The sequence below is a fragment of the Ipomoea triloba genome, chromosome 15, assembly GCF_003576645.1.
Source record: "Ipomoea triloba cultivar NCNSP0323 chromosome 15, ASM357664v1".
In the NCBI taxonomy this organism is placed as follows: Eukaryota; Viridiplantae; Streptophyta; class Magnoliopsida; order Solanales; family Convolvulaceae; genus Ipomoea; species Ipomoea triloba.
Genome location: NC_044930.1, coordinates 25,022,704 through 25,077,004, shown reverse-complemented (window position 1 = coordinate 25,077,004; position 54,301 = coordinate 25,022,704). Strand labels below are relative to the sequence as shown.

The 54,301-nt window shown below is 32.6% G+C and overlaps 5 protein-coding genes and 1 non-coding gene across 6 annotated transcripts; 2 read left to right on the top strand and 4 right to left on the bottom strand.

The window, feature by feature from the left end:
* Nucleotides 1-10,483: 10,483 nt before the first annotated feature.
* LOC116007508 (la protein 1) lies at nucleotides 10,484-14,207 on the top strand. The gene is made up of 10 exons (XM_031248213.1): nucleotides 10,484-10,641; nucleotides 10,768-10,846; nucleotides 11,050-11,199; nucleotides 11,306-11,448; nucleotides 11,559-11,707; nucleotides 12,308-12,403; nucleotides 12,482-12,875; nucleotides 13,138-13,285; nucleotides 13,518-13,602; nucleotides 13,898-14,207. Exons 1-10 carry the CDS (start codon nucleotides 10,594-10,596, stop codon nucleotides 13,983-13,985), a joined length of 1,380 nt encoding a protein of 459 aa, XP_031104073.1. The 5' UTR covers nucleotides 10,484-10,593; the 3' UTR covers nucleotides 13,986-14,207.
* A 776-nt stretch (nucleotides 14,208-14,983) lies between these two features.
* TRNAK-CUU lies at nucleotides 14,984-15,056 on the bottom strand. The gene has a single exon. It is a non-coding gene; the product is annotated as a tRNA-Lys (tRNA).
* Nucleotides 15,057-16,135: 1,079 nt separating this feature from the next.
* Nucleotides 16,136-20,890, top strand: LOC116006504 (aspartate aminotransferase, cytoplasmic). Its single transcript, XM_031246911.1, has 12 exons — nucleotides 16,136-16,437; nucleotides 16,691-16,762; nucleotides 17,087-17,148; nucleotides 17,225-17,308; nucleotides 18,166-18,265; nucleotides 18,354-18,474; nucleotides 18,632-18,795; nucleotides 18,876-19,013; nucleotides 19,170-19,291; nucleotides 19,447-19,541; nucleotides 20,121-20,241; nucleotides 20,568-20,890. Exons 1-12 carry the CDS (start codon nucleotides 16,234-16,236, stop codon nucleotides 20,650-20,652), a joined length of 1,368 nt encoding a protein of 455 aa, XP_031102771.1. The 5' UTR covers nucleotides 16,136-16,233; the 3' UTR covers nucleotides 20,653-20,890.
* A 140-nt stretch (nucleotides 20,891-21,030) lies between these two features.
* On the bottom strand, nucleotides 21,031-24,108 carry LOC116006505 (8-hydroxygeraniol oxidoreductase-like). Its single transcript, XM_031246912.1, has 7 exons — nucleotides 24,014-24,108; nucleotides 23,645-23,787; nucleotides 23,400-23,437; nucleotides 22,665-23,067; nucleotides 21,733-21,969; nucleotides 21,386-21,553; nucleotides 21,031-21,282 (listed from the first exon to the last, which is right to left on the bottom strand). The coding sequence occupies exons 1-7, from the start codon at nucleotides 24,048-24,050 to the stop codon at nucleotides 21,172-21,174; spliced, it is 1,137 nt and encodes a 378-aa protein (XP_031102772.1). The 5' UTR covers nucleotides 24,051-24,108; the 3' UTR covers nucleotides 21,031-21,171.
* A 2,185-nt stretch (nucleotides 24,109-26,293) lies between these two features.
* On the bottom strand, nucleotides 26,294-31,831 carry LOC116007644 (8-hydroxygeraniol oxidoreductase-like). The gene is made up of 7 exons (XM_031248381.1): nucleotides 31,740-31,831; nucleotides 31,410-31,552; nucleotides 30,478-30,515; nucleotides 28,226-28,628; nucleotides 27,138-27,374; nucleotides 26,753-26,914; nucleotides 26,294-26,659 (listed from the first exon to the last, which is right to left on the bottom strand). Exons 1-7 carry the CDS (start codon nucleotides 31,774-31,776, stop codon nucleotides 26,549-26,551), a joined length of 1,131 nt encoding a protein of 376 aa, XP_031104241.1. The 5' UTR covers nucleotides 31,777-31,831; the 3' UTR covers nucleotides 26,294-26,548.
* A 2,593-nt stretch (nucleotides 31,832-34,424) lies between these two features.
* LOC116007645 (8-hydroxygeraniol oxidoreductase-like) lies at nucleotides 34,425-38,936 on the bottom strand. Its single transcript, XM_031248382.1, has 7 exons — nucleotides 38,873-38,936; nucleotides 38,493-38,635; nucleotides 37,636-37,673; nucleotides 36,473-36,875; nucleotides 35,143-35,379; nucleotides 34,755-34,916; nucleotides 34,425-34,670 (listed from the first exon to the last, which is right to left on the bottom strand). Exons 1-7 carry the CDS (start codon nucleotides 38,907-38,909, stop codon nucleotides 34,560-34,562), a joined length of 1,131 nt encoding a protein of 376 aa, XP_031104242.1. The 5' UTR covers nucleotides 38,910-38,936; the 3' UTR covers nucleotides 34,425-34,559.
* Between the last annotated feature and the right edge of the window lie 15,365 nt (nucleotides 38,937-54,301).

The window sequence follows — 54,301 nt, the reverse complement described above, 5'->3', positions numbered from 1 at the left end:
CCAAGTTGATCCTCTTTGTGCTTCAATAGGTTGAGAAAGTAATGAACTGCATTATAATAGAGTCATATATTCAAAAAAAATCAAACAGAAATATTTTTAGATATAGACGAAAAATATCAGAGCATATCAAGGTGACCATTGCCCCCCTACCTCTTCAACTTAGTTATAGAACGGCCCTACGATGTTCAAAACAAGGTTGAAGCAGGCTCTTAGAAACCTATCCATATCTCTAGAGGTGGTAACGGGATCTCCCACCTTTTCTTAGCCGATGATCTGATGTTGTTCGGGGAAGCTTCAGAGTATCAAACCCATACTATGATGGAATGTCTTAACAATTTCAGCGAGTCGTCAGGCCTGAAGGTTAATATCTCAAAATCTCTTATTTTTTATTCACCCAATGTTAATGCAGGGCTTAAGCATAGCATTGGGGATTGCATGGGGGTGCCAGTCGCCTCCAATCAAGGTAACTTCCTTGGCATCCCCATCCTTAATGAAAGGGTGTCCAAGAATACCTTGACAACGGTGGTCGATAAGATGTGTAGAAAACTTGTCAATTGGAAAGTCAGTTCCCTCAGTATGGCGGGGAGGAGAACGCTTGTTCAATCATCTCTTGCTACGGTCCCTATCTATGCCATGCAAGCCATGACCATCCCGGTAAGTAGTGTGTCAGGAGATTGATAGGATTTGCAGAAACTTCTTGTGGGGCCATACTGAAAATACTAAGAAAGTCCATACGGTAAATTGGAATGGCATTTGCAAACCTCGAGACTTGGGGGGTCTCGGGCTTAGAATGGCTCGGGATTTCAACCTGGCCTTCCTAACGAAAATGGCCTGGCAAATCTTCTTTTGACAACAACAAGCTTTGGGTTAAAGCCTTATGGGAAAAATACATAAAAAATGTTGATTTTCTCCAACTCCAGACTCCCCCAATAGCTCTTGGGGATGGAGAAGCATCATGAAGGGCAAGCAGATGATCCTTTCGGAAGGGATCAAATGGAGAGTCGACAATGGTGATAATATTAACTTCTAGGATGATTGGCGGGGAGGTGACGAGCCTCTGGCAGATAACATCACTAATGTTCATATAATATCCGCTCAACAATTAATAGCTCCAAAGTGAGGAACTTCATTACGAATCGAGTATGTTGGGATATCCCGGCCCTTGAACAGATTCTCCTGGTAAACACAGTTGAATCTATTCGGGTCATCCCGATATCAATCAACCCTGACCAAAGAGATATGTTATCATGGCCTCACTCGGTCTCAGGTATGGTTACAGTATCCTCTGCTTTTTCGTTTATTGTAGGTAGTAGCGGCGAGGACCTGATGTTCACTTGGATTTGGCGTTCAAAATGCACTGAAAAGATTAAACTGTTCCTTTTGGAAGATTACAAAGAATGGCCTACTAGTGAACGTTGAACGCTGAATGCCTGCGTCGTGGATTTACGGAGAATGTAACATGTCCAGTTTGTAATGAAGAGGACGAGTCCGGATCACCTTTTCCGCCGGTGCGATCAGGCGGTAGCCTGCTGGGATTTAGATGCTACCCCGCCTGATTTCTTCTCCAAGAATCATCTGCCGATGACGACTTGGTTGAAAGATAACTGCGCGGATCATCGACTTGGAATGGCCGAATGCAGTTGGAGCTTGTGTTCAATGGAAGGGCTGAAACGAGCTTGTATTTGAAACAAAAGAGCCGAAACGAGGAAGGGCCGAAACGAGCTTGTGTTAAACAACAAGATCACATACTTTGGAATCTATGGAAGGGTCGAAACGAGCTTGTGTTCAACAAGATGTTGCGGAGTTTGATTCTGAGGCTTTGGTTCAAACATTGAACAATACTTCAGGCTCACCTCTGGAAGCCAACACGTTGGTGGAGGGTTGCAAACTGCTAATGAGTCTCTTCGAAGCTATTAAAGTCATTCATGTTTTTCGTGAAGGGAACCAGTGTGCTGATTACCTTGCTAACATGGGTCAAAGTTTGCAATGGGGTACCACGGTCTTAGAAGACCTGCTGGATGGTTTAACCAAGTTGCTGAAGTGTGACGCCTTGAGTATTGCTATCAGTAGGTGTGGATAGTTCTTAGGACCCCCGGGTCCCTCCCCCTCACCAAAAAAAATCATTGATTTATTTTGTGCCTTAAATTACAATAGGACTGACTAAATATATTACAATTATCCCTCAATTATTGATTTCAAAATTTAGTTTGGAATTGTTATTATACATTGACGTAAAATGAAAGGATAATTTTACCCTTCATTTTTCACAGAGCAAAGTAACAGACGAACTACAGGTGATCAATTTGAAAGTTTAAGACTAAACGTGACCTAGATTTCAATTAATAGACATAAAAAATTATAGATTATTTGGAACTAAATATGAATTATCATAGCTTGTAGGGGTTTCCCAGTAGGGGTTTCCATTTTTCTATGAAGAAGAAAAAACTCTTCATTTGTCCTGTTTCATCACGATTTTTTAAGTAACAAAAAAAATAATAATAATAAAAAACACACACACACTGCAGTGGACTCGTGCATATCAATCATGCAATGGATTCTCTCTCAATGAGTATGTGTTTACATTTACTAACAATTTTTTTTTTCTGTTTTCTATTTTATGAGAAAAAAAAAACTCAATTTGGTTTCTATGTTGCTAAAACAATAATAAAGCCTAAGTACAAAATGATTACATATGTTAACATATTTCAAGAATTTATATACATTTTATTAGATTTATATGATATTTTGATTGTGTTTTTATTTTTTGGAATTTGTGTTTTTATTAATACACCAAAACACAAGTCAAGTTGAACCACATATTGAATCACAAAAGCGCCAACTCCATGATGTCCTAAAAAGTAGGGCTTAATTCCTTCAGAACTAATCGGTAGCACGTAAAAGTCTAGTGTCTGTTGATAAGTTACAATCCTGTGGTGGCACTTATTGGAGTGGGCTATACCACTGCACCTTCTATCACAACAGTCAAAAAGTCATCCAATTATGTGGGAAAAGAATTGTAATTTCATGGGAAAAGAATAACGTGGAATAAAGTGAGAGTTTAAATTTCAGTGTTTGGTTGACAGGAATAAAATTACTAGGAATTTTAATTACAATGTTTGGTATACATGGGAATTGAGAGGGAGTAAGTAGTATAAAGTCCAAAATACCTATTGCTGTTGTTGTTGTTGTTGCTGTTGTTGTTGTTGTTGTAGTACAAGTATCTCTTGAAGTCTTGAACACATTGCATATTCAAACACCCAAAAAATATAACATATTAAATTCAAAATTTTGTTCTTCAAAATGTAGGCAAATATGCTATATACACATCAAATTTAAATACTTAGAGTTTTGAGAAAACATACTTGATTAAGGTTGGTCTAAAATGATTATTGCTCAGGAACGGCATTCTCTGTTGACAATAGTCGGAAAATAATACACGCTATCATCTAGAAGGGAAGATGGGGCATTAATTTTAGGTTAAAAAAGATATGGGTAATTTTGTCTTAGGACTCTCTTTTTTTCTTCCTAAAATCCATGAAATTAAAATCTCGGGGGCCATGGGATTCTAATTCCATGAAAATAAAGGAATTGCAATTCCCTCCAACCAAACTAAGGAATTTAGTTAACTTTGGAATTATATGGGAATTAAGTGAGAATGAAATTCAAATTCCCTCCAACCAAACGGCCTGTTAGAGTTGAAAAGCCATCCAATTTATGCAATTGTTAGCTTCCCTATACGTTCTCCATATACAACTACTTCAAATGCAATGAACAACAAAGGCAATAGGTACCATTGTGAATTGTGATTAACATATACTGGGTTGGTGAACCTGTAGGTAGAAACATAAACAAAAGTTGGGCACACAGAAAACAAATTAAAACTGGAGTCAGGGCCAAATCAATGGCTAAAAATTGAAAAATTATATCATATAAATTCTTATTATATACTCAATTAATATTTAATACTAATTTTACCCAAAATTTTAATATCAATAATTTTGCCACCTCACTCAAAGGAAACAAAGTATCATGGATGAAGTCAATGTCCAAAAATATGATGCAAATGTCAAACATGCAACACGGATACCAAGTCCCAATAATATATAGAAGTCATCTAAAAAAAAAATAAGCGAAAATGTACAAATAGGTCATTGAATTGAACTATTTTGAGATAGTAATTAAACCACCAAACTCGAATAAGCTCTAATTTTATCCATGAACCCGAAAAAAAGAAGAAGAGCAATTGGCATTTTTTTAGCAAGTTAATAACAGGTTTGCGCTGATTGGAATGCTATGGCTATGTTTGGAAAATCTAGCTGAAATGGTAGCTGAAAGCTGAAAGCTGAAAAGCTATAAGCTCGAAGCTGAAATCTGAAGAGCTTTTAAGCTAGCTATTATGCTTAAAGTGTTTGGTAAAATTAATTTTTTGACAAGTTGATAAATGTAAAAAGACTAAAAAGGACATCTACATCAAAGTTAAATAATTTTAAATTTAAATAGATTTGTTTACATATTAAAATATAAAATAATGAAATCAATATAATTTAATAAAATATAAAGTAAGAACATATATTTAAAAATATATAAAGTAAAACAAAATGTTTATAATTCATAAAATTAGTTCATACAAAAATTATTGTTCAAACACAAATATCAAATTAAAATTACAACGAAACATATTGAAGAAAAAAATGCCAAAAGAGTTTTAATTGGAGGGATAAATGATGTCATTTATTTAAAATAATAAGGATAAAGATGGAAAGAAGTTTAAGAAGCTACTCGCTTATTTTTGAAAAGCTACTTGAAGTAGCGTTTCAAAATAAGCTCTTATTTTAAGTTACTAGCTTATTTTGAGATTATTACCAAACAAAGCTTATAGCTTATTAGTAGCTTAAAATAAGCTATAAGCTTCTAAATAAGCTCTGCCAAACACAGCCTATGTGTATTTATATATTTTTTTCTTATTATCCTACTTGGACTACATGTAAGCATTTGAAATCAAAATTTAAAGCCTTAATTTCCTTTCTCCTCTATTTTCTTCTCCCGTTCTTCATTCGCGTATGCAACTATTGCTTCTCTATTTTGTGCTTTCTCTCTTTCACGATTGTTTGCAGTATTTTCGAATCAAGAAAAATACTATCTGCATGACTGCATGTAATTTCTTAAACTGAAGTTTCCCTTGATCAAAGTTTATACGAAGTTATTGGTTAGGTTTACATTGCCTTGTATGTTTGATACTAGTATTGAATCAGAAAAATACTTTTCTTGAAAATCTAATAATTAAAATAATATATAAAATAATAAATCTATAAGAAAATATACAAAAACAATACCATAACAACACTACAAATCTATAGTGATTTTACATATTAGATTATATATTTATTTATTTATATATGTATTTAAAATTTCAGTTAACCAAAATTTCAAATCGAATTAACCGTTTAATCGACATTTTAAAAAATCTAATTTACCGAAGTTTGCACACCCCTATTCTTACTCAAATTTTCATCCACTTCACCCACCGATCAAAATTGAAAATAGAAATTGAAAAATTAGAGGAACTTTTTAAAAATAAAAAAATAAATATAGGTCTATAGGAATATGAATTAAATAGGCTATTAAACTATTTGTCAATTTGAAGAGTCAAATTAAACCAAAGTGACATATTGTCCATGTTTTTGCTAATATGGCAGTTAAATCAACTAAAAGAATACAATTTAAATTTATTTTAATAATTTAAAACTTACCCCTCAATGCTTCTCCAGCCAGGAGACACAGAAATGGTCTTCTATGGGAGAATGGACTAGTAAGAGCGGTGCATTATGCGGAGAGAAAGAATATGAGAAAAAAATATTTCTTGAGCTCAACAATACCATCAAGATTGCTTCCTTTGATGCAATTGACGAATCTTCTATGTACAATATATGTAGGTGGTTTTATTTATTTTTTGATTTTTTATGATAAGAGAAATTTACAATTATTCTGAGAATGTGGATGGTGTAAACTCCGTTCATATGTAATATCTCACAAATTACACAAGAAAAATAAACTACAATAATAAAACTGAAAGACCTTGTGTCACAAATTCGACGGAGAAGGTGTTGAAAGAAACTTGTGATTTTAATAAAATATACCAAAAGTGAGGCTCTAAATTGAGTTTAACATAAAAGGGAGAAACCAATTTTCCAAAACACAAATACACCAACTACTCAATCTTCTTGGGCTGTTAGCTGTACCTCTCTTTTCACTCACATTCATAGATGCCATCAACAAACTTTCAGATATCCTTCTTCTTAACATATATTTATGGTTTATAAGGTCACATCATCCACAAATAATCTCAATCTCATCACTTCACCCTTACAATTAGTCAGCATCCTAATAATTAATATCATCTCATTAATTATAACTCAGTATTATAATGTCCTAGGTGGGTTTAATGCATCTTCAATTGAGGAATTTTTTTAAAAAGATAAATCTTTATATGTCACCTGACAATTTAAAAAGAAAATTGCCGCAAGTGTGCAAATACAAAACTATACATGCACATTTGAGGGGCACACTTGCCAACAAAAAAGTTGAAAGTTATATATGCACTGAACATTACACCTTTTGCGCGTTGTGTACACATACGTGCGCGCACACATACAAAAAAAAAGGAGAGAAAAAAGAGATAAAAATGGGGAGAAAAAAAAAGAAAAAAGAAAAAAAAACAACAATCTGACAATTTAAAAAAAGAGAACATAAAAGCAACCAAAAAATGCCGCCAGTTGGCGGTCACTCTGATGCACACAAACGCGCTTGTTGCGCTTTTTTCTTGTTCTTCTTCTCTTGTAAAATCCTTGATTTTGTAGGAGAAAAATTTCTCCAAAAATTAGCCTCAACATCAGTTTTGTTCTTCTACACCCAAATTTTTCTCTGCCAAAAGCTTCCAAAAAACCACAGGTGTGGTTGCTCTTAGTATACAAGTAAAGAAGTTCAAGTATGGGGATTCTCAAATTCTACTCAATCAAATATACTCCATAATGTGACAAGTATAGATATAACATTTTGGGCTTGTTTGGTTATCAGCGATTAGCGTTTAGCGGTAGTAGATTGTGTTAGCGGTTATCAAATAGCGAATTGTATTAGCGGGTTTGACCAGCGAATTGTGGGTCTAGAAAAAGTTTTTTACATTCAAAATTTGAGAGAATGAGTAAAGGTTAGAGAAGTACAAGTAATATTAAAATTGTTCTCAAAAAAACAAGTAATATTAAAATTGGGTAATACCTAGTTAGCTAAATGAGTAAAGGTAAGGTAGTGGGCAAAAAAGGTTGCATTTTTTCAACACAGAAATAAATAGTGTTAAATATATAAGCAACTAAATTATACATTGTGGGAAGCAGAATAAGAAGAAGAAGAAGTCGATCATCTTCTTCAACAGCCCCCCATCCAATATTCAAATAGCAAGTCAACCTATACATACAAATACAACCGATAGGTTCATGGACGAGATCCCTACTTTCGTTGCCCAGCCTCTGCCCTCAGGAATGGATCAGGTTTTCATTCCTTTTTCTTTGTTTAATTTTATGTGGATTTGCTTTAGTTTCCCAATACCAGCCAGTTTTGTGATTAGCAGGAGTTTGAATACTTTAGAAATGTGATTATCCTTTATTTCTTTATTGACCAACAATTCTCCTCCCCTCCGAGCACCTACCATCTTAACTGGACTTTGATACGATCAAGTGTACGTTTGAAAAACAGGAAAATAATTTTCGAAAAATGTTTTCTGGAGAATGAGTCATTTTTCAAAAAATATTTTCCTTTTCGGTGTTTGGTTGCGTTATGGAAAACGGTCTTGTTTGGTTCATTTTCTGGAAAATTGGTAGAATTGTATAATTATATATTTTATTATTTTATTTAAAATATAAAATAATATAAAAATATATAAAATAATAATATTTATTATAAAAGGAAAAAAAAAAAACACAAAGGTCCGGTTCTAGTTTTGGCCGAGAACATGCGAAACGGTCATTTTGGCCATTCTGGAAAATGACTTACGGAAAAAAATTTCGTAAGTTGTTTTCCGAAATTTTGGCTTGATTTTCCATGGTCAACGGAAAACATTTTCCGTTGATCGCATTTTCTGGACGTTGCCAAACACCGAAAACTCGGAAAGCATTTTCTGGAAGTCATTTTCCGAGTTACCAAACACACCCCGTATTTACCCCTATGTCAAAAGTAAGTTATAGTTAGGTTGTTTGGCAAGCCTAGCTGAAAAGGTAGTTGAAAGGTAAAAATTAGCTAAAAATTAAAAAGTTATAAGCTATAAACTGAAATATGAAAAATTATTAAGATAACTGTTATGCTTAAAAGTGTTTGTAAAATTAACTTTTTGATAAGCTAAAAAATTGTAAAAAGACTAAATATATGAGAATTAGAATCAAAATAAATAAATAAATAAAATACAAACAAATAATTATATAAAAATATATAATATATAATACATATATATACACATATACATCTATGATTAGTAAAACGTGCTAAATCTTGAAATTTATGCATTCTAATATAAGATGCCCTAAATATAGTAATATATTATTGTTCTTAGTTCTTTTCTTAGAAATAACAATTTGTATTAAAGCTATTGCATACAATATATGCAAAATTACTTTCTTTTACAAGTTAGATAAAGTTTGTGTTATTTTAGAAACATTACTCTCAGCTGTTATTATTATCTTGTTTATTGCACTTTTTAGCTATACTAGTAGGAGGAATAGTGAGTTATGTAAGGTTTTTTTTTTTTTTTTTTGAACTACAACTAACAATTTAATTAATTTTTTGCAGATAAAGCTGCTATTTTTTCTTTATGCAGCTATTTGCTATTATTTGTGCAATGGGTTCTATAACCCCTAGAAAGCAATAGCAGTAGTGAAGATGACAGTAGCAGTGAAGACAGACAGTAGCAGTGAAGACAGACAGTAGCAGCAATGATGGATTAATATTTTCCTTGGTAACATTCTACATCTTGTGAGTATACATCCTTAGCCTCTCGTATATAGGGTCTCTCTAACACTGGCCGGCTTCATCATTTCCCCTATGGCCCTATAGTAATTTCATGGTCTTTATTAATCTTGTGGATAAGAAAACACTATTAATATATTGAAATTATAAGTAGAAATTCATTCAAAGTTTACTATAAAACTTCATCCATCATGTTATAAACATAAATAACAAATAATACATTCTTATATTTTTGGTGACTCAACTATAGTATTCTAATCATTTTTAGTGTGTATTGATCTTCAACTATGTAAAATATTTCATGTTTAGTATAAAACAATCGAAATATATTCACATTCTGAAATTTTTATCAAACTTTAGTTCTTCATCACCCCTTTGCATTCGAAACATTTTAGATTCAAAGTAATTTTTTTAATGTTTATAAGTTAAAACTGAAGAAAATATAAAAGAAAAACATATAAAAAATACTCTTAATAATTGAGTGCAAAAAAAAAAATAAAAAAAATGAAACACTCCAAAACTACTGAGGTTGTTTGGTTCAAACATTGGAATCGAAATGGTGGTTTGAATCAAATACTTCGTAATAATAATAAGTTTAATTAAAAGAAATTTTTTTGTTTGATAGTAAATAAGAATTAGGATAAAAATAAATAAATAAATAAAATACAAATAAATAAATATATAATACACACACACACACACACACACACACACACACACATATATATATATAAGTCTCATATTTAATGTATGGACAATCACCTGTTTTTTCTTCCTTATTTTTTAATATTTAGGTGATCCTAGTTTCACCAGACTAATTCTAACCTCACAGAACTTAGTCTTCATGCACACCTTCCATAATCTTGACCATTTTTTCCGTTTATGTTTTTAGTGGGATTCAAACTCACACATTACCACCTTAAGAAGTAACTTTACGTCAGGTGAATTACTACGCTAAGTCATGTGGAGCTTTTTCCTCCTTTTTTTTTTTTTTTTTTTCTAAAGTAAATGAGACAAAAGACAATTAATTTTATATTCTCTATGTCCCATTTTATCTGTTCAACTTATTATTTATTGGTTAAACTAACTACTTCTTTAATAAAAAAAAACTAACTACTTCTTCTTTGATTGATTCCATTAGTATTTACATATGATTTTTAAATTTGATTTTTTTTTTGTATTTAATAGTACTTTAATTTTAATGTAGTTTATAAATATATAAATATCACTAATTCTAACCTGAATATTATGAATAATTAAATTTTAACTCATTAACTGAATTTGACATATATTAAAGAGTAATTATTAAAGAATTTGAATCAAATAATAAGATATCAAAAGTAGATGTATATCACATATGATAGAGGGATACGTAGTACAAAAGTATTTGAATACGAATATGAATACTCCACCCGGTTTGGCGCCCATAGACCCAATCACCCAAACAGTATATAAATAGGTGTCGTGGGCGGGCCTCCGATATTTTAGTTGGATCCCAAACCGTTTCTTAAAACCCACCACTCTCTTCCCTCGTAACCCTAAACCTCCGACCTGCTCTCCCTTTCTCCTTCGCTTCACTCAACAATGGCGAATCCTTTGGACGAGGAAACCACAAAGAAAGTTATTCGTCAGGTCACCTTTACTGCTCTCCTCTCTTCGTTCTTTCTCTCTTTGTTATTATTTTTGTCGGTCTTCGTTTTTCCTTATTATTTTAATTGTAATTTTCTCATGGGGGAAATTGAAACCTTTAATTTTCAGGTTGAGTTTTACTTCAGTGATAGCAATCTTCCTAGGGATTCCTTTCTTAAGAAAACCGTTGATGAAAGTGAAGATGGCTGTATCCTTCCTTACTGTTCCTGTAAATGTACAACATTCATATTTAGCTGTGCGTGTACGTATACATGTGTTTATTTTTTAAGGCAGTTGATTTTCCGAAGCTTGCATTTTTTTTGTTTGTTTTTGTTTTGATTGTGAATACAAATGGTTTTGTGGAGTTTAAGTTAAAATTATAATCTTTGTTGAGCTTAACTGGAAATTTAGTGGTGAGTTTGGCTTTGATATGTTCGTTTACGAGGATGAGAACACATCTGGGTTTGGGAGCAGCAAAGCCAGAGGATATAACAGATGATACAGTGAAAAATGTGGCGGATGCATTAAAGGGCTCGACTTTTCTCAAGATTTCAGAGGATGGTAAGCATTTTCATTGTTTAAGGAAAGAAAGTTGGCAGATGATACAGTGAAAACCATGGCGGATGCCATATTGGGTTTGTGTGGCTGATTTGTATTTGTGTTTCAGGAAAGAGAGTTGGCAGAACTACAGAATTGCCAAAGCCCGAGGTGGTTATAGAACAACTAGATGGGAGGACAGTAGCTGCATCTCCATTGGAGTATGATGTCAAGCTTGAAGATGTTGAATCATTCTTTGGCCAACATGCTAAGGTATTGTATTCAACAACCTCAATTCTCATATTTACATGATTTCATTAGATGCTTGAATGCAGTAAGTGTTGGTTTTATGTTGTATAATCCAAACTTGTTTTGATCCTCAGGTTAACAGTGTACGGCTACCTCGCCATGTTGCTGACAAAAGGCTATTATGTGGCACTGCCCTGGTTGAATTTTCTAGTGATGAAGATGCTCAAAGTATTCTGAAGCAAAGCTTGGTTTTTGCAGGAGTGGAGTTGGAATTAAAACCAAAGTAAGTTTTGACTGTTGTTGTTGGTTAAAGTGTGTTCTAACACTACAATTACATAGCATTTAGATTCAATTAATACTTAGAAGTATAATTTTTAGAAGTAATCTTTATGTTTTATTGAACTTTCTATTTCTAAAGAATGGCTGTGTTCTGACTACGAATATACTCTGCTTAGCTCATTTTTCTTGAAAATCTAATAAACAAACTTTATTTTCCACCCACTAGAGAGAGCTAATGTCTTTGAGTTGAGGAGTAAGAAATTCTTGAAATAAAGGTGGTCTTGAAATAAAATGATGTGGTTGCATTTATATGATCTATTGTTGTTTAATATCAGATTACAATTCTTTTGTTGTTTCTAGCAATAGGTTAAGGGTGCATTAGTGAGAGTAAAGATTGTATATGGATTTACATATATTTTTAGGTTTCATTTCATTTCATGCAGAACTGCTATTTCAGTTACACTATGGCCTTCCATAAAAGTAAATGTACACTTATTCTAGATATCCAAGAAACCTTTGCTTCAGTTAATTGCTTCCTTGATTTTTTGATCTGCTTTTTCTTAATGATTATGCATGCATCTCATTTGCTTTTTTCTTTTACCAGGAAGGACTTTGATGAAGAAAGAGCTCAGCAGGAGAAAGACACTGAGAGTAATCATCATGGTTCATTCCGTAAAAACCATTCCAACTCTGAAGCTAAGTAAGTGGTGTTACCGCAAAATATTTGGTGGATTTGTCATTACCGTCAATGCAATTAATTCAATATTGATTTTTGCAGCTACCCCAAGGGCTTGATTGTTGCTGTTAAACTGAAGAAGATCTCAGAGGAAGGTTCTGCAAAACAAAATGGTGACCAAGCACCAGCTGCGGACAATGTTGAGGTCCCTGCTGCTGCAGAGGCACAAGCTACAACAGAAGATGACAAGGAGCTGACTGAAGCAAAAGAGTCAAAAGATGAAGAAAATCCTGAGAATGGTGATAAGGGAGGTGACAGTGTAGAAAATGAAGTCCAGGAATCTGAAGCTGCAGGGAAATCTGAGGAGAGTCCAATGGAAAAGGATGATGAAGCAGAAAAACAAGAAAAACCAAACATTTCTGAATGCATGGACAATAAGGATGTTGTTCTACGAGAGGATCTAAAGACTTTGTTTAAGAAATTTGGTCATGTTAAGGTAATTTGCTTTACCATGTTTTGGATATTATGTTGATTATTTATCTTTTCTGGTTGATGCAAAATCCAGTTTAATCATAATTTATTTCCTTACTCTTGAGGTAGTCTCTTCATTTTATCTCTGTAGGTGCTTGCTCTTTTCTTTTATCTTTCCATTATGTGCTTGAAAATATAATATGAATTTGTTTACTTTGTAGTTACTAATGTTGTTGTTACTGATTAACATAAAGTTGACTCATTTTTTGGTTCACTTCTCTGTATAGTTTGTCGATTTCGCGATTGGATCAGATTCAGGGTATGTAAGGTTTGAGGATGCTGAGGCAGCTCAAAAGGCACGAGCTGCTGCTGTGCTTGCTGCAGAAGGTGGTCTGGTGGTGAAGAATTTTATTGCTACTTTAGATCCTGTAACAGGTATGGTTTATTTTTGTGTTGTCTTTGTCAAATTTATTTCATTTGTATAGTTATATTTGCCATTGAGAATGGTCAAGAGATGGTTGTGTATTTTAATTGTCTAGATGATCTATATCATCATTTAGACTTTGTATGCAAGTATATTTAACGGGGCTCTTGTGATTTACACACCTTTTTTGGGGGTATGGTAGTTATTTCTTAAAGAGCTTCAATTTTGTTCTGTTTTTATCAGGTGATGCTGAGAAGGAATACTGGAGCCAGCTTCGTAGTGGTCAGGAAAAATACCGTGATGCTAGGGGGGGCCATAGAGGAGGAAGGTAGGATATATTCGTTATCATTCCTTTCCTTAATGAGTGTGGTATCTTGGTTTCAACTTTTAAGCTTACCAAAACCTATGATGCACAGAAACTCCCTAGAGTGTTTTTGCACGTTTCAAAAATATGTTCTCGTAGAAAAATTTACCTTAACTCCATATACTCCATGAAACGTGTCAATATTGTTTCCCTAAATAGCAAAGCTTCACTGTTCCCCTCATGTTTTTTTGTGGTTCCCCTTTTGTGCTACCTAGACTAGACTACCAGATCCGGTAAAAGCTGTGTTTCATTCTTGCAGGGGTGGCAAGTTCAGAGGTGGGAAGCACTCGCGCCACAGAGACAATTATTCAGGTCGCCCAAACAAAGTTCAGAAGGTTGGAGCATAAAACGACCTCTTCACACGAGAACTGAAGACACGACACAATTATGTTGCGACATTACCCTGCGGTCTTCATTCTCCGAATTTTGTGTTCTTGCATTATAAATTATGTTTTAGCTCTAAGTGTCTTTAATTTATAGTACTAAGGTTTTGCATAAAACATACTGGAAACCCCTTTCCGTTAAAGTAATGATAGTTTGGTTGTCAATTGAATTTGATGCGTTAGTTATCATTTGTGATGTTCTCCAATTTACATTTTGGTTTTCATATACATCTAATCCTCAGCTGGCAAGTTTGTAAACCTTTGAAGTAGCAATCTTAATAACATGGTTTGGTGCGTGCTTGCAAAAAAAAAGACATGGTTTGGTCAAAAGTCAAAACTCAAATGGTTTATTACGGTTTATTACGAAATGCAACATAATCCAATATTATAAAAGGATATTTTGAATGTTAGGTGAATTATTGACATAAAATTTATTTTTAATATATTGATAGTTTATTTTTAGTACATTGAATGTTCACTTTTTGTATATTGAAGGTTTATTATTTAGTATATTACTTGAATTTTAGTACATTAAAAATGAAATTTTAATATATTAAAAATGATTAAACTAACTTAAAAATGAAATTTTAATATATTAAAAATGATTAAACTAACTATAAAATGAAATTTTAATATATTAAAAATGATTAAACTAACTATATTGATAGTTTATTTTTAGTACATTGAATGTTCACTTTTTGTATATTGAAGGTTTATTATTTAGTATATTACTTGAATTTTAGTACATTAAAAATGAAATTTTAATATATTAAAAATGATTAAACTAACTATATTGATAGTTTATTTTTAGTACATTGAATGTTTACTTTTTGTATATTGAAGGTTTATTATTTAGTATATTACTTGAATTTTAGTACATTAAAAATGAAATTTTAATATATTAAAAATGATTAAACTAACTATCTAGGGGAGTGTAATTTTAGTACAGGGTAAAAATTCAACGCCCACCGTGGGGCTCGAACCCACAACCACAAGGTTAAGAGCCTTGCGCTCTACCAACTGAGCTAGACGGGCACTTGTTGGGTAAATTTAATTTTTATTTTATTTTACCCTTGGTCTTCAATTATTCAAGTTTGAGAAAAATATATCTGAAGACTCCAATTAATGCAGGAGAGCTAATTCTCTAATAATCTTATTTGCTATAGAATGATATTATTTTAAAATTTTTATGTAATAATAATAATATTAATATTATTATTGTTATTATAATATATTGTATAAGGGTATTTATGTTCATATATTTCATTTTTAATTCTTAATCCAACCAAACACTAAAATAATATTCCTAAAGTCTATGTCTTAGTGAACCAAGCAATAGAATACAAATCTTATGTCATTTTTTTTTTTGTATATTTCATTCTCTATGAAATATTATTTCTATTTCTTTAAAATTGATTTCTTGAACCAAACTTGCTGTAATTTGCTTTTCACAAAGAGATGATACAGCTTCAGTTTGTTATATCCAATTTACTCACATCATGACAGAACTGTTACCAACAAATTAACATTAGTAAATTATAGCATTGGGAGAAGTCAAGGAACTGGTTCAGAGAAAGAAAACTACCAACAAATTTGTTTATTTTTACAAATCGTAATTTTTTTAATTCTATTTGTTTGACAAGTTATTTTTATATTATAGCTTCATCATCATTTATATAAGTTTTATAGCTTGGCAAAAATATACGAGTATTGGTGGTTAAAATTTCATAGTTGAATGACCATTGATAATTAATTTGGATCACAGATGGTAACATTTAAAAGTCAAAAGATCACGGGTGGTCAATACTCGAAGGATCGAGATGATATTAACTCTGATAAAGTATCAGAAGAATAATGAGTTTTCCAAAAAAAAAAGAAGAATAACGATAGCATTGCATAGAGAAACGTGCCATCAAACAAAATGGCTCCCGCCGTCAACAACGTAACCTTATCCGTCGCTCTCTCCTATAAACAGTGACATTGACAATTTCACACATCCATGCTAAAATCGTTACATATTGTTCATTACTTCGTGTAACGGAGACTAAACGGTGTTACCTTCACCCCATTCTGCCTCGTCACGTGACTCACGTCAATATTTCATCTTCCTTCTCCTTTCATTTCGACATTTCGTTAACGTCTCGCAGCGTTTAACTAAGGCCGTATACGGAACAAAACGAACGAAAATTCAGTTTGCATCACCGGAGCTAAAATGCATCCTCAAGCACCGTCGTTCGCTGCCTCACCCGCCGATCGTCGGCTGGAGCTTCTCGCCCGCCATCTCCACCCGTTATTAACCGCCGCCAACGCTCACAATGGTAACCAGACCGTTTCGGCTTCACCGACTTCTGGATTCTCAGTTTCCGACTCTGTCTTCAATCACGTCGTTCGAGCTCCCGAAGATCCTATTCTCGGCGTACTTTTCTTTCTCTCTCTCATAATCGTGAAAATTATGATCATATGCTTCGTTTGGATTTCATTTTTTTTTAGAACAAACGTAGTTTAACCGGATGATCAGATTAAGTTTTTCGATGTTCTAGAGAAATAATTATGTGTTTTAGTTTCAGTGAGAAGGTGAAATGTAATATATTTGACGGATCATATGTATTAATTATAATTCGGTGAGTTTTGGTGGTAAAATATTTGGTGTTTTATTTTGGATTGCACAGGTCACTGTTGCATATAATAAAGATCCCAGCCCTGTGAAATTGAATTTGGGAGTCGGTGCTTATCGGACTGAGGTGAGTTGTTTTCATATTTGTTTTCATTATGATGACCATGATTGCATTGGTGGATAATCTGTGCATTGATATAGTGTTATGCATATGATTATATGTCTAGTAGGGGGAACATTGTTGTGATTGCTGTAAAATGTAAATTGAGGTTTTCTTCTTGTTGTGAATATTGGAACTAAATCCAATTTGCTTGGTAGTGTTAATACTTGCTGTTGTGTTGAAATGTATATTTACAGAATTCAGAGCATTTAATTCTGATCATAATCTTGGGGATGAGCATCTGCCCAATGCTGATCTGTCTTTTGTTGTTGGTTTTGTATCGTATGACAGGAAGGAAAACCACTTGTCCTGAATGTAGTAAGGAAAGCAGAGCAGTTACTAGTTAATGACAGGTATTTATGCATCGTTCTATTTGTCATGTAATTTAGAAAGCACTGTTGTGAGTGATGAAACATTTGAACTATGCAGATCTCGGGTTAAGGAGTACCTACCGATTACTGGTTTGGCAGACTTCAACAAATTGAGTGCGAAGCTGATACTTGGCACTGATAGGTATGACTGCTCCTATTCTACCTGTTTCTTAGAGCAGTACTGCTTGACGTGGGAGTTTGTTTCTTGTGACATTCAAAATAGCCTAAAGCTTATGCTACTTTTGTTTTTATATGCCTAGACTAGAAGTCTCCGTAAATGGAACACTTTGCTTTTTATATTGTGTTCTATGCTTCTCAATTTCATCTATCCTTGGAGTGCCCCAGAAACTTTTCAAGGAAGTATGTAGTTTTTCAGTTTTTCATTGCCTCAAAATGGATAATCTAGTTTGGATTTGTGCAATACATTACATAGCAGTGGCATCTGGTCCTTGGCATTCTGTTTTAATGCCTGTGGTAACAGCTTAGCTTGTTGAAATTTTTATAAACAATTAATTTGGTCTGTTTTAAATTTGATTTTTAGTCGTAGACTCCCAGTATATAGGAATAGTGAATGAAGTGATATGATAAATATCTACCTTACGAATTTTGGAGTTAATGGGACTTGGATCTTGCTGTTGGAATCCTTCTAAACTATAGCTGCTTCTATTTTTTCTTAACTCTTAATGATAAAGTTGCACTATATTTATAAGGTCTGTAAGGAAGTATTTTTTGTCTAATGTTGTCTTCAGCAGTACCTAATAAAGTGACATTATTTGTAGATTTGTCATTATTATTATTATTATTATTTTTTTGGAATTTGTACATCTGACTAACTTGTGTGTTTCATCCTTAATGGAGTATAAACATTACTTTAATGATGTTTATGTATTAATTTTTTAATTTTCTTTTTAATGAGATCTAGATATTTCCTTTTGCTTATAAGTATACATTTCAATTTATGTAATATGGTGAATGACTTGGATTTCTTGGCATATATAGTCCTGCAATTCGAGAGAACAGGGTGACAACTGTGCAGTGCTTGTCTGGTACAGGCTCATTAAGGGTTGGAGCTGAATTTTTGAATCGACATTATCATCAAGTAAATTTTTGTCTTTCATATATCAATTTTGAATTGTGATTTGACTATCTTTGATATCCATTTTACCTTCATTTGCATTTCTTTACAGCACATTATCTACATTCCCCAGCCAACATGGGGAAATCACCCAAAGGTCTTTACACTGGCAGGTTTGTCAGTAAAGACTTACCGATACTATGATCCAACAACTCGTGGACTCAATATTCAAGGTACATTTTACTTTGATCTACAAATCTGGGAGTCATTAATGTTCCTTTCATAGCTGCTTGTTCCTTGGAATTGTACTGTACATTTTTCTTTTCATGTGTTCAAGATCTTCAGATGGGCCTGTGTTCTCTATGAACTTTTATTTTTATTGACTAACAGGCTTGCTGGAAGACCTTGGATCTGCTCCTTCAGGGGCAATTGTTCTTCTGCATGCATGTGCTCATAACCCCACTGGAGTTGATCCAACTTCTAATCAATGGGAACAAATCAGGAAGTTGATGCGATCAAGATCATTGTTACCTTTCTTTGATAGTGCTTACCAGGTGGCATGAACCACCAAGCTTAAATTTTATAGTTCAAAGTATTGCATTTTAGTTAATAGTACGAATTGTTGGCATTGCAGGGTTTTGCAAGTGGAAGCCTGGATGAAGATGCACAGTCTATTCGGATGTTCGTTGCTGATGGAGGTGAATGCCTTGTTGCTCAGAGTTATGCAAAGAATATGGGTCTCTATGGTGAAAGGGTTGGAGCTCTAAGCATTGTAAGTTCGATAAAGAATATATATGCTCTCTAGAAATTAATGTTGATGTACTGTTGCTTTACTTTTTATCCAATTGTTGTGTTAAGTGTTGTTCACTTGTTCGTTATGTAGTTATGATGTCATACTGTTAGTAAAATTACTTATCATCATTTACAGGTATGCAAGAATGCTGATGTGGCTAGCAGGGTTGAGAGTCAATTGAAACTAGTGATCAGGCCAATGTATTCAAATCCACCTTTGCATGGTGCATCTATTGTGGCCACAATCCTCAAGGACAGGTATTTAATTTTCCAAATAAACAGATTGCCGTTGGTATTTGGTAATCAGGACAACTATACGCCTAGAGATCCAATGAGTTGGGAATTTGAACCTCATTATATTTAGACACTAAGGTCTCTGTTCTTTCTGAAAACTGTTGATACTGTGATTGCAGAAACATGTTTCAAGAATGGACGGTTGAACTCAAAGCAATGGCTGATCGCATCATCACCATGCGCCATCAGTTGTTTGATGCTTTACGTGCCAGAGGTAAATAATGCTTCGTAATACGACTTCTTTGTAAAGGCTTTATCATTTACCATATAAGTTCTGTATAGTCTTCTTTTTATTCCATAATTCCGGAGAATTTGTTTAATTTAGCATAATCAACACCATGTATATAGATATACTATTATCTGGAACTAATCCTGAAATAATATAGATATACTACTAAGGTACACAAAGGAATGTGATTTGATGAAATAATATGTATTTCAGAGAGGCAGTAGCCCCAACTTAAGTCTACTACATACATTGCAATCACCTTTAAGTGTTACAAATAAGAAGGCATTAATTTAGGTTAATTATCTTGTTAACCGTATAATCCAGAGGATTGAATAATTTGTTCTACAGAGGGGCAGCAGCCCCAACTTAAGTTGACTACATACATTGTGAATACATATAAGATGTTATAAATAAGCATGGATTTAGGTTAATTATCTTGTTTTACAAAATCATGGAAGTGGGAATTAAATGCTTGCATACACAGTTCTGTCTCTGAAATCGGCCGACTACTTTGATCTAGATGATTGAATTGTTATTTATTTATGTTATATACTATGTTGACAGGTACACCCGGTGACTGGAGTCACATTCTCAAACAGATAGGAATGTTTACTTTCACTGGACTTAATACGAAACAAGTTGCCTTCATGACCAAAGAGTACCATATCTACATGACATCAGATGGGTAATTACAATATATCCTCAGTTATCATATCCATGAAATGCTCCCTTTTTTGTAATGATTGTGGCCGCTCTTTCAAAACAATCCTCAACGGAAAAGGGGAACACATTTAAGTTCACTCATTTTATTCTAGTAGTAACCTCTTCATTTTGTAATCTGCTACACTCTAAGAGACTAAGAATCCTTCTAAATCTCGTCTTACAAACACATCTGAAAGACAAATTCTATATCATGTAATCTTTTTGCATTGATTATTGATAAGAATTAGCACTTCTAACAATGCGAAGCATTCTAACGAATTCCAAATATTTGGTGTTTTAATTGTGCAGACGAATTAGCATGGCGGGACTGAGTTCCAGGACAGTCCCACACCTAGCAGATGCAATTCATGCTGCTGTCACTCGCGGTGTTTGAGTTGCATAATGCCAAGCTATTTTCTTTAGCCAGCAGTTCTAAAGTTTTTCATCGTGTAAGCCTCTTTAAATTTAAATGCATTGGAACATTCGTCTCTTCATATAATAATGTAGGTTATATAATAAGGGCATGAGAACTCAAATATTGTAGTGCAATTCAAATGATGCAAGAAATGTCATAAAATGAAATAAACTTTATCCAATTAATGTATAAATTGTCATATTGGTGATTTGGTGTTTCTTCTATTTGTAATAAATTGTCATTCAATGTAATTATCTCTTGTAGCAATATTCATCTATACTACCACAGATAAGAGGGGTGTGGAATTAATTTTAACACTATCACTTCAAGAAATATATTTTGATCGAAAAGATAGGGTTTTGCATATTTGATGCGTAGTATCGCTTCATACATGCATAATTAGTATTATTCCGTAAACAATGAATGGTACAGCTAGTAAGCCAAAGATTTGTCATTACATAGACATTATTAGGGTTTATAGAAATGGATATTAATTTCTCAAAATTTGATAACAACCTTGACACAATCTGGTTGTTTTAACAACTCAAATGCGCTGGGTGTTTCCTCTAGCGAAATTTCATGAGTTAACAATTCCTCTAATTGGACTTCCTGAAAAAAGAATAGTTATACAATTAAGCCTCGTCCTTAAATAAGAAATTAAAATTTTATTTGTAAAAAAAAAATAAAAATTAAAGAATTTAAGCGATTGTACCTTTCTTATGCACTTGTCAACAATGGATGGAAAGTCCGATTTAACTCGAACTCCACCAAAAATTGATCCCTTAAATGTTCGACCACATAACAAAACTGAGGCAATGCTAATGTCCCAAGATTTCTCACCTCCTGCCCCGGCCCCAATTGCCACCACTGTCCCAGATCCCTAGACATATAATTAGTGATGATAAATGTCACAAATTAACTGATCAAAATATATACAATCTATTTTACAGTTACACAATTTATGTAAGTATAATTAATGTTTCAATTTTTTGTCCAATTCCATTTTTTAGTATGAGCTTATCCATTTAAGAAATCAGTGCTGGTATTCGTGTGACTTACCACCTTTGTTGCATCAATAGCTTCATTAAGCAAAGAAGCAACGCCAGTACACTCGAAACCATAGTCTGCACCCAGTCCTTCTGTGACATCTTTAACTAATTCAGAAACTGTTTTCTCAGAATTTTTTGGATTTATAAAATCAGTCATTCCAAATGCCTTTCCCTTCTCACGCTTAAAGTCATTGATATCAATCCCAATTATTTTGGCTGCCCCTTGATCTCTAGCCCCTGCAACCACCTGCAATTTTGACCAACATGTAGTGCAAGCTAGCAATATAAATCATCCACAACAAAACATATCAAACATCCTATCCTAGTAAGCCATGTCTCTCAGCAAATATTATCCATAATAATTAACTAAAGCTATTTTTTCTCTACACCACCCTTCATTTGAGCTCACAAAAAGCGAAATTCTCTCATCCTATGACTTTCATACTCTGACAATAGTGAATAAGTAAATCATGGTCATCAGGTGGAGGACCATTGCTTAGTACCCATAAAAAGACTACAACATTGGATGAAACTCATACACTAGCTGTGTGACGGCTGGTGCTCAATTCTTTGGCCCTATTTGACAAAATAATTAGTTTATCAGTCAATTTTGACTTATTTGACCACTATTATATTACCGACCTGTTTGACTTGGTTAAACATTCAATATAAGTGTTTGATTATTTAATTTTTTTTGTACAACTTATTGCTCCAAAATGCTAAAATTCAAAAAGCTGTCCACCGATAGGTTTTTTGAGAAATTAATTTTGTATGTAATCAACTATCAACTAACATCTAATTTACCAAGCATCGTTCTACAATCAACTAATGCTATGAACTACTCAATCCCACTATCCCAGCTAAATTTACCAAACACCTCCTTTACCCTTTCACAATTTACCACGCAGGAACTAATATTTGTACACCATGTTCAATACTTACTCCAAGTCCAACTGTACCAAGGCCAAACACGACAACAGTGGAGCCCTTTTCAATGCCAGCAATCCTTGAGGGAGCCCCGAAACCTGAAGTGAATCCACACGAAAGCAAGCTAGCATGGGGGAGAGGGATGCGAGGGTCGATTTTAACGACGTAATTAGCGTCACAAACAGCGTATTCTGACCAAGTGGCACAACTGAAGGTATGGTATAGTGTTTGGCCTCTAATGGATATTCTTGACGTGCCATCTGCCATTAAACAACTCAATGGCAAAGGGTATTTGAAGCATAAATTCGACTTTCCTGATTTGCAATTCAAGCATTCTTTGCATTCTGCTACGTAAACGGTGACCACTAAATCTCCTTCTTTTAGGTCTCTAACATTGTCGCCCACACTTTCTATCGTTCTACATTGACATATTCAAAAAAAAAATGTCAGAAAAGTCGTTTAATTAAGTTGATAATGACTGTCAACTTGAAAAATAATGCAAGAAGCTATCGAAAATCATGGTTGCAGTAAGCTCTAGTCAGATGGCAAAGTAGTGTCTAGCACTTAGGCCACCTAGACAACTAAGGGCTAACTAAAGAAAAAAACAGTGCACATGTGAATTTATGTCATATATATATATATATATATATATATATATATATATATATAATATAATATAAACCATCACCACTGCACACTAAAAAATCTTCTCTGGCTTTTTGGCTGCTATTCTAACCAAGGTTAACTTACCCGACTCCTTCGTGTCCAAGGACTCGCGGAAACAGGGGCTAAAAACACAATAAAAATAAGACAGAGTCATTTTCGTTAATCAAATCTAACACATAAAATGAAAATTGGATACAATAATAATACAACTAAACCAACCAATTGCTGTTCTAATACTAGCTAATAAGCTAATTCCACAAATCAAGAGTTTAACTTTATAAAGATATATATGATCGAATGAATTGAAGATGCAGTGGATGGATACTAACAATAGGAAAACCATTGTGAGAGAGGATATCTGTGTGGCACACACTGGAAAACAACATCTTGATTCTAACTTCTGAAGATTTTGGTGGGTCCACTTGTATCTCTTCAACCTTCAATGCCTCCCCCTTTTGCCATGCCACAACACCTAAAATCATCGATTGAAATCGCGACGACAATTATTAACTACATGTTACTAAAAATGAAAATGAATCTCTCAAAAAAAAAAAAAAAAAAATGAAAATGAAAATAAAGAATAATAATAATAATTTAGCAGTACTTAAGACGAGAGTATTGATTCTTTACTGAAATTAAACTATGAATCTACGTTTCTGTAGATAATAATCTAGCGGTTGTAGAGTAATGTATAGTACCTTTACATGTGATGGTACCAGGGCTTCTTGGATCCATTCTTTCTCGGACTTCAATTATTGACTATGGATTATGAAGAATGCCTTATCTTATATCTAGATATATAGCTCCTACTTGCTTCTATATATATATATATATATACACACACTTCAAATATTTACCTTCTATGAAAAAACTGATTTACATGGTTAATATCATGGGTAAATTTCAGTCTTAGTCATAAACTATTGTTGTATTGTTATATTTAATATTATTATTTTTAATTTTGCGTTATTACATCTTTAATTTTTATTTGTTTGTCACATTTAGTCATTCATTTAAATTTCATCGTTAATAGATGATTAATATAAAATTTTATTAATTTTTTGAGAGCATAAAATTTTATTATTTAATTATAAGATTTTACGAGAGATGGAGAGAAATTACATGTTGGGGAATATGTTTTAATGATGAAACTACATGTTAACCATTTTTATAAAACGGTTTAACAAATTTAAATGGGCCAATATGATCTTGTGGTCTAATATCACAAAATAGCTTTTCCATATGGGAGGTCATGGGTTCGAGCTAGTGGAGGCGGCATTGACTCTTTGTGCTTTAGTAGATTGAGAAAGTAATTATGAACAGATATTATACTGTAACAGAGTCAGTAGTACTGAAAAAATTGTAGCAAGTAAATAAAAGTCACAATATAATAGTCGATAAAAAAAATAATAATAAACAAGCACCAACCTTATCTTCGTGAATCACAATTGTACTTGAAGTCTCCTCTATGAGAAAAATAAAACACCACACATAAAATTACTTCCAATATGATATTTATGTTGGGTGGCATTCATGGCCCATATAATCTGATAATTATTTCTACCTTAGATTGATGGTATACATGAAGCCACGCAATTAGCTTACTTATCATGGCTATTTGGAAAGGACATTTTGATAACTTTTGTCTACCTTAGATTGATGGTACACATTAAGCCACGCAAATATCTTACTTATTATATTAGCTACTTGGAAAGCACACTGTTAGGTGTCCCTACCAAAGTTATTCATTTTTCAATTCATTAGGTATCTTAATTTACGTTAGATTAACCCTAAGCCCCAACACTATTACGTGATTATCATATGCGTGTCTATACACTCCATGTACAAGGGGTTTTTATCTCCTCTAATCAGTCAAGGTAGGTCTTTTACACCGTCACTGGAGCAAGACTTTAATGTGACCGATCAAATCAACTGAGCTAGCCTAGCGAAACAATTATTCACTTTTTTTTACCACTCCCAGCTGACATGAAAATTTTTGATGAGTTGAGATATGAAATAAGAAAAAAAAAAAGAGAAAAAAATGAACGACTCAAAAATTGTCACATCAAAGAGTAAATTGATTGATTTTTCTAGGAGAATTATGGGAAGACTTTTCTATTTGAGAAATACTCATGGCTCCATTGAATTAGTCGTTTAATTCTTACAATGTTTAAATGTTAGTGTTTGATCTATTTAAAAACTAAAATTTTGTTTCACATACCTAATTTGATCATAAGTGGTCCCCAAATTAACAATTTTGTTCAAAATTTCACCATCCGTTTAGTAGACATCAATTATGACAATAGAAGTGTAAACGCTAGGTTCTTTTGGGTACATTACTGGAATGATTCAGAGTATTACAACTAATGACAAATTTATAATTTTCTCAAGTTTTTTAGGTGATGTGAAAGAAAGAAAGAGTCAAAGTTTTAGGTGATGTGAAAAAAAGAAAGAGACAGAGTATTATAACATTAGTTGGTTCACAATGAACTGACGTTGTATATAATATCCTCTACGTCAAATTTTATTTTTTTTCAAAAAATCGATGTTGAATATAATATAATATATATTATATTTGGTTTATTTTATCAGCATTTTACGTCGAGTAGTCCAAAATTGACGTATATTGAATGACGCAGTATACCTTTTTTTTTTTTTTTTTTGTAGTAGTAGTAGTAGTAGTAGTGTATGTCATCTAAATTCTAAGGGGGTGAGGAGCGTGTAATGCCTAAGAAAAAAGCTCATAATAGTTTATTTAGAAATGATATATATATATATATATATATATATATATATATATAGCCACTCTACCCAAAGCGTAACACTTCCACAACTTTATTGTTCTATGATCTCGAAGTTACCTGAGTAGTAAATACTAAAAGCATTCATGAGAAATGTAAAATAAGGATAAACAGAATTTGAAATATTAATAATATTTACAACTAATTCAAATTTTCAATAAAAAGTAGCCACCAAACTTCATGCATGTGAATAATTTTTTTATTGCCTCAATTCATGTACTACATCAGAGCCGTCACTACTCTGTGAGTGCACGGAATAAATCCACTTTTGTATAATAGTTCACAAACCAACACAGAAGAAGTAAATCGTACTAGCAAGCCAAGGACTTGCATGTTATTACATACATTGATAAACCCGTACATATATATCCAAATTTCTAAATAATTACTAGGAACATTTAGTGCATGTTGATAGAAATGGATATTAATTTCTTAAATTTTGATAAGAACCTTGACACAATTTGGTTGTTTTAACATCTCAAATGCCTTGCTTGTTTCTTCCAGGGAGACTTCATGAGTTAACAACTTTTCTAGTTGGATTTTCTGTAAGAAGAAAAGTTATACAATCAAGTATCATCCTTAACTACAAATCATTTTTTTTTTTAAAAAAAAACATAATTAATTAAGTGATTGTACCTTGGTTATGCACTTGTCCATAATGGAGGGAAGGTCAGATTTAACTCGAACACCACCAAAAATTGATCCCTTAAATGTTCGACCACAAAACAAGATAGAGGCAACACTAATTTTCCAAGTTTCATCAAGTCCTGCCCCAATTACTACCGTTGTACCCGATCCCTAGTCATATATATTGAGTGACAATTAGTATATCAAGGTTCTTATCAATTATAGATAGCCTAATGAACATGATCGACTTACATTTTCAATGAACAAAAAGTGCAATTGCAACGAATATAATTCATTGTAAATGGATACACAAGGACATCAAAACATACCAACTGATGTATATATATCCATTTAAGAAATTAAATTAATTAGGGTATGTATTAATGTAACTTACCACCTTTGTTGCATCAATAGCTTGATTAAGTAAAGCAGGAACTCCTGTACACTCGAAAGCATAGTCTGCACCTAGTCCTTCTGTGACATCCTTAACTAATTCCGATATTGTTTTATCAGAATTTTTAGGATTAATGAAATCAGTCATCCCAAATGCCTCTCCCTTCTCACGCTTAAAGTCATTGATATCAATCCCAATTATTTTGGTTGCCCCTTGCTCTTTAGCTCCTGCAATTACCTGCAATGTAATTAAGTGATACTGACACGATAGTGAATGGTAAATCATCACAGTGACTCATCAATAGTTCGCACTGTAACTGTGATGACTTGATTATGTGTCATTGCTAACAATCTACCACTTAGAAATCAATTGAGTTGAAGCAAATTATACTATGGCCCATGCATGGTCGCAGTTAAACACACACACACACACACACACATATATATATATTGGATATTCATTTTTAATGTATTGGAAGTTCATTTTTTGATAGTATAGTTAAAAAAAAATGAACCTTCAGCATGCACACAAAAAAATGAATATTTAATGATGATCCATCTTATAAGGTGGATCATGGTCCATAGTATAATGATTGCTGAGCTACCTATCTGCAACAAATATCAAATTCTTTTGCATTATATATAGGCTATGTTTGGGAAACCTAGCTGAAAAGTAGCTGAAAACTGAAAAATTATAGTTGAAGAGAAAAAGTTAAAAAGACTTAGTCAAAAAGGTTTTAATTGGGAAGGGTAAATGATGTCATTTCTTTAAAATAATAAGGTTAAAGATGGAAAAAAAGTTAGGAAGCTACTAGCTTATTTTGAAACGCTACATAGCTTGTTAGTAGCTTAAAATAAGATATAAGCTCCTAAATAAGCTCGGCCAAACAGAGTCATAGTGGTTGATAGGCTAAATTGACCCTTTACATGCTGGTTCCAGTTCGGGCTAAGCCCGGTCTAGGCACAGTGAAGCCCAGACTCACTTTTCCAGGCTAATTTAGGGTTGGTTCGACCTTGAACCGACCCGTGACGACCTCTAGTTGACATAAACATTATTACTATTTGAAATTGTAATAGTTTAATACTTACCCCAAGCCCAACAGTACCAAGACCGAGTACGACAACAGATGAGCCCTTTTCGACGTGGATTGCCCTTGAGGGTGCCCCAAAACCCGTTGTGAAACCGCACGAGAGGAAACTAGCATGTGGGAGAGGGAGGCGAGGGTCGATTTTAGCGACGTAATTAGCGTCACTAACAGCGTATTCCGACCATGTGGCGCAACTAAAGGAATGATATAGTGTTTGGCCTCTAATGGATATTCTTGGCGTGCCATCCGGCATTAAACCACTCGACAACCAAGGATATTTCAGGCATAAATTGGACTTTCCTGATTTGCAATTGAAGCATTCTTTGCATTCTCCTAAGAAGAGTGTTATCACTAAATCTCCTTCTTTTAAGTCTGTAACATTTTCACCAACGCTTTCTATCCTTCTACATTAGACATAGGCAACAAAAGAAAGAAAAAGAAAAAGAAAAAGGTTAAAAAAGTCATTTCATAAGTTGACAACAACAGTCAATCATTATTGTGTGTGAACAACACTATTAAATAATGTACATTTAGTATATTAAAAATGTACATTATATTCAGGAAATGTACATTATTTATGTACTGAATTCACATTATATTGTATAATGTACATTTAGTATATTAAAAATGTACTTTTTGTTATGGTCAACACAACACTATATGGACCATGGTCCATACAATAATTTGCCAACAACAGTCAAGTCGACAAATTTAAGACCATCTAAACATTTGATTTGGATTTGATCTACATTTTATATCCTGCCAAATGCTATGTGGGACCAGGGTGTGGGGGCCCTTGGATTGGAGATTCAACATTTTAGGAGAAAGATCTGATCTACATTGAGAGAAATTTTAATTATCATTTTCCTTTTATGTAGATGGTATTTCATTCTCATTTATTTATGGTATTTTTATTAGTTATTGCAATAGTCTGATCAACTTGGCTGGAGTTGTTCATATTTATTATTTTAGTTATAACAGTAATGGTAATTGAATTGAATTCCTTATCAACTTAAATTTAAATAAAAAAATCCATTTATCACTTCAATATAAACACATATTATTTCTTTGACACAAGGTTTGTTGTACCTTAAAAAACATCGAAAATTATATTATGAACCTTGGTTGAAAAATATATCGTTTTGGTCAACCTTAGTAATCAGTAGGTACATAATCTGTTAATTATAGATAGATAAAATTAAATATGTAAGTAGATAATTTGTTAAAAAGTGTATCATGTCAAGTAATTCTAATAATCTTGTTCTAAATATATAATATGTGAACTATAGATGAATAAACTTAAAACTAGATGTTCATAAATTGGGTATATTTAATACTACGTACTTATTATAAAGTTAATGCGTTGAGTTTATGAACTTGTAGTATTGCATTTATGCATCTTCCAAATTTATTGTATTGGCTTAGTAGTGTTATTCTTTGTTTATTAGTACAATTATATGGTTGTATTCAATTTATATTAAAAATAGTTTTGAATAAGTATTTGACGGGTAATCATAATTATAATATTTGGTATAAAATTATCAACTTTTATTATTATTGACTTAATGTATTGATTTTATCAACTAGTAGTTAAGATATTATGTGCCTACCATTAACAAATTATGTACCTGTAGTATTAAAGTTGTTTACAATTGCATGAAAAATACAATGGCCCTGTCTGGTAAATAATTAGCCTATCAGCCAATTTTGGCTTATTTGATCACTATTAGTTGTTTGGTTAATAAGCTTTTCGTAACTCTAAAATATTAAAATTCAAAAGGCTACTCAAAGCAGCCTTTTCAATTAGCTTTTTGAGAAAAAAATTATACCAAACAGCTATCAGCTAACAGTTAATCTATCAAACAACTTTTTACAATCAGCTAATGTTATTAACAAATCATACCTTCTAACTCAAACAGCCAACCCAATCAGCCAACAACCATTTAACAAACAGGGCCAATGTCATTAAAGGCATGCTTTTAAAAGTTAAGAAACAACTTCATTTTAGACCAAAGTATCGATATAATAACTAAAAGAGCATGGGCCAAATACTATTAAAAAACAAAACACAAACAAAAGTTCTTAAAACAAAGTTTCAATTTTTTTAAGAAAATAAACCCAATTGCCTAGTATGACTAGTGAATCTGGTTTTCTATGTTATGGCTTCACCCTTTACACACTTCGTCACTTCACTACCTCTCACAAAAGTTTTCACTGGTTTTTTGTCTGCTTTTCTAGCTAATGTTAACTTACCCGACTCCTTCGTGTCCAAGTACTCGCGGAAATAGTGGCTGAAAATGTAATTAAAAAAACACTAGTTAAGTCAATTTTGTTAATAATCAAACCCTATATATATAAAAGTAAAAACTTGTGTGAGATCGTCTCACGCATCTCTATTCATGAGACAAGTCATATCTTTGATTAATGAGGTCAAAGGTCCAACCCGTCTCACGGATTAAGACCCGTGAGACGCCTCACACAAGCGTTACCTATATATATATATATATATATATATATATATAGGAAATGGTTCAGGTGATGAGAAGGGTTCTAATGCAGTTGTGCAGTTACACACCTTAAGCATTATAATGGCGCACTTTAAGCACACAAATTGCACACCTTAAGCACACAAACAAAGCACCTTAAAAACATAAACTACGCGCACCTAAAGCTTTAGGCCAACGCACCTTATGTACACAAACCACGCATCTTAAGAACACAAACAACGCACCTAAGTTTCAACAACTCACGCACCTTTAAGTATGCAAATCACGCACCTTAAGAAGGAAAACAACGCACCTTAAGAAGGAAAATCATGCGCCTTAAGCTTTAGGTTCACTCACCTTAAGTTTCACAGAGACGCACCTTAATAAGTAAAACTACGCACCTTAAAGAAGAAAACCACGCACCTAAAGCAACTGTATCGTGTGGTCGTGCAACTTTGCACCACTATGTATTAAGCATGTGTCCCTATGTTGCACACAACACATGTTTAAAACGCACACATGCTTAATATGCTCCATATGTACACGCGCGTTCCCGGTTAATCTCATCCATAGATCTATTTAATGTAGCAGATGGGTTCTCATGAACTCATAGGAGGTTGATTCTGCTTTTATATATATATATATATATATATATATATATATATATGAGGATGAAATTAAGAATGGATGGATACTAACAATAGGAAAACCATTGTGAAATAGAATATCTGTGTGGCACAAACTGGAAAACAACATCTTGATTCTAACTTCTGAAGATTTTGGTGGATCTACTTGTATCTCTTCCACCTTCAATGCCTCTCCCTTTTGCCATGCCACAACCCCTGAAACCATCAACACCCCAACCACAACCACATATCACAAAAAACGAAAATAATTTTATACTTTAACACTATACGTAATATGAGAGTATTCATCCTTTACTCAAATTAAACTATATAAGAATTTTTTTTTTTTTTTTTTTTTTTTTTGTTTGAGATGATGATCTAGGCTGTAGATCGAGTAGTGTACCTTTACATGTGATGGTCCCTGGGCTTCTTGAATCCATTCTCTCTGATTTCAATTATTGATGACCTATGAAGAATGCCTTATATCTAGATAGCTTCTACTTGGTTGCTTCTATATATACACACTTTAGTTTTTACCTTATTGGAGAAGATTATAGTAAAATGCACGGGATCACAAAGTGATAAATCAGATTAAATTGTTCATAACTTATAAGTTCAAACCAAAAAAATTAATAGACAATTTTATAAAGAGTCGAATTTAAAATCTTGCAACTACTAAATCAATTATTCAATCAATTTGGTGGGGTTGCCTCCCATTGTATTATTACTTTTTCTAATTAGATATTTATTCAATTATGCAATATGTGGTGTCATTTCACTAACATCTTTAAATAAATGAAATTAAATGTGGCTTTTGATTAACACTTTTAATATGATAATACTTTTTGAGTGAAGAAAGAAAATCATAATAGCCTTAGATTTATGGTACCCAACTACCCATGAACCCACGCAATTCGCTTATTTATTACGGTAGTTGTTCGCATGGCAAATTATTGCATGGAGCACGATCCAAAATTACATCGTTGAATTTTATGAGTTAGAATAATGTACATTTTGTGTTAGAATAATAAAACCTCTGTGATAAAATAATGTAATTTATGAGTTAGAATAATGTACATTATGCTTTAAAATAATATACACTATACACTATGAGTTATAAAAATGGATGTTACAGTAAATCGTAAAAAAAAAAAAATACACGAAATGACATTGTTTTTGGACAGTTGTCGTGGTCCTCCATGCAATAACTATTGTGCGCAATTAGCTTATTTATTATGGTAGTTGTTCGTCAGGCAAATTACAGTCCAAAACGGCATCGTTGAATTTTATGAATTAGAATAATGTACATTATGTGTACTAAAGCACTAAGAGTTGAACCCGTGTACTAAAGCACTAAGAGTTGAACCCACTCACATCATTCATGTGAGAGTGTAAACCGGAACACCGGGTGCCACTAGACCACAAGGTCTTTGGCATTTATTTTGGTAGTTGTTAAACAGTTATATGTTGGGCAAGTTTCAACCTTATGAGGGAAATTTTTTTACCTTTTTAACTTTTTCTTTATAAATATATGTAACGTATCAATGTCTTGGAAACCTGAAGCATCATTCGACCTAATAGAGCTTAATCATGGATATTACCTAGCCAAATTTGAATCCTTAAGAGACTATGAATTTACAAAGTTTGAAGGTTCCTGGATAATCTTGGATCACTACCTCGTGGTTCAAAAATGGGAGCCCAACTTTGATACTAGAAGCAAGAAAACAAAGAAGCTGTTAGTATGGGTCAGATTTCCCTACCTGCCAATTGAATATTTTGAAGAAGATTTTCTCAAAAAGATTGGAAAGGAAATTGAAAGACTGATATTGGTGTACCTTTTGACGACATGTAAGATGATGCTAGTGACAAATGAAATTATCTTCATCGTGTTTTTATAAGTCTTTTTTCCATTTAGTCAGGAAAAGAAAAAGGCCAAATAAAAACCTGGTTGATAGTTGTTTTTTATTCCGGTTTATGTTCGAGTCTTTGAAGGATTTGTCTATGTTCAATTCCTTTGGTTTTGTTTATTTCTTATTTTAAACAAAATGTCAACAAAAAGAGAATTTGAAATATTAATAATATTCAAAATTAATTCAAATTTTTAATAAAAAGAGTTAATACCACAAATGGTCCTCTGACTATTGGGGTAGTACTCCTTTTAGTCATCTGACTTTCATTTTTGACCACAAATAATCTCCCATTAAAATTTCTGTTAAATAAGTGTTAAATCTAGGGGTATTATCGTCAAATTGATATATATATAACGGTCATAAAATAAAAATGTTTAGAATTTTTCACCAACAAGCATAATTGAAACAATTAACAAATATAAATACTCCTAAATAAAAAGACAATACACCTTATTCTCGTAATTATGCCTACAAAATGAAGATTTAATATTAGAGCTATTTGTTTTAATTTAACCAACATATTAAAATGGAAGATTTTTTTTTTAAAAACCTTGCTTCCATCATTTTCATGGTTGTTCATTCGATTAATAGTTTTCACTTTTCATTAATCGATCAAACATTTTGTTTGGGACATAACTGAAGGCCGCCATCGTTGAATTAATATAATTAATCAAGTACAAATTGCAACCATTAATCATGAATTTTTATTTAATTTGTTCATTTATGTAATTTGTCACGTCCATTTTGTTTTTATATTTATTAACTTAATATTTATTAATATTTGAAATTAATTATGTTGTCATATATGTAATTATCAAAAAGAAGTAATCATAATAATATTAATCAATTTGACGATATTACCCCTAGATTTAACACCTATTTAACAGAAATTTTAACAAAGGACTATTTGTGGTCAAAAATGAAAGTCAGAGGACCATTTGTGGTCGAATTGAAAGTCGAGGACTAAAATGAGTACTAACCCAATAATTAGAGGACCATTTGTGGTATTAACTCTAATAAAAAGTAGCCACCGAACTCCGGGCATGCGAATGATTTTTTATTATTGCCCCAATTCACGTACCACATCAGAAGGAAACCTACAGTCACTACGTACTCTGTGAGTGTGCACAGGGTAAATCCACTCTTGTGTAATAATTCACAAACCGACACATAACACATAAGAAGTAAACCGTACTAGCAAGTCAATGACTTGTTCTTACGTACATTGATAAACACGTACATATATATAACCAAATTTCTGAATAATTACTAGGAACATATAGTGCATGTTGATAGAAATGGATATTAATTTCTTAAATTTTGATAAGAACCTTGACACAATTTGGTTGTTTTAACAACTCAAATGCCTTGCTTGTTTCTTCCAGGGAGACTTCATGAGTTAACAACTGTTCTAGTTGGAATTTCTGTAAGAAGAAAAGTTATACAATCAAGTATCATCCTTAACTACAAATCATCAATTAAAAAAAATATTAATTAAGTGATTGTACCTTGGTTATGCACTTGTCAACAATGGAGGGAAGGTCTGATTTAACTCGAACACCACCAAAAATTGATCCCTTAAATGTTCGACCACTATACAAGATAGAGGCAACACTAATTTTCCAAGTTTCATCAATTCCTGCCCCAATTACTACCACCGCACCAGATCCCTAGTCATATATATTTAGTGACAATTAGTATCTCAAGGTTCTTATCAATTATAGATAGTCTAATGAAAATGATCGACTTACATTTTCAATGAACATAAAGTGCAATTGCAACGAATATAATTAATTGTAAATGGATACACAAGGACATTAAAACATACCAATGATGAACTGATCTATATCCATTTAAGAAATTAAATTAATTAGGGTATGTATTAATGTAACTTACCACCTTTGTTGCATCAATAGCTTGATTAAGTAAAGCAGGAACTCCTGTACACTCGAAAGCATAGTCTGCACCTAGTCCCTCTGTGACATCCTTAACCAATTCCGATATTGTTTTATCAGAATTTTTAGGATTAATGAAATCAGTCATCCCAAATGCCTCTCCCTTCTCACGCTTAAAGTCATTGATATCAATCCCAATTATTTTGGTTGCCCCTTGCTCTTTAGCTCCTGCAATCACCTGCAATCCAAGTGACACCCACAATTATGAATAAATTGAGATATTGGTATTTTTATAAATAAAATAATAGTTCTAATTTCATTATTTACCAAAATATCAAACTTCTTGTCCATAAAGGTGCAATTTTCTATTCCCTAGGACTAGTGGATGGTAAATCATCACAGTGACTCCAGGCAAATTTTACCGTGGACATATTCGGTTTCAAGTTATATACATTGTAGTTTTATTTCAGCACAACTAAAATTTCATTTTGTTTCAACTACAGTTTTATTTGACATTATATATACAAAAATTTTATTACAATGAGACCTGTTATTAAATTTCATTTTATACACACTTTAGGGTGTGTTTGGTTCGCACATGAGAATCGGAATCGATATGGTATCAAATACTTGGTAAGGGTAATGAGTTTTGGTAAAAGTATTTTGCATGCTTGGTAGTAGGGTGGAATGAGAATGATTATTAATAGTTGAGGAAGGAAGGAGAAAGGTAAATGAAATCCTTATTTCATTAAGGTATGGGTTTTCCAATTAATGGGGTATTCCAAACCCATAGTAGTATTCTAAAAACCTATCAACCAAACAATAACAATCACTTTGATACCTATACCTTATGCCTAAACCCACTAACCAAACACAACTTTAGTCTTATTACAACACCGTTAAATTATAATTCTAATTCAACTACGGTTTCATTAGATAATATACACTCAAATATTTGAAACTGTTATTCAGTTTCATTTTATATACACTGTAGTTTCATTACAACACAACTAAAGTATCATTTTGATATAACTACAGTTTCATTTGACAATAATATACGCTCAATATGTGAGATATGTTATTCAGTTTCTTTTTATACATACTGTAGTTTCATTTCAGCAAAATTAAAGTATCATTTCAATTCAACTACAGTTTATTTGAGAATATACACTCAATATGCGTGACATGTTATTCAGTTTCATTTTACACATACTACAGTTTCATTTCAACACAACTAAAGTATCATTTCAATTCAATTACAGTTTCATGTGATAATATAAACACAATATATGCGAGATAAGTTATTCAGTTTCATTTTAATTAATACTTACCCCAAATCCAACGGTACCAAGACCGAACACGACAACCGATGATCTCTTTTCGACGTGGATTGACCTTGAGGGTGCCCCAAAACCCGTTGTGAATCCGCACGATAGGAAGCTAGCATGTGGGAGAGAGAGGCGAGGGTCGATTTTAGCGACGTAATTAGCGTCACTAACAGCGTATTCCGACCATGTGCCGCAATTAAAGGTGTGATATAGTGTTTGGCCTCTAATGGATATTCTTGACGTGCCATCCGGCATTAAACCACTCGTCAACCAAGGATATTTCAGGCATAAATTCGACTTTCCTGATTTGCAATTGAAGCATTCTTTGCATTCTCCTAAATAGAGTGTTATCACTAAATCTCCTTCTTTTAAGTCCGTAACATTCTCACCAACACTTTCTATCCTTCTACATTAGACATATGCAATAAAAGAAAGAAACAAAGAGAGAAAAAAAAAAAAAGAGAGAGAGAGAAAAAAAAAAAGGTTAGAAAGGTCATTTCATAAGTTGGCAACGACAGTCAAGTTGGCAAACTTAAAATCGGTCATCTAGACATTAGATTTGGATCTGATCTACATTGAGAGAAAGTTTAATTATCATTTTACATTGAGTCTATATATGAACGTGAAGTATTCAGTTTATGCATCTTCTAAATTTATTGTATTGGCTTAGTAGTAGTCTTATTCATTGTTTATTAGTACAGATATATGGTTGTATTCAATATATATTTAAATGTAGTTTTGAATCAATATTCAACTTGTAATCATAATTAAGATATTTGATTGAAAACTAACAAGTTTTATTATTGACTTAATGTATTGTTTTTATCAACCAGTAGTTAAGATATTATGTACATATATACCATTAACAAATTATGTACCTGTAGCTAGTATTAAAGTTGTTTACGATTGCATGAAAAATACGATACTACTAAAGGCATACTTCTAAAACTTAAAAACAATGTAGTTTGGACCAAAAGTTAACGATATAACAACTAAAAAAACATTTATTGGGCCAAATACTATTTAAAGAACAAAACAAAATAAAACACAAACAAAAAGTTCTTAAAACAAAGTTTCAATTTTTTAAGAAAATAAATCCAATTGCCTAGTATGACTAGTGAATCTGGTTTCAATTTTGGCTGCTTTTCTAGCTAATGTTAACTTACCCAACTCCTTCGTGTCCAAGTACTCGCGGAAATAGTGGCTGAAAATGTAATAAAATAAATTTAAAAAAAAAACTAGTTAAATCAATTTTGTTAATCAAATCCGATACATGCATGCATGTATACATACATACATGCATGCACGCATGCGCGCGCGCGCGCACACACATATATATATATATAAACTGGATATATATGATATTACAATTAAACCAACCAATATATTGGTGTACTAAAAATATACATCTATCTGTTAAAAAAAATACATCTGTGGATGAGATTAATTAGAAAAATTTAAAACACGTGTGTATATGGAGTATTATATTATGGATATTAAATATGTGTTGTGTGCATCATAGGGACATTCTTAATATGCACAATACACATCATAATGTCCAATCTATCTATATATATATATATATATATATATATATATATATATATATATATATATATATATACACTAGGTTTTTCTATGCGCGATGCGCAAAAACATATGCCCAATATTTATATTTAAAAAAAATAACTAACAAATTCTTATTAATCAAAATCTAAATGAAAAAATTTATTAATTATATTAATCCAATATATAATGTTTACAAATATTATTATTATTAAATAATATAAGAAAATATATGGTGGATGCATGTGCATGGTAAAGTTAATGGAAAAGATAACGGAAGTTATAACGGTAAGGATATTTTTGTCCAAAAAATTATAGAGTACAACTCTAAAAATACAATGTACAAAATGGTTGGTTAGCACTAAAAACATGGACATAAATAAATGATATAACTTTGATTGAGACTTATTATGTTTTATTATGATAAGGATAAAATTAAGAATGGATGGATACTAACAATAGGAAGACCATTGTGAAATAGAATATCTGAGTGGCACAAACTGGAAAACAACATCTTGATTCTAACTTCTGAACATTTTGGTGGATCCACTTGTATCTCTTCCACCTTCAATGCCTCTCCCTTTTGCCATGCCACAACCCCTGAAACCATTAACACCGCAACCACAACCACATATCACTAAAAATGAAAATAACTTAATACCATAACACTATACGTAATATGAGAGTATTATTGATCCTTTACTCAAATTAAACTATATAAGAAATTGTTTTTTTAAAAAAAAACATATAAGAATTTGTTTTTTTTTTTGTTTTTGTTTTTGTTTTTGTTTTTTTTTTTTTTAGATGATGATCTAGGCTATAGAGTAATGCATGTACCTTTGCATGTGATGGTCCCTGAGCTTCTTGTATCCATTCTCTCTGATTTCAACTACTGATGGACTATGAAGAATGCCTTATATCTACATAGCTTCTACTTGCCTTATATATACACACACACACTTCAACTTTTTACTTTCTTCGAGAAAATATTAGTAAAATTGGGTCATAAATGGTAAATCGTGTAGAGCATAAATAAAAAGTGCATTATTTATATATATATATATATATATATATATATATATATATATATTTTCGAAGATAAACGTAGCTATTCCATTAATTCATAACATAAAACGTTTACATCAACGATCAATGAAATAGTAAACCATTCATAAAACATTTTTTTGCATTTTTTTTTTGAGTACTACTCATGACTCTATTACAGTGTAGTATAGGGCTCAAACCCACTCCCATCATCCGTGGGAGTATTAATCAGGACACCGGATGCCACTTGACCACAAGGTCTTTGGCATATTATTTGAGTACTAATAGTACATTATTTTGTATATTATCAAATAATGTAAATTCAATACACAAATATTATACTTTTAGTTTATTAAAAATGTACTTTATATTCAGAGAAAATATATTATTTGAACATTAAAATTACATTATTTTGTATAATGTACATTCAATACACAAATAATGTACTTTTAGTATATTAAAAATATACTTTTTATTGTCCACACAGCACTGTGTAAACCATGGTCCACATAATAATTTGCCTAAAGTGATAAGCCTGTTTAGATTGCTCATAACTAACTAGCTCAAACCAAAAAGATTAATAAGCAATTTTCATGGAGAGTTGAATTTAAAATCTTGCAGCTACTAAATCAATTATTCGATCAACTTGGTGGAAGTTGCTTCCGATTATACTATTATATATTTATTGCATTATATATCTATTCTTCTCCCAATTATATATTTGTTCAATTATGCAACACGTGGTGTTATTTCACTAACACTTACCGGCCTTTAAATAAATGAAATTAAATGTGACTTGTGAATAACACGTACTTTTAATATCATGACATTTTTTGAGTGAAGAAAGAAAATCGTACTGGTCACTGGAAATATAATAATATGTTTGTTCGCAACCTTAGATTTATGGTACCCATGAACCCAAGCAATTAGCTTATTTATTATGGTAGTTGTTTGCAGCCTTAGATTTATATTTTTGCAGCCTTAGATTTATGGGACCCATAAACCCAAGCAATTAGCTTATTTACTTCTCCCAAACTTTAGAATATTTATGGTACCCATGAACCAACGCAATTGGCTTATTTATTTGCTCCCAAACCAACGCAATTAGCTTATTTATTATGGTAGTTGTTTGCAGCCTTAGATTGATGATAGTATGATACCCATGAACCCAAGCAATTAGCTTATTTAAATGTGTAAGTTCGTGAGTCTTGAATGCAGGTGAATTTTTATCTGGTGTGTCTAATCGAATGTTAATTAAATTAATTATCTATGTTTATCTTGGTATTAGAAACAAATTAGATAATTAAAATAGTTCATGAAAAGTAAATGAACCAGAATATGTTTACGCAGTTCGGAGAATTCCTCCTACGTCTGCAGGGCCACACAAAAGTGAAACGCAACTCCACTAAATGATCACAATGATACACGGTTTAAGATTTCCATGCAACCTATGGCCTAATCTTTCATACATCAACAATCATCATCATCTCTTGAGTTGGTAGTTATGTTGGAATCACGGTTTCCAACTTGTTCACCTTTCCTGAACCAAAGAATAAGTCTACTTTTGCTTCTTGAAGGATACCCGATTACATTATCACAAGTCTATTATATTCTTAGATAGCTATCTAACATATAATAAATCTGTCTAATTTTTTACTTCATCTAGAATGGGATTGAGTTTGTGGATTGTGTCAATGAATTTCTTATTTGTAATTTCTCATGAGTTGTATAATTGGTTGGACACGCATACATCATCACTTTTTATTTTGAGGTTGCAATGTTTTTACTTACTACGTTATGCTTATGTTAAAAGTCACTAAGACTTAGCTTGATTTGTATATGATTAAAATATATGTTTTTATTTAAACTTGTATTTTTTTTAATGCACTAAATGGCTGGAGAGATATTTGAAATCTAACCAATTTATACTATATGCAATAATATAGTCAACAATGCTTAAATTAAACTTGTACTGAAGTAGATTTACAATACATTCTATCAAATCTTGAATTTCATAAAGAAAGTACACAAGTATATATTATATAAAAAATTTTAATTAAATAAATAATATTGACACCACTAAATTTAGTAGTAATGTATGATTTCATCCATCATATTAATTACAATACCACTTTGTTATTTATGTAATTATTATAATTGATATTAGCTTCAAAATAGAAAGGAAAAAAAAAAACCTACTACAAATTAAATAAACACCTTTTCAAATAATGATTTTGAACCCTCACTGTTGAAAATCTTCAATTTTCTAACCACTCACAAAAATGATTAGAAAAATTAAAGTGAGATTTTTTCGTCGAGCTGAATTAAGTTGAACGACGAAAAATGGTCTGAATTAGAAAAAATTTTAGGGCTTAATAATTGTATTTTGAAAAGGTTGATTTCTATATTTTTAAACTACAAAACTTTTTTTCCCCTTTTACTCTTCAAAAAATTGTACTTATAAAAAATAAGTAAAATAAGTGTGCTTATAAATCCCCTCTCCCATGTAACCCTTGTGAACTTTTGCGCATAAGGAGTTGATCTCAAACTTATTCTAAATTCAAATTCTTAATGTTGTTAAAAGTAAGCCGATCCTAAGTAAAATTTCTCATCATCAACTAGATCAATGTTATATAAAATTTTTATTTCTTCAAACTTAAAGACGAAGTATAGATGATGAGAACTGAATATTGTATTGATTCAATTGAACAATTACAATGATGAGGAATAGGAGATATATATACTAGGGGAGTCTCAGGTAGAGAAGGATAGCTAGTCCTAACGTGACTCAAACTCAGAGAGTCCTAATACTCCCCCTCAAGCGCAGGGTAAACTACTAACCTGAAGCTTGTCCCTAAGAAAAGAAAATCTAGGACTAGGCAAAGCTTTTGTAAAGATATCAGCTAATTGATCTTTTGTGGAAATAAAGTTAACCTGAATATCTCCATTGGCAACCCTATCTCTAACAAAGTGGTAGTCAATCTCCACGTGCTTAGTTCTTGCATGAAAAATTGGATTCGCACACATATAAGTAGCACCAAGATTGTCACACCATAATTTGGGAGTAAGGATGCCATCAATTTTGATCTCACGCAGCAAGGACATGATCCATATGACCTCAGCACAAACATCAGACAAGGCTTTATACTCAGCTTCCGTGGATGATCTTGCAACTGTCTTCTGTTTCTTGCACACCCAAGAGATAAGATTGGTGCCAAGAAACACTGCATACCCACTAGTAGATTTACGGTCCTCAGGACAACCAGCCCAGTCAGAATCAGAGAAAGCATGAAGCTCTCTAGAATTTGACTGAGTTACACGCAAGCCGAATGAGAGGGTGCCTTTGACATACCTGAGCACTCGTTTTAGCTGCTCCCAGTGAGACAATGTTGGAGCATGCATATGTTGACACAATTGATTGACCGCAAAGGATAAGTCTGGCCGTGTAATTGTGAGATACTGGAGAGCACCAGCCAAACTCCTGTATTTCGTTGGATCTTCATATGAATCTGAATTAAGCAATGGAGTTTTCGATGTAGAAATAGGAGTGGCGAGAGGTTTACAATCAGTCATTCCAGCCCGTTTTAAGATGTCTGACATGTACCGCTGCTGAGAAAGAATAACACCATTGCTAGTTTTGACTAGCTCAATTCCAAGAAAGAAACCAGGTTCACCAAGATCTCTAATTTTGAAAGCATTAGACAGTTTAGAGAGTAAATCAGACACTAGTAGCTCATCAGTCCCCATTACCAAAATGTCATCAACATATACTAAAAGATACACACATGCAGAACCACGAGAGTAATAGAATAATGACACATCAGTCTTTGAAGCTATAAACCCAACAGAGAGTAAAAAAGTATGCAGCCGATTAAACCAAGCTCGTGGAGCTTGCTTTAAGCCATATAAGGAACGCCTCAACAGGCAAACGTGATCAGGTAATTGAGCATCAGCATACCCGGGTGGTTGACGCATATAAACAGTCTCAGCCAAATCACCATTCAAAAATGCATTGTGTACGTCAAGCTGCCTAACCACCCAACCTGAGGAAATAGCCAAACTCAAAAGCAATCTGACTGTAGTGGGTTTCACAACCGGACTAAAGGTGTCAAAAAAGTCCTGACCAGGAACTTGATTAAACCCTTTCGCCACAAGTCTCGCCTTATGCCTCTCTATTGAACCATCAGCTTTACGTTTAGTACGAAAAACCCACTTACACCCAATCACATTCATACCTGGGCGAGGAGGAACTAGAACCCAAGTCTGATTGTGCAAAAGTGCATTGAACTCCAGATCCATTGCCTCTCGCCATTCAGAAAATTTAACTGCCTGAATGTAGCAAGTGGGCTCGGTAGGACAGGCCTGAGTAGAGAGAGCCAAAAGTGGAGCCACTGATCGACTCCTCGTAGCCATTGCATGGGAGCGAACAGTCGGACGTGTGGACTTGCCACGGGGTCGTCCTCTTTGACGAGTAGGAGCAGCAGTGGTGGTGACAGGAGAATCAGCCTGAGCAGAATTAGCAAGAGAAGATGGCAATACCTGTAAAACCGATTCAGCCCACGGCTTCTGCACAGAGGGAGGAGATGGCACAGCAACCCTACTAACAAAGGGAAACACATTCTCGTCAAAGTGTACATGTCTGCAGATATAAATCTTATTAGTCATTAAGTCCATGCATCTGTACCCCCTAAAAGACTCAGGACAACCTAAGAAGACACAAGGAGATGACCGATACGACATTTTGTGACGATTATAAGGACGCAAGTGAGGATAACAAAGACAACCAAACACACGAAGAAAAGAGTATGAGGGAGAAGATTTATGTAACAATAAATGAGGACTGGAATTCTGCAAAACACTAGATGGCATTCTATTAATCAAGTAAACAGCAGTTTCAAAAGCAAAGTCCCAAAAACGAGATGGAACAGACGCACGAGCCATAAGAGTAAGACCAGTTTCGACAATATGCCTGTGCTTCCTCTCAACACGACCATTCTGTTCATGAGTGTAGGCACAGGATTGTCTATGATTAATCCCTAACTAAAGAAGAACAGTATGTAGCTTTTTGTATTCAGCTCCTAAGTCCGACTGAATAGCCTTAATTTTGCGATTAAATGACCGTTCAACTAAGGCACGAAACTTGTCAAAAATGTCATACAAGTCAGACTTCAATTTCATAAGATAATACCACGTGTAACGAGAATGGTCATCAACAAAAAGAACAAAATAACGATAACCAGAAGAAGACAAAACAGGAGCTGGTCCCCAAATATCAGTATAAATCAAATCAAGAATATTCGAACTAACAGAGTCTACACGTGGCAAAGGGAAACGAGTAGACTTGCCCAATTGACACGCAGAACACAAAGAAGAAGTAGAACGATTATTGCGACTAGAACCACTAACAGAACAAAAAGGAAGAATACGATCTAAGACTCGTTGATGAGGATGTCCCAAACGATCATGCCATACGGAAGAGGAAGCACGGGACGAGATAAACGCACGGGGACTGTTTTTCGGAATGGGCAACGTGTAGAGACCACCGCAACTATTGCCGCGAAGAAGAATTGCCTTGGTTGCTATATCCTTCACAACAAAAAAGGATGGATGAAACTCAAAAAAGACTTTATTATCTTTTGCAAAGCGTTGCACAGATAAAAGAGAGGAAGACAAACCAGGAACATGTAAAATATCAGACATCCTAAATACTTTAGACGGGGTAGAAAAAGAAGCATGACCAGTATGACTAATAAGCAAACCTGTACCATCACCAACTCGAAGAGCATCACCACCAGTGTACTCTTCAGATGTAGAGAGCACAGCAATATCAGGGGTCGCGTGATTTGTCGCCCCAGTGTCTGGAATCCAAAGATGCGAGTCAGACACAAGATTCGGCGCATCCTCAGCATATGTTAAATGAGCTTGGAGTCCACGGCCAATTAAAGAAAAACAGGCTGGTGCAAGATGACCATAATTGCCACATAATTGGCATTGAGGCTGCCAATTACCACCACGTCACCACCAGATGAGAACTGAATATTGTATTGATTCAATTGAACAATTACAATGATGAGGAATAGGAGATATATATACTAGGGGAGTCTCAGGTAGAGTAGGATAGCTAGTCCTAACGTGACTCAAACTCAGAGAGTCCTAATATAGATAAGATATGGTTCCAGGTATGAATGGAGAAATCGGGATTGAGGAGCAAGAAATATTCTTTCTACATATCTTTTCCTAAAAGGTTGAATTCCCAACCGGGCCTTTGTTCAGTGCGCACAAGGAGCCCCCTCACTGCCACTGGTGAGACTCGATCTTTGGTCTCTTCTCCCAAACATGCTTCCGAGATATCTCCTGCTCTGTTACGTTGCCATCCGTAATTATAATCAGATAATGATTCTTTGAATTAAATAAAATATTCTTTGTGCGAAATTATCAATCACTGTGTAGAAATAGAAAATTAGTATTCTGTCAAATGAGCTATTTGTACTTCTTGTTGAACTTAATTCAAATTGATATGGTCAAAAAAAAAAAAAGTTAGTTGGGCCATATGTGCATTGGATCACAAGTACAAAATGGCCGTTATTAGGCCGACCATGTATAGTTGGCAAATTATTATGTGAATTCGAGTCCAAAATATACATTTTACATATTAAATGTTTATAATTTATATATTGAATGTTCACAACTAAATGTTTATAATTTACATACTGAATGTTCACAATTTGAATTGTGAATATTCAATATGTAAATTGTGAACATTAGTATGTAAATTGGTGATGGGTCTACTTTGCAAGGTGGACCCGAGGGTCCATGGCAATTTATATCATAGATCAAGGTTCACATAGCATTATGGACTCTTAATTGAAACACCGAAGTACATAATTCATACTCTTAAGGTACATAATTTCATAACACAAAACACAAATAAAAATAAAAAATAAAAAATAAAAAAAAATCAAAACACAAGACACATAGCATTATGGACATTGGATTGAAACGACGAGATACGAAATTCATACTTATAAGATACAAAATTTCATAACACAAGACACAAAAATCATAACACAAAAGACACATACACATGTTATATATTTACTTATATATTTTTGAAATCTGATTTAATTTGTGTTCATAATATAGACACAGAATTTCACAACACAAGACAAAGAAAGTCATAACACAAGACACATAAATTCATAACATAAGACATAATTACTAATTTGTTCCAGGTACAAAATTCATCACTCCTAAGATATAGAATTTCATAACGCAAGACACAAAAAGTCACAACACAAAACACTTACACATGAACTAGGATCCACAGTGCAATGAGAACCCTGGTCGTCATGGTATAAAAATTGGTATAGTTGACACGAATTATGACCATGGTACACATTGCAATGTGGACCATGGTCGGCATTGAAATGTGGACTATAGATAAATGTTCATTTTTACTATACTAATAAATGTTCATTTTTAATATACTGATAGTTCATTTTTGTGTACTATATCAAACAATGAATCTTCAATACAAAAAAAAAAATATAAAACAAATCAATGTATTAAAATGAATATTTAGTATACTACAAATGAAATTTATGTCAGTAATTTACCTTACAAGGTGACCAATGTCCATGGTATAATGATTCATATAGTTAATTTTTTAGGTTAATGTGGGCATACTATTTAAGTTCTAAAAAAAAAAAAAATCAAATTGACATTCTAGGATCTTTATACTATGAATCATGGTCCTATACGACGTCGTTTTCAATTTACTTTTGGCGACGACTGTTTGGTTGTTCAATTTACGTCACAACTTTTATTATTATTATTATTTTTTTTTTACTTTAAAGCATGCATGTGTCTTGTGTTGTGAAATTTTGTATCTTAAGAGTATCAATTTTGTACCTGAAATAAATTAGTAGTTGTGTAACACACAACATATTATGTATCTTATGTTATGAATTTATATCTAAAGTGTTGTGAAATTCTATGCCTATAGAATATAAATTCCCTACCTAAATCATATTTGAAAATAAGTAAATTTATAATATGTGTATTTGTCTTGTGTTGTGAAATTTTGTACCTTAAGAGTATCAATTATGCACTTATAATAGATTAATAGTTGTGTAACACACAACATATTGTGTGTCTTATGTTTTGAATTTTGTCTTATGTTGTGAAATTTTGTCTATAGAACATAAATTATCTACCTAAATCAGATTTGAAAATAAGTAAATATATAACATATGTATTGAGGTGTGAATTTTTGTTTCTTGTGTTATGAAATTCTGTACTTAAGAGTATCAATTCTATATCTTAAGAGTATCAATTTTATACCTATAATAGATTAGTAATTGTGTAATACACAACATATTGTGTGTCTTATGTTATGATCAAATTTCTGTCTATATAATATAAATTATCTATCTAAATCATATTTGAAAGTAAGTAAATATATAACATGTGTATGGATATTGAGATGTAAATTTTTGTGTCTTGTATTATGAAATTCTATAACTTAAAAGAGTGAATTTTGTATGTGGAATAAATTAATAACTGCATAGAAACATAAGAAAGGGAAAAACTGTAGAATCTGTTAAATCAAACAAAAGAGATCAAGAACTCAAATTGTACATCGTCCTGACTACCATTTCAGTTGACATCTATCATGCCCACACTATCATTCTAAAGGATCCTTTTGAAACATGTCGAAAAAAAAAATCCTTCATTAAAGATCAAGTGATTCCAATCTTCTTTGTTTTCACCGTTTTCCTCCATCTCCACTGCTACCGGTCGTTTATCTCTTTTTTCACATTGTTGTTTTCATTTGCTTTGATTTACTGTTTTAATTTTGTTTGCAATTTATGTGTTTTCCTCTCGTTGTTTTGACGAGTTTCTTCCTCTCGTTTACTTTGGCGAGTTCTTTTTCATAAAGTGTGAAACGATAAACTAGTCATGACGTATGTGAATCTCATCCTGGGTGACAAACATGACAATGAAAAAGAGATTCCTCTGAACTATGATATGCAGTTCAACCTGTTGGAGATATTGTCAATGGATAGAAGAATGGAAATAGATACTCAAGTGGTGTGCAAGACTATTAAACCAGTGTCAGTCTTGGGTACGTTTGACCAAATCATTAAAGAAGCTTTAAGTTCATCTAAAGAATTCAGCTTCAAATTTGTAAAACAGTCTGCGAATCAAGTTTTCTTTAGCATTGCTAGGGAAGTTGTTTCTATGTCTGACTGTAAGGAATGTTTGACAATTCCATCAATCTTTATTGTAAACGTTTCAGCATATGATTAATGAATTAGCTTCTTTATTTTCAAAAAAAAAATAAAAATTCAGATATGCTTAATAAGCATGGAGTTTTGGGTGTTCAACCTTTATACGCCTTATACGCATGTCTAATTTTTATTATGTTCAAATTTGTTTCTGATTAACTTCATTAAATATTACTTTAATTTAATATTTAATACTTGACTTTGAGCTATTTTACGTTTGTGAGAGTACTCAAGATGCTCACTATTTTCTATATAAAATTAATGTAATTTTCAAAATAAATTATTATTAAATTTAAAACTATTATAATTATATATACTTTCTTCCATTCACGTAAAGCAAGTATTTAAATACCCAATTTATCGAAAGTAGACCAACATATATTTATTATAGGAAAATATATTCCTGTCACTTTCTATTTTAAGAATTTGATATTTTGGGGATAACTAACTAAGTCAAGTTGTTAACTTGATAATTATAAGATTATAAGTTCAACTCATAGCCAGAGCAGTCTATTACTCTTTTTTATTTGAATCGGTCAACTATAAATAACCTAGATTGATTTGCCTTTTTATAGTTATTTGTCAACTACGGTCACAAGACATAATTTATTCAATACACACTATCAATAAGTCGTCACTCAAAAGAATTTGATATCTTTAATATGGGATTATTAAATTTTCTGAATATATATATTTTACAATGTAATTAAACAATTAAGTTGAACAATTGTTTGTTCAAACTTGACTCATTCATTAAATGAGTTAATAATCTATTAAACTTGCTTAATTATTACTTAAAGTAGCACAAATAACAAGGCTTGAACTGTTCGACAGCTCTAAAACTAATTAGTATACCTTGAACGAACACACACGCACAAACACACACACACACGTATATATATATATACACGTAAGAGATCAAATGCGAAGGAGCTGAGGTCTCCAGGTAAAACATGCGGATTAATCTCAACCTTTGATCTAATCAAAATCAACCGCTCAGATAGAAGAAAACTTTACAAAAATACGGTGGCATTATGATAGTTTTACATAAGTTAAAAACTTAATGTGTGTAAGTTCAAAACTTAAGGTGTGTAAATTTATAGTTTAAGGTGCATAAGTTTATAGCTGTAGGTGCTTAAGATTAAAGCTTAAAGAGCTTAAGTCTAAAACTTAAGTGCGTAGTTTTATAGCTTAAGGTGCATACGTTTAAAGCTTAAGGTGCGTCACTTTCTAGTTTAAGGTACATCAATTTAAAACTTAAGGTGCGTATGTTTAAAACTTAAGGTACGTAATTTTATAGCTTAGGTGCCTAAGTTTAAAGTTTAATGTGCTTAAGTTTTAAGGTTAAGGTGCGTAGTTATATAGCTTAAGCTGTGTATATTTAAAGCTTAAGATGCATCAATTTAAAGCTTAAGGTGCGTAGTTTTATAGCTTAAGGTGCATAGTTTTATATCTTAAGGTACATCAGTTTGAGACAGTTGATCATTTGCATGCATGTTGGCATGCAAGAAGGGCGTTTTAAAAAAAAAAAAAATCTTCAGTTTGAGCAATTGATCTAGATTAGATCAATGGCTCATATCTCACCCCATTTTTCACCTAGGAAAGCCTTCGCGCGTGAACCAACCCCTATATATTTGTGTGTTGTCAATATCCACTTGCATTCAACAAATTTGAGGTAACAAATAAAGTTAGATAACATTACCATACACGTACACATTAGCTATGCAATATTACTATATTAGATAAACTAAACACCCCCAAATGGCCAAAGGCCTTGTGGTCGAGCGACATAGTTGTGACTTCTCAAATGAAATATCGTAACAGAGTCAATAGTACTCCAAAAAAAAAAAAAACACTCCCTAAATGTTTTAAAACTCACAATAAATTTAATTAATTTAAATTTATATAAACATTATCAATAAAAATATTTTAACACCAATTGAACGGAATAATAAACGAAGGACTATATTGAGCAAAAACACAAAAGTCTGAGATTACATTGGGTCACAAAAATCGTTTAAAACGAAATTGAGAAAAACAACCATAATCTATGACTATTTTGAATATTCACTCATTAATTAATTACAATGTGTCGCTGTATTTTTTTTTTTTTTTTTTAGAGTTTCTAAATCATTTTCATAAGTAATTATTAGAAGACAAGGATGTGTAGTAGGTAAGAATATATGGATATAAATGTCTGGGAAGAAAGAATGGATATAAATGCCACGTGATTTGAATATCTGTAAGCAATCCAAGACAAAATATAATAATAACAACAAGTCAACAACTAATGGCTTCTAAGCCGCCAAAATGGAATAGAAGCCATTATCATACAAAATCCAAAAGCAGCCGACCACAGCTTGTGGGTAAATGCCTAAAAGTTATTTTGTCCATTTGAATAATTTCATGAGAATAGTCTTACTTTCTCTACTAAAATTAGTACATAATATTCATTATTTTATACAACATTAAGTCAACAAAAAAATCTTTACTTATTATACATTACTGGTGAATTAGTTGATTTTACAATAAGTTAATAAAGATTTTATGTAATAATTAAAAAGAAAAATTCAATACATGCAATAATGATATATCAGATAATTAATATTATGTAGTAATTTTGGCAAAGGAATAGTTAGACTAGATGTTATAGTGGTTACGTTTTCCATATGTGGCATGTTCAAGTGGGACACAAGATGTAGACGGTTGAGTCGAATAGTTGGACTACCATTGTAACTATTCTACTAAAAGTTAGGGCATCCTCAATAGTGGTAGGTTTTTGAGATATTTTTACAGGTGTGATTAAGAAAGAGAAAATGAGAGGGGAAAGAAAAAAATGAAAAAACAAAACAAAATAAAATCTGAAACCAAAAATAAATAAATAAATTGCTTAACGCGCCCGCTGGGCACGAAAATTGCGCGAACGCGCGGAAACAGCGCACAACAATATCTATTGCGGGAACCCACATTTTCGATCAAAATCTCCACTTTACTGCAAAGAGGCGAAACCTTCTCTCATCTCACCCTCTTTCTTCCGCCTCACCCGCCTTCCCTCAAAAACTTGTCCAAAATCCACTATTGTGGATGGCCTTAGAGACATGAGGGTTTTTTGCACGTATATTTCAAGCCGCTTTCAACGGAAAATGTGTACCTTATTAGTGCGCGAATTAATGTAAAACAATTCATGTTTATTTTGGTGATGAGAGAAACTCACAGTCACTACTCGATGGTATGTACTATGCAAATCCCGCTCTGTGATTATAGCCGACAAAGGATCACAATGAGGTAAACCAACTTAATTAGATTACTTATAGCTGGTCAACTCAAATCAAGAAGGTCAATAAGCCGCTACACTGGGAGTCGAACTTAAAATCTTGTGGTTAAGTCTGATGGATCATGAATGTCATACCAAGTCGACAAAATAGACTGGTCCAAGAAAATAATTAGATCAAAGAAATCTAAGAGGGAAGCCCAATACGAGATATTAAAGGAGTTTTGATAGGATTAGATCTATTATTTGTAGCTAAGATCTTGTGGTCTAGTGGCACCTAGTTGCACTCTCATATGACAGGGAGTAGGTTCGAGCCTCATACAAGACCCTATATACATGGAGAATGCATATTTATTTTGATTTTGACTACCCAAATACATGGAGAATGCATATTTATTTTGATTTTGACTACCCAAAAACATGGAGAATGCATATTTATTTTGATTTTGACTACCCAAAAATCATAAAACCAACAAAGTCAACAGTTTGATTAACTTGTTCGGGGTTGCCTCTAAAGCAATTCATGTTTCTAGGTGACAAGAGAAACCCACAACCACTACCTAAGAGTGTGCACTATCTAGATAAACCATGTCTTGTAGTAGATTAATACAGATTGTGCACTATCTAGATAAACCATGTCTTGTAGTAGACATATATGATCAGTTCAAATCAATAAGTTCAATAAAAAAAAAAAAATTCATGTTTGCCTATATAAAGGATGGGAATGTAAGGGGTTAGGGGAGATATATATATACTAGTTGCACTCTCATATGACAGGGAGTAGGTTCGAGCCTCATACAAGACCCTATATACATGGAGAATGCATATTTATTTTGATTTTGACTACCCAAATACATGGAGAATGCATATTTATTTTGATTTTGACTACCCAAAAACATGGAGAATGCATATTTATTTTGATTTTGACTACCCAAAAGTCATAAAACCAACAAAGTCAACAGTTTGATTAACTTGTTCGGGGTTACCTCTAAAGCAATTCATGTTTCTAGGTGACGAGAGAAACCCACAACCACTACCTAAGAGGGTGCACTATCTAGATAAACCATGTCTTGTAGTAGATTAATACAGATTGTCCATATTTGACCAGTTCAAATCAATAAGTTCAATAAAAAAAAAAAAAACAATTCATGTTTGCCTATATAAAGGATGGGCATGTAAGGGGTTAGGGGATATATATATATATATATTTCTTGAAAGCGCTTGCATTTTACATTTTTACTATATAGAGGCTAGGGTAATTGTACAAACCTATTCATTTATTAACTAAGGGTTTGTTTGGAAACCCTTTCTAAATTTTTGAGTGCTTGGGTACTTGAGGAAAATGAAGTCAAAGGAAACTATTCATTCTAATTAACAGAAAAAAAAAGTTTAATTAATTTGACGGAAAATAAATTTCTAATTTTTTAATCGGAAGACATTTTCTGGATTCTTTATTTTTATCGCTCTTCCCTCTCTTCTTTTTTTTAAGCTAGTTTTCGCATTATTATTATTATCACCACCACTGCTACCACACGACCACTACCACCACAAACACCAACACCACCACCACCGCCACCATCATTACCACCACCACCACCACCACCACCAATACCACATCTCCACCACCACCACTAATACCATACCACCACCACATATTATTATTATTATTATTATTATTATTATTATTATTATTATTATTAAAACATTTATGGTCAACGAGATTTCTTCATTTCTTAACAAAGGAAATAATAGGATTAGGTTTTGATAAGATAATTGCATTTTGAAGTTATTTAATTTTTTTTGAAGTTATTTAATTTTTTCTCAATAAACAAGATTTTTTTTTCTTTTCCCGAATGAGTTCGGATCAACAATTGAAAATCAAAAATGAAAAGGAAGAAAAAAAACAAGATGAAATTTTGATAATTTTCTTAGTGCACGACAGACCAACAAGTAGTGCGCCACGGACCACTACTAATACACCATAGACTAGTACTCCGTGCACCATAGACCATCACTTAATACACCACAAAAATATACCTGGTGCAAAAAATTATAAAAATATCACTGTGTTTTTTTTCATTTTCATTGATTTTCAGCAGTTGATCTAAGCTCATCAAATGGTCTAGCTTTCTCCGCACGTTCACACCTGGAGAGGCTGTCGCATCTTATCCGACTCCCATAAGAACCATGACCCAAGTGTAAACTTGTGAAATAATTCAAACCATCGATCTATTAGTTCTAAAGGTTGAAAAAAAAAAGGAAAAACGAAAAAGAAAAAGAGATATAGTCATTTTCATAAATATTAAAAAATTTAAAAGTTTGTAATATTTATGAATATGAGTTTTACTTGATTTTTTATTCCTGCTAATTTTTTTCTTGATTTCCTATCCATTAGATATTGTAGGTTGATGGTTTAAATTTGTCCACAGATTTTCACTTGTGGATCGAATTGGTTCTCATATAAAGCAGATTATATATATCGATCTAAGATGTTCAATAATTATAAAGTGAAGGGGTATTTGGTTGGATGGAAATTTTTTTAAGGAATTAAAATTTCTTAAATTTGAGGAAAATTATGTTCGACTTTGTTTGGTTCATGAAAACTTTTCTTTTTTCTCAAAAGAATTTGAATTCCTTTAATATGAAAATAAAAAATTCTTA

Coding starts and splice junctions, on each gene's coding strand:
- LOC116007508 (XM_031248213.1), top strand. CDS start 10,594: ATGGCGAATCCTTTGGACGAGGAAACCACAAAGAAAGTTATTCGTCAG. Junction 10,847..11,049: donor TGATGAAAGTGAAGATGGCT/GTATCCTTCCTT, acceptor CTGGAAATTTAG/TGGTGAGTTTGGCTTTGATA. Junction 12,404..12,481: donor CATTCCAACTCTGAAGCTAA/GTAAGTGGTGTT, acceptor TGATTTTTGCAG/CTACCCCAAGGGCTTGATTG.
- LOC116006504 (XM_031246911.1), top strand. CDS start 16,234: ATGCATCCTCAAGCACCGTCGTTCGCTGCCTCACCCGCCGATCGTCGG. Junction 19,292..19,446: donor GCCACAATCCTCAAGGACAG/GTATTTAATTTT, acceptor CTGTGATTGCAG/AAACATGTTTCAAGAATGGA. Junction 20,242..20,567: donor ATCTACATGACATCAGATGG/GTAATTACAATA, acceptor TTAATTGTGCAG/ACGAATTAGCATGGCGGGAC.
- LOC116006505 (XM_031246912.1), bottom strand. CDS start 24,050: ATGGATCCAAGAAGCCCTGGTACCATCACATGTAAAG. Junction 21,970..22,664: donor TTGGTACAGTTGGACTTGGA/GTAAGTATTGAA, acceptor TCAAAATTGCAG/GTGGTTGCAGGGGCTAGAGA. Junction 21,283..21,385: donor TTGACAAGTGCATAAGAAAG/GTACAATCGCTT, acceptor TTCTTTTTTCAG/GAAGTCCAATTAGAGGAATT.
- LOC116007644 (XM_031248381.1), bottom strand. CDS start 31,776: ATGGATTCAAGAAGCCCAGGGACCATCACATGTAAAG. Junction 30,516..31,409: donor TTCACAATGGTTTTCCTATT/GTTAGTATCCAT, acceptor TTACATTTTCAG/CCACTATTTCCGCGAGTACT. Junction 28,629..30,477: donor CTTGGACACGAAGGAGTCGG/GTAAGTTAACAT, acceptor TGTCTAATGTAG/AAGGATAGAAAGCGTTGGTG.
- LOC116007645 (XM_031248382.1), bottom strand. CDS start 38,909: ATGGATACAAGAAGCTCAGGGACCATCACATGCAAAG. Junction 38,636..38,872: donor AGGGACCATCACATGCAAAG/GTACATGCATTA, acceptor TAATGGTTTCAG/GGGTTGTGGCATGGCAAAAG. Junction 35,380..36,472: donor TTGGTACCGTTGGATTTGGG/GTAAGTATTAAT, acceptor CTTGGATTGCAG/GTGATTGCAGGAGCTAAAGA.